The following is a 72089-nucleotide window of genomic DNA, read 5'->3' as shown; positions in this document are numbered from 1 at the left end:
CAGTGCCCCCCTCTTGTCTCACTTGCTCTCTCCATGTTTGGTCAGCAGGTTCAAGATGCCACTGAAACTGGTCTTCTCACCTCCCTCCTTGCCACCTCAGCCAGTAACCTACCAAACATCCCTAAATCCCAGCTTTCTCTCCCTTCCATCTCCACTGATATCCACAGAGGGATCCCCAGAGCCCTTGATCACCCCTGCTCTTTATGCAGGCTGGCATCATCCTCTTTCCGAATATCTCTCCTTACTCCCCGACCAGAGATTTTCAGCAGAACAGTGTGGTCCTGTCTGGACCACTCATTCACTGGAATAATCTACCAATTCAACTCATTTCCAAACCTTCTTCGTTTTCAACCATCCCCTGCTTCCTGAGCTCAGACTTTTATACCCTGAGTGTAGTCGCCGTTCTAAACGACCCACGGAGTTGCTAATGAGGGACTGGCTGCTCTGATCTCTCACTCACAAGTGAATAATTAATGGACCAGTTCCCCCATTAAGCACTCCATTGCCGCATTTCTTGCTTTACATACTCACAAATCTGAGTTGCGCTATTTTAAATCTGCCCCCTTTTGCCACGGCTCTATGCAGGGCCATTTCTGGCATAGTCGGTCTAGGGTACCCTCTACTGGCCAGGATGCATTACTGTAGCCCCATGTAGAGTTTCCTATCCTTATTTTGTCTAGAAAAATGTATCCGGCACGGACCCGAATATAAAGAAAGGTTTATGTTGTGTGCCTCGGCAGAGCCTGCTCTGCCTGCATAGCACAGTCTGTTGCCCAGAAACAGCACTGGGAGACTTGCATACTAGTCTTAACATCTGACAACCTACGCAGTCCAACAATAACACGAACAACCACAACAATGATGATGATGCCAGTAATAACAATACTCAGACTGGAGCATAGAAAAGACAGACCTGGCGAAATAAAATTTAACGATCAAAACGGCAACGGGACTGTAGCTCTCGAGCAAATTGCTAAAAGCTGATTTAACCCAAACTGTGATCGTCTCCCAAATGGATATACATTAAAACGTGTGTTAAAACTTGGCAAATATCGCCCTCCGTTGCTCACCACCATTTGTGAGATTCGCTCTGGGCGCGCTAAAGCAGTTGGGAGTTTTTTTTAGATTGAATTATTTGCATACATGAGCATAAGGGAAATAGGAGTTGTGGGTGAAGATTCCTATTTAAAGATAATCATATTTTTATTGTCACTGAATGTTGTCAAGTTTTCAATTTGTTTTATTACTTTAATTGCTATGTATACATTATGGTAATGTCTTAGTTAAAATATATATATATATATATATATATTATATCAAAATACCTGTGCTTAGCAGCGGAGAAGTAGTGTGTTAAAGGCGGAGTGGTGGCTCTGAGGCTAGGGATCTGCACTGGCAATCGGAAGGTTGGCGGTTCGAATCCCGTAAATGCCAACAGGGACTCTACTCTGTTGGGCCCTTGAGCGAGGCCCTTAACCTGCAATTGCTGAGCGCTTTGAGTAGTGAGAAAAGCGCTATATAAATGCAAAGAATTATTATTATTATTAAAGAAGTTATGAAAAAGAAAAGGAAACATTGGATGTGAGGAATAAATCCAGTCTCCCCTGAGCCAGTTCCAGTGAAGACAGTGGCCTCAATGAGGTTCTTATGCAGAGATTTGATCTGAAGCCTGGTGCCGTTACAAAGTTTTGGTGGTTGTAAGTTTCGTAGTAATATAATTGGTGTGCCGACCTTCAAAAGTAGAGTCTGCGGAGGCCTGCCCGGAGGATTAAGAGTGTGAAGAAACTAAATGAAAAGGCAGGAGTCACCAGCAGGAAGACATGAGGCAAGGCCAACAGTAGTGGTTGAAGTGGTGGAGTAAAGAAGAAGGGAGCAGTGAGTACGACGAACAGCTGAGGAAAGTAAGGAAGCAAGTGAGGAGGCACATGAGCGCAGGATGTTGTTAATGTATGTAGGCAGGGAGCCAACCACGTATAGGTACGCAGACAGCGGCTGTGTAGAAAATGGAAGGGGACCAGGGGTGGCCCTTGTGTATCACTGCCATGAAATAAATTGTCTGTTAACAGAAATAAGGAACAAAACCGCCAAAAGGAGAGGTCGGTTCCAAAAGTTCCTTACAGCATAATGGTGACAACCGCCAAAAAGAAGACATTATTTTCGAAAGTTCATTATAGGGCACAGTGTGAAATGAAACATACTTAACATTTGTAAGCACAGTGTAAAGGATGAGCGTAGGAAATTTGGGCTTCCTACGTGTATTGTAAGTCGCAGAAATAGTGAGGAGGGGTTTCCCCTATCTATACAGTGCATCCAGAAAGTATTCACAGCGCATCACTTTTTCCACATTTTCTTATGTTACAGCCTTATTCCAAAATTGATTAAATTAATTTTTTTCCCTCAGAATTCTACACACAACAAACACCCCATAATGACAACATGAAAAAAGTTTACTTGAGGTTTTTGCAAATTTATTAAAAATAAAAAAACTGAGAAATCACATGTACATAAGTATTCACAGCCTTTGCCATGAAGCTCAAAATTGAGCTCAGGTGCATCCTGTTTCCCCTGATCATCCTTGAGATGTTTCTGCGGCTTCATTGGAGTCCACCTGTGGTAAATTCAGTTGACTGGACATGATTTAGAAAGGCACACACCTGTCTATATAAGGTCCCACAGTTGACAGTTAAGGGAAGGTTACAGAACAATTTCTGCTGCTTTGAAGGTCCCAATGAGCACAGTGGCCTCCATCATCCGTAAGTGGAAGAAGTTCGAAACCACCAGGACTCTTCCTAGAGCTGGCCGGCCATCTAAACTGAGTGATCAGGGGAGAAGGGCTTTAGTCAGGGAGGTGACCAAGAACCGATGGTCACTCTGTCAGAGCTCCAGAGGTCCTCTGTGGAGAGAGGAGAACCTTCCAGAAGGACAACCATCTCTGCAGCAATCCACCAATCAGGCCTGTATGGTAGAGTGGCCAGACGGAAGCCACTCCTTAGTAAAAGGCACATGGCAGTCCGCCTGGGGTTTGCCAAAAGGCACCTGAAGGACTCTCAGACCATGAGAAAGAAAATTCTCTGGTCTGATGAGACAAAGATTGAACTCTTTGGTGTGAATGCCAGGCGTCACGTTTGGAGGAAGCCAGGCATCGCTCATCACCAGGCCAATACCATCCCTACAGTGAAGCATGGTGGTGGCAGCTCAAGTTTAGAGTACAGTGAAATTCTTTCTTGCATGTCTTCTCAGAACAATTGACAATAACGCAATACCACTACAAAACACATACATATAACTAGCATGCAATGCATACAGTATGTACACTATATGGCTAAAAGATGACTGAATTCAAGGGTGTCATCATTAACAGGTCCATAAAGACAAGGACAGAGCCATGCAGTCTCCATTGTTGCATGAAGACGGTTGTTGTCAAGACAGACACCAGGAAGAGGCTGGCTCTCAAAGTGAATGAATACATGAATTAGAGGGCTGCCTGTTCATATGTTATCATTTTACTTGGCCATGTGCCCTCTAGTGGTCACGATATGCTTGTGAATTGGTTACTAAAACACTGGGTTGATGTGTGTGCAGGTTTAATAGATTGTGTGTGTGTGTGTGTGTGTGTGCGTGTGTGTGTGTACTTCAGTGTTAAGATGCTGAATTATAAATAGCAGTTGAGCAGCCAGCAGGGGGCAGCAGCTGACATCAAGCTTCTGGAGGCCATGAAAATGAGCACAGAGTTGAGGTCAGAGTGGCCCTCTCCTCCCAGGGTCTTGGTGTGACTGCCTTCCCCCACCAGCCCAGCTGTTCATGGAACCCCCAAAAATCTCTTACTAGTGTCCAGTATCAGTTCAGTTTAAGCACATTCAGTCATTCTGAGCTTTCATTGATGCACTTTACTTTACTGAAGGGAGATTAGGGAGCTTTTGCCCAAAGTGTTCACTGTGTGCACAAATGCTTGGACAGCAATATGAAATGTCCCCGAATTTAACACTCTAGGAGATCTCCTTCATGAAGGGCAGCCATTGACAGGCAGGGGTGACAGTGTGCAGGGCTCATGCCAGTTCAGACTCCCCAAGATGTAAAACAGGGTTACATTTTAAAAAACAGAATGACATTTAAAAGCCGTACCATTTTCAGAAGCGTTCTTGCATATCCAGGTGTCCGTGTTGTTTGTGTTGTAGCAGTTCAGCCATATGTCTATCACCTCGTCACTGGAGGAAACAAACCACTTCTGCAAAACAAAGAGTCAGGTGTCATGTCAAGTGGTTATAAAACCCACTTAATGTAGACCAGGGTTATGGGGTTAGGGGGACTAGAGCCTGCATAGGGTGGATTGTAAGCCCGGTTTCTTGTCTAACATCAGTACCTGACCTCACAAATGCAGATTTGGCTGAATGGGAACAAATTCCCACAGACACACACTGCAAAATCCTGTGGAGGCTGTAAAAGGGAGCAACTCCATATTAATGTCCAAGGTTTAGGATTTTGGAATGGGATATCCAGCAAGCTCAAGGAAGTTTGATCAGGCCAGGAGACCACAATCTACTGGCCCAGTACTGTACATGAGAAAGGCAGACAAAAAATGAAACCGTTAAAGCAGATTTCAAAGTCTCAATCAGTCAGTCCATCGTTGGATTTTCTGACTGACCACTGCCACCTCCTCTACCGTCTCTTCCTGATTTCTCAGCATTTCCCTCTGATTTTTCTTCTAATTAAGTGCTCTGGCCCTGCATAGGGTGGAAGTCAGGAACAAATCCTGGACAAGGCACCAGGATAATCAGGTGAGGTTTACTTTATATAGTGCCTTTCTACAGTGAACACAAACCTAAGTTCAGTTTCAGGACTGTTTTATAACTGAGCACATGCAGGTCAATACGCTTAAGAAAGCAAGCTGAATTTTATACAGTATAGCGCCTTTCCATAGTCAGCACCGTTCCAAGTTACTTTTTAAGCACATGGTCAGAGCACAGTAGCCAATAGGCGCTATAGACTGTATCACCAGTTTATTAGGTACACCTGTCTAGTAGTGTATTGTGCCTCCTTTTGATTTCAGAACAACATGAATTCAAGATGCTGGATGTCTTGTTCAGGACTGTCACACCATACAGAAGTGACCGAGTCGTGCAGTGACTGCAAATTTAATGGCTGCCCTCACAAAGATGCTCAATAGAGTTGAGATCCAGGGACTGTGCAGGCCGATGAATCGACAGAAACTCCATCCCCTTGCTGATAATAAGTGCATATCGTGCTGGCAGCCTCCGTCTGAGTGTGGGTAAGCTGTAGCCATAAAGGGATTAACTTGAACAATGATGATGGCTCCTCGCCATTCAGATGTTCTTAAGTGGATATCAGGTGCCATCAATGCTGCCATCAGCCAACAGGATGGCTTCATAGACTTGTGTGGCTTGTGACGATTTCTGATCTTTCCATCAGCATGATGCCAGAGAAAGCTGGAGTTTCACATTCTTGCTGGTCGTTAACCATCTGATATGATCTTCAATTCTGGTAGCCCATTTGAGATAAAGTCTGATACATGGGGTGTCGTGAGGTGACATTCTGCACACCACTGATGGATTTGGATGCAATTTGCCTGCTTGCAGTCCCTTTGTCTGATTGTACGATTCTCACCATTCCCTTTTGCCCTCTCTGTTTTTGTTCACAGGTTTGCCCGTGACTGTCAGTTTTTTTGCTTTCGCACCATTCATGATAAACACATAAAATAGCAGCACAGAGTGAAAAGATCCTGATGATCTTATTTGGGATATTCTGGCACTGACACACGTAGTGCCAACGATCATGCCCAGTTCAAGGCCAGTAAGGTGACTCGTTTTTCCTATTCCAGTGCTCACGTGAACATGAAGTAACACTTAAATGTGGGGCTGCCTGATTTATATCACAAACCGCCATCACGTGACGTATGACGTGTTTGTTGTATGACAATGGGGGTGTACCTAATAAACTGGCAACTCTGTGTAGATAGATAGATAGATAGATAGATAGATAGATAGATAGATAGATAGATACTTTATTAATCCTAATGGGAAATTCACATTCTCCAGCAGCAGCATACTGATACAATAAATAATATTAAATTAAAGATTGATAATAATGCAGGTAAAAAACAGACAATAACTTTGTATAATGTTAAATGTTAACGTTTACCCCCCCGGGTGGAACTGAAGAGTCGCATAGTGTGGTGGAGGAACGATCTCCTCAATCTGTCAGTGGAGCAGGACAGTGACAGCAGTCTGTCGCTGAAGCTGCTCTTCTGTCTGGAGATGATACTATTTAGTGGATGCAGTGGATTCTCCATAATTGATAGGAGCCTGCTGAGTGCCCATCGCTCTGCCACAGATGTTAAACTGTCCAGCTCCATGCCAACAATAGAGCCTGCCTTCCTCACCAGTTTGTCCAGGCGTGAGGCGTCCTTCTTCTTAATGCTGCCTCCCCAGCACACCACCGCGTAGAAGAGGGCGCTCGCCACAACTGTCTGATAGAACATCTGCAGCATCTTATTGCAGATGTTGAAGGACACCAGCCTTCTAAGGAAGTATAGTCGGCTCTGTCCTTTCTTGCACAGAGCATCAGTATTGGCAGTCCAGTCTAATTTATCATCCAGCTGCACTCCCAGATATTTATAGGTCTGCACCATCTGCACACAGTCACCTCTGATGATCACGGGGTCCATGAGGGGCCTGGTCCTCCTAAAATCCACCACCAGCTCCTTGGTTTTGCTGGTGTTCAGTTGTAGGTGGTTTGAGTCGCACCATTTAACAAAGTCATTGATTAGGTTCCTATACTCCTCCTCCTGCCCACTCCTGATGCAGCCCACGATAGCAGTGTCATCAGCGAACTTTTGCACGTGGCAGGACTCAGAGTTGTATTGGAAGTCCGATGTATATAGGCTGAACAGGACCGGAGAAAGTACAGTCCCCTGCGGCGCTCCTGTGTTGCTGACCACAATGTCAGACGTGCAGTTCCCAAGACGCACATACTGAGGTCTGTCTTTAAGATAGTCCACGATCCATGCCACTAGGTATGAATCTAATCCCATCTCTGTCAGCTTGTCCCTAAGGAGCAGAGGTTGGATTGTGTTGAAGGCACTAGAGAAGTCTAGAAACATAATTCTTACAGCACCACTGCCTCTGTCTAAGTGGGAGAGGGATCGGTGTAGCATATAGATGATGGCATCCTCCGCTCCCACCTTCTCCTGATATGGAAACTGCAGAGGGTCAAGGGCGTGTTGAACCTGTGGCCTAAGGTGGTGAAGCAGCAGCCTCTCCATGGTCTTCATCACATGTGAAGTCAGAGCAACAGGCCGGAAGTCATTCAGCTCACTAGGACGTGATACCTTTGGGACTGGGGTGATGCAAGATGTGTGTTATTTTTTACAATTGGAGATCAGGCGGATTAACACACAAGTGAACATCTTTTATATAATATATAATATAATATAATATAATATAATATAATATAATATAATATAATATAATATAACACATATCAGCAGGTGGAGTGGCAGCTCTGAGGCTAGGGATCTGCACTGGCAATCTGAAGGTTGCCAGTTCAAATCCTGTAAATGCCAAAAGAGACTCTGCTCTGTTGGGCCCGTGAGCAAGGCCCTTACCTGTACTGGGTATGACGTTTATCTGCGTCCATACCTCTATGTAGGCCCTTCAACCTGCAGGGAAAAACCTGGGGGTTGGTGGCAGAAGTGGCACTCCAGCCACCATAAAAAAACCTCACACTGGTTCAATTCCACCTAAACTGGTGTGATGCTGAGCTGTCACCTGTTGCATGGCTGCACTCGGGTCCTAATCTGGGATTCTGAGGTGGTTTGTCGTGTGGTGGGTGCGGCAATGCACTGTATCAGCGCCTGCTCCTGACCTCTTTCTATATTAGGTGCTTTGTATGTTCAGTCAAGCAACAACTGTTACATATGCTATTTTACAAATGAGAATCTTTATTTTTATATAACACCTTTCTGTAGTAAGCATCATTCAGGTGTTAAGGTACAATAAAATTGCATAACTCACTCCATTACCTCAAGCAGGCTATTATTATCCCGAAAGAAATTTGCATTGACATATAATTAGAGCACAGGGAGGGTTAAGAACCTTTCTTTTGTATAGCGCCTTTCCACACAGAGCTCCATCTCACAGGCACACTCAGAGAATCTCTGCTTATTTTTCCTGCAGGCACGTTTAGGCTCACCCAGTGTAATAGCAGCCCCTGCAATTTGTAGTTGTAATTTAAAGAATGGAATTTCAGACAACAGAGGGTCAAGGAACAAAATGAAATGCCACCAGGGGGCGGTAGAACCTAAGGAGAGTGAAGCCCAGTGACTGCAGGGCATTCGGGGACAGCTGGCAATTTAACAGAAGTCTACAGCATGGGGCTGACTCTTTATAAACAGCAGGGTGTAGGCTACAACATACTGTAGATTATAAACCAACAACTGCAACAATAGCAGCAATGGTGATAATAATAAAAAATAATAATAAAATCATCATCATCAAACTGGTGTGGGATAAGAGACATAGATGCAGAAAAATAATATTAAAGGATGAATGCTGCCACCACCACACTTCACCAAAGGGGTGGCATTAGGCAGGTGAGGAGCAGTGCCTGGACTTCACCAGACATGGTGCTTGCAGCTCTCCCCAGACAGTTCACTTTTTGTCTCATCAGATCAGAGAATCTTTTCCTCGACTCTCAGAGTCCAAGTGAGTTATCATGCGCCTTTAACTCCAGAGTGACTCCCATCTGGCCCCTCTACCATAAACTCCTGATTGATGGAGTGCCGCTGACATGGTCCTCCTACCGACCTGTTTGCCTATTTCAGCAAAGGACTTCTGAAGCTCTGCTATTGCGACCATTGTGTTTTTGGTCACCCCTCTGACCATGGCTCTTCTTGTCCTGTTACTCAGTTTGGCTGAACAGCCAGGAAGAATCTTGACAATTCCAAATATCTTCCATTTTATAATTAACAAGACTGCTGTACTCCTGGGAATACTGAGAGCTTTAGAAATGGATTTATCTCTTTGTGCTGATCTTTGCTTCACCACAATTTGATCATGGAGGTCTATGGAGAGTTTCTTAGACTTCCTGGATTGGTGTTTGTCTTGTCATGTGATATGAATTGTGGGACCTTCTACACGCAGCTAGCTATACATGTGCCTTTCTAAACTGTCCAATCAATTTAATTTGCCACAGGTGAATGCCACTGAAGTTCTAGAAACATCTCAAGGAGAATTACAGCAAATTAGAAGCACCTGAGCACCACTTGGAGTGCCACAGCAAAGGGTCTGAATACTGATTGTGGCATACATGCCACCACGCTTGAAGGACCAGGGGAGGAGGCATATCCAGAGTAGTACCTCTCCCTGAGCGCAAGGTGGCAGCACCCATGGGTTGCAGCAGTGCCTCAGAGTCCCGCAGGGCTCTGTGGGAACTGGAGTTGGATACATCCCTGTTGGGATCTGTGGGCACCATCAGGGGGTGCTGCAGCTACTGCTGAGCCCTGGAGTGCAGCTCTTCAACCACACCCGGAAGTGCTGCTGGAAATGCATTAACAAGCACCTGGAGCACTTCTGGGTCCACTATAAAAGAAGCCGCCTCACTCCGTTTGAGTAGCCAGAGACAGGAGGAGGGAGACGAAGCTTGCCTGGAGGAGTGGAGGAGGAAAAGAGAAAGAAGAATAGTTGTGTTGTGCTGTGCTTTTTGGACTTTGTTGTGTTTATGGGAGATCGGGAAGATGTTTCCCACAAGGAGAAAGAAAAATAAAAAACGTGTGCTTGCACTTGTGCCTCCTGCGTCTGTCTGTGTCGGGTTGTGGCGCCAGTGCCTACCTTGGTGGTCCACATGATGTAATATATGAGAGATTTCATCTTTTGATAAACCTTTCTGAAAACATCGTTATGGATTATTGGGTGTAGATTGATGGGCAAAAATGGCAAATTTATCCATCCACCTTAATCTAGGGATAAGTGTCTGTGTGTCCATCTGGTTGTTATGTTTCTGTCATTCCAACAGATGGCGCATCACAAACATTAGCCCTGCTGTTACGACTCCCATACAAAATGGCATAGAACAGAGACATGTGCATTGCTTGGTGCACTGCAAACATTAATGCCAAGGTCTACGTTGATTATTTAAATTCTCACCCCTTCTTAAACAGATAGCAGAGCGAGTTTAAAACTAAATCTACAACACAATAAAGTGCGAGGGGGTCTGAATACTGTCTGAATTCACTGTATGCTATTTTACAATTGGGGGAGAGGCAGATTAACAAACACATGTTGACATTTTTCATTTTATATAGCCACTTTCCATAGTCAGCGCCAGCCTAAGATGCTTTCCATGTACAGAGTTAAAATAATTCTTAATATTTACTGTACATTTTCCCAGTTGGAGAACACATAGATTAACAAACACATACATCCTTTATATTACAGTATATAGTGCCTTTTCATAGTGAACACTATCCAAGGTGCCTTCTATAAGTGTAGTTAGAACACAATTGCCTACATGCACTATTTTACAATTAGAGGACAGACAGATTAACAAACAGAGCGTTTTTCTTATATAGCGCCTTTCTACACAGGATAAGTGTGGAGCTGCATTGCCATGCACTTACAGTGCATCCGGAAAGTATTCACAGCACATCACTTTTTCCACCTTTTGTTATGTTACAGCCTTATTCCAAAATGGATTCAATTCATTTTTTTCCTCAGAATTCTACACACAACACCCCATAATGACAACGTGAAAAAAGTTTACTTGAGGTTTTTGCAAATTTATTAAAAATAAAAACATTGAGAAAGCACATGTACATAAGTATTCACAGACTTTGCCATGAAGCTCAAAATTGAGCTCAGGTGCATCCTGTTTCCCCTGATCATCCTTGAGATGTTTCTGCAGCTTCATTGGAGTCCACCTGTGGTAAACTCAGTTGACTGGACCCGATTTGGAAAGGCACACACCTGTCTATATAAGGTCCCACAGTTGGCAGTTCATGTCAGAGCACAAACCAAGCATGAAGTCAAAGGAATTGTCTGTAGACCTCCGAGACAGGATTGTCTCGAGGCACAAATCTGGGGAAGGTTACAGAAAAATTTCTGCTGCTTTGAAGGTCCCAATGAGCACAGTGGCCTCCATCATCCGTAAGTGGAAGAAGTTCAAAACCACCAGGACTCTTCCTAGAGCTGGCCGGCCATCTAAATTGAGCGTTCGGGGGAGAAGAGCCTTAGTCAGGGAGGTGACCAAGAACCCGATGGTCACTCTATCAGAGCTCCAGAGGTCCTCTGTGGAGAGAGGAGAACCTTCCAGAAGGACAACCATCTCTGCAGCAATCCACCAATCAGGCCTGTATGGTAGAGTGGCCAGACGGAAGCCACTCCTTAGTAAGGGAGTTTGCCAAAAGGCACCTGAAGGACTCTCAGACCATGAGAAAGATAATTCTCTGGTCTGATGAGACAAAGATTGAACTCTTTGGTGTGAATGCCAGGCGTCACGTATGGAGGAAACCAGGCCAATACCATCCCTACAGTGAAGCATAGTGGTGGCAGCATCATGCTGTGGGGATGTTTTTCAGCGGCAGGGACTGGGAGACTAGTCAGGATAAAGGGAAAGATGACTGCAGCAATATACAGAGACATCCTGGATGAAAACCTGCTCCAGAGTGCTCTTGACCTCAGACTGGGGCGACGGTTCATCTTTCAGCAGGACAACGACCCTAAGCACACAGCCAAGATATCAAAGGAGTGGCTTCAGGACAACTCTGTGAATGTCCTTGAGTGGCCCAGCCAGAGCGCAGACTTGAATCCGATTGAACATCTCTGGAGAGATCTTAAAATGGCTGTGCACCGACGCTTCCCATCCAACCTGATGGAGCTTGAGAGGTGCTGCAAAGAGGAATGGGCCAAACTGGCCAAGGATAGGTGTGCCAAGCTTGTGGCATCATATTCAAAAAGACTTGAGGCTGGAATTGCTGCCAAAGGTGCATCGACAAAGTATTGAGCAAAGGCTGTGAATACTTATGTACATGGGATTTCTCAGTTTTTTTATTTTTAATAAATTTGCAAAAACCTCAAGTAAACTTTTTTCACGTCATTATGGGGTGTTGTGTGTAGAATTCTGAGGAAAAAAATGAATTGAATCCATTTTGGAATAAGACTGTAACATAACAAAATGTGGAAAAAGTGATGCGCTGTGAATACTTTCCGGATGTACTGTATATATTCTGTACAATTGGAAGACTGGCTGCCTTTCCATTTCTGGCCTTCACTTGCCTTGTGTCTGACAGTCGTCTGCTTTAACTTGTGGGCGGATATCAGACTCAGTGACTTGTTCAGCTTTACACAGCAAGTTGCACTCAAGTATTGAACTGGCAGCCATGTGATTTGTGGTCCTGTGCCCTAACCTCAGGCGACTTGCTGTGCTTTATGCAGTTTGGTGGACACAAGTGTTGCCCCAAGAGCCTAGTGGTTTACAGTCCAATGCCTTGGCCACTTGGTGGGGTGCTACATTGAGAACGTGACCGACAGTGGCTCGGTGTCCCATGTTTACTGCTTACCTTGTCCAAAGTGGCAATGAACAGCAGGATGAGGACCAGAAGGTGAAGTGCTGAAACAGCAATCAGGAGCAGTGTCATTGTCGACTGACCAGGTCCCAGCAGCTAGCGTGATGGAGCAATCAGACCTGAAAGAGAAAGATTTGTGATTAAGGGGATACTAAATGCAATCTGGATAATCAGTCACCTATGAGATCAACCTATCACCTTACTGTATATAGTGCCTTTCATCACGATCTGTGCCCTCTTCTTGAAGGCCAACCCTGAAGGGCCTACTGGCATGCTGGTAGTGAAAGGGCTGTGCCTGGCTCCCATCCATTCAGTCCACATTTTTAGACATCCTCAACACTCATTCATTACCTGGGTTGATGTCTTTAACCTTTTCCCAATATTTTAGGAAAGAGCCAGAAAAAAGATTGCAAAGCTTTGGGAATTCAACTTTTAAGAGTTTTAGAACTGATGCTTTACTGTAAGACCGAGATTTATTATTACATTGGGCCCACAATTCAGAGTTGTGAGCCAAGTGGCACCAGTAGGGGACAGTAACACATCTGGCACTCCTCTAGTGCTCATTCGCTTTTTAATTCTTATTTTCCATCCACTTGACCTTCTGGCAGTCGTGCTTACCATATTTCCTTTACCCATACATGAGTCCTCATCTTCTCCTGGTAAATTCCCAGGTCCCAACGGGCAATTTGAGAGGCATAATCTCCCTCAGGGTGTCATGAGTCTCCAAACACTGAACTATAGGATTGGTCCATTGTCTTCTTCTCAAGATACCCAAACAACCTCAACTGGATCCTCTCGGTCTACTTGTTCTCTGAGATCTTCCCAGATTGTCAATACAGCAAATACAGTTACTTGTACCCGTGACCATCTCCTTTCAGTCTTTTCAGTCACAGTGCAAAGCTTCTGTGCAATAAGTTAGGATGAAGGCATGGACTGACCGATATATGCCCTCTCTTGAACAAGACCCCAAGGGTCTTTACACTTCCACATACATTGCAATGAGCAGACCCTCTGACTTCCCACACCTCAGATCTGGAGAGGCCAATTTTTATTTGCCCTGTGCCACCCTCATCCATAAGTGTGTGCTGGTGACCTCATCCACAAATGGCAGAGCTGTAACCATTGTATCCCTCACACCTAAGAGACCTAATGTCCTATCTGGGAGGAGAGGAGATCTACGTGGACTGAAGTCAACATCATAATGTGGACACAACTCTCACTCCATCTAAGGGACCCTTGAATAACGTGTTCTACCACCACCTCCAAGATGGTACCACAAGGTATAACATGCAGAGATCAAGTTGGAGTCCAGAAAACCATATTGTCATTTCTATGTTTGTTTTCTTGTTATTATTGCTTTCTTGATTCCTTCCAATTTCCAAAGACATGCAGGTTAGGTGCATTGGCAATCCTAAATTGTCCCTAGTGTGTGCTTGGTGTGTGTGTGTGTGTGTGTGTGTGTGCGTGGGTGGGTGTGTGCGTGCCCTGCGGTGGGCTGGCACTCTGCCCAGGGTTTGATTTCTGCCTTGTGCCCTGTGTTGGCTGGGATTGGCTCCAGCAGACCCCTGTGACCCTGTGTTATTATTCAGTGGGTTGGATAATGGATGGATGGATAATATAACAATAAGAACCAGGATGCTGAGTCCATGAGGCAGCAATGCTAACCACTATGTCATTGTGTCATTATATTATATTATGTTATCTTATCTATATTATATTATCAGCAGACCCCCCATGACCCTGTAGTTAGGATATAGCGGGTTGGAAAATGGATGGATGATTGATTATTACTTCTTTATTTTTGGTTCTGTTGTTTTATTTAAATATTATTTAGTAATTCTGTATCATGTAATTGTTTCTCCTGATTATACTCCCTGTGTTTTGCAGGTGGATGCCCAAGAGGCGGGGCCGCCATAACATCACTGATGTGGCTCCGCCCTCAGTCTTTATATTCAGGTGGAGGAGAAGGTGCCTCAGAGCACCACTGAGTGTTGTAGTGTGAGGAGCAACGTATGTAAGTACAATTTGTTTTGTCTTTTGTTTCTGATTACCAGATTATAGATTGCAATTCTTAAATTTGGGTTGAATTTTTTTGGCAAATCTTTTTTTGTTTCATTTTTGCCTTGACATTCTGTTGCTTTGTCATTTTTGTTCTTCTTTTGTTTCTTAAATATGTCCTTTGAAGCCAGAGGTTTTCAGTTACCTGGCCCCAGCTTTTGGGTAATGTTTGTGTATTTTTAACTTTAAATGCCTGACACCTGTTTTGGGCTCATGCCGATTTTGAGTCCCGCTATTCAAGTTTGGGAGCAAGCTGACTAGGGTGAGGCCTGTCCCTAAACTAGGCCACTGAAGTCCTGCTCAGATTTTAGTTTATTTTAAGGCCTGTTCACCCATTTTGTGCTGTGAATCACAGCAGTGCCTTTGATGTTTGTGAATGTAGATCATATTTATGAGTATACTTTGGATTTTCTGGTTTCTAATTATTTTTGCTCTGTTCTATTTTGATTTAGATTGTCTTTTTAGGTAAACACTATTTAGTTATTTTAACATTTCTTTTTTCCCCTACATTGACTGTTTATTCTGATTTTTGATTATATAATAAATCCTTGAAATATAAAGGAATTCTGTTTAGTTTGTGTCCTATATACTAGAGGTGTCTGGTTACCTTCTCTTCTGATGGGTGTTTTTGGGTACGTTTGAAAAAAATAATTGGAGTTTAAAAGCCGTAGTTCTCATTTTGAACCTGTGCAGGCCGGAAAGCCATCCTTCTGAGTTTGGGGCTAGGTTCCCATAGGAGTTTGAACCCATGTCCCTCAATGTCTGAGGGATGTTTTGCATGGACAGCCCATTTCAAAACCTCCCACAGCATCTCAATGAAATTCAGATGTGGGCTTTGACCTGGTCATTCCAGAACCTTCCATTTCTTTCTTTTCAGCTAATTTAACTGGATGGATTTCCTGGCATGTTTAGGCTCATTGTCATGTTGCAAGGTCCACTTTCATTTGTGATTGAATCTTCTGACAGTTGGTCTCACATTATCCTTGGGCACCCTCTGGTACATTTAGAAGTCATAGTGGATTCTGTGATGGTGAGCTGCCCAGATCCTGATGCAGAAAAAGTGCCCCAAACCCGATCATGTTCACCACAGTATTTTACAGTTGGTACCAGGTTCTTCTGATCAAATGCTGTCTTTGAGTTTTGCCAAATGTGTCTTCATGGTACATTTGTGCAGCCTCTTTCTAATGGTAGACTCGTGAACTTTCAGCATCTGGTGTTCTGCTCTTAGTCTGAACTTTCTAGGGCGGCCTGGTCTAGTCACACAGACATTTGTTTGAAATCTTCTCCACTTGTAGATGTTCTTCTACACAGTGGGATGGTTGATTTGAAATTGTTTTGAGATCTTTTTAAATCTCCTTCCAGATGCATAGGCATCTCTAAGCTTTCTGAAGGTCTCAAAGAGCTCTTTTGAACTCGACATGGTGATAGCACCCACCTCAACAACAAAGAGCAAACTAAACTACATGTCAGTCAGTCAGTCAGTCAGTCAGTCATCTTCCAGTCCGCTATATCCTAACACAGGGTCACGAGGGTCTGCTGGAGCCAATCCCAGCCAACACAGGGTGCAAGGCAGGAACAAACCCTGGGAAGGGCGCCAGCCCACCACAGGGCACACACACGCGCACACACACACACACACACAAACCAAGCACACACTAGGGATAATTTAGGATCGCCAATGCACCTAACCTGCATGTCTTTGGACTGTGGGAGGAAACTGGAGCACCCGGAGGAAACCCACAGGGAGAACATGCAAACTCCACGCAGGGAGGACCCTGGAAGCAAACCCAGGTCTCTTTACTGCAAGGCAGCAGCACTACCACTGCGCCACTATGCCGCCCCAAACTACACGTGTGAGGCATAAATACTGTAAGCGGTCAGGTTCAGATGAGATCCTCCCGCATGATGTTCTGAACTTTTACATCTCATTCTAATTTGAGGTATTTGAGGAAGCGACACATGGACATGGTGGGCTTACGTTTTCCACTTACAGAATTTATATTACCGAATGTTTATTTAAATTATGCAATGCATTACAACATATAAATGTGGCCTGATGTTTGTTATATTATATCACCTTAATCTAAAGATATTGTTTAAATGAAGATCAAATCTAGATATGTCCACGTATGTTGAAAAAGAAAAAACATTTCATGTACACATGACTGAACGTACCTAAGTACATACACGGACCTACAATCAGGCCCACAATTGTCTACTTAGACCAACACATCAATGCCCACACACTCCTGCACACATATACACTCCAGAAAATAAAGGTGCCATAGTGGTTCTCCATAGGGCAGGGACGTGCAGTCAGGGGAGGCAGGTGAGGCTCCTGAAAAGTAAAAAAAAAACTAATAATGATAACATAAAATAAATGTGTCCACTGGTCTGTGCTATAAATTTGTTTTCTGTATGATTCCAATAATTTTGATCATTTTTACAGTCAAAATCACTGAATTGGCGAATTCTCTGTTCAAATACAGGGGAGAAACGTGAGGTGCAGCAGTGATGAGCCTCACCTCACCTCGGACTGCGCTCTCCCTTACACACGGGGTTGATACTTGCAGTTGGCACCTGCCTGTTGCTGTCTCTCTGTATGTCACCAATATAAGGTTTGCAGACACGTTTATTATACACAGTCTGGCTAATATCTTTAATGAATGTGTGTAACATATTTAGTCTTGCTGATCGGACATAAAACTGCAGTGAAAAGGCACAAGGAGAGTGCGGCAGACAGTACTATGACACCCTGAAGGTGGCGCATGTGAGCCCAACAGGTGCTTGTTGCTGCTGTTCTACAAAAGGTTAAGATTCATTTTTTTTGTTCACCACTCTATACTTTCATTTGTATTGAATGAGTATGAACTGTGGAATTGCAACGGCAAATTTAGAACACATGGAGGGTGAGGAGCAAATATGCTCTCTCTCTGCACTCTCTGTCTCTCTCGCCGCTATAAATTTAGTGTTCTTTCATAGCCCAATATGCACATTACCTGTCTATGTGTGTGTAAAGAATGCTGATGAGATATGAAACATAACCAGTAGTCAATGTGCATGGAGACTGCCAGTTGAATAGTAAATAAGCTGCTCTTTTGGGTTCATATGTTTGTAAATCTGACTCTGAAGGAGTCACCAGCCATGAACCTCACCGCACGTCACTGCCATAGGGTAACCATTTTTGGTTCACAAAAGTACCATCCACATGAAGATTTCAGAAAGCCCCTTTATTTAGATAAATCTCTTAACAGGATTACAAAAATGGCTGTGGAAAGATGATAACAGATTTGTGAAATACCACAGGGTTGCTGATTTTTACAGGACTTTTTGCTGCATACAAATCACACGGGCTCAGTTCAGGTTTTCTTCAGCTGTTAATATCCTGCTAGGTCACCTACTAGACATTAAAGACTTCTGTTTTGTCCACATATTCAGGACCCTTTCAAAGCCCAAAGAATCAACTTCATATGCAAAGCACCCTTCCTAGAATTAAATGTTGCTTTGTCAAGCAATGGCTTGTTGAGGAACTGCACAAACCAGTAAAGTGCTGTTACAGAACCAGTATTTTTAAGAGTGCGCCCACATACCCGTAAGACAAACAGGCATCGCGTAATCTCACACACACGAGATCACCTTCTTCCACAATCACACACACACACACACAGAGATGCCAAATGCTCCCACACACACTCGCTCAGATTCCCGGACACCCGTACATGAGACACATGGCAGAAATGAGAGCAGGAAGGCTGACTAAGACTCGAAAGCAGCACACCCAAATAAGAATAATTGAAAACATATGTGGTCTGAAGAAAGACGACGACATACTGACCAAGAAAGAAAGAAAACGAGAAAGAAAGAGAGAGAAAGAAAGAAAGAAAGAAAAGAAAGGCGCCGACTCTAGAGACACCAAACTCAGCAAGGAGAAGCTGTTATGAGCGACAGAGAGAAGGAGGCTCCGGTGCCAGGAAGGACAGCTGGTGAAGGCTGGCTCCCGGAGCTGTTGTGCCACTTACCGTTGCAGACAGGCGTGCGAACAGGCGTCTGAAACTTGGAGAGCGGATTGCGTGGGCGGTTCAGGGGGCACAAGACGCAAACTTAACACTTGCTCGGTTCAAGGGATGCCAGCCCTTAGGCTGTGAAGTGTTTTGCACCTCTCGATCAAAGGCTCTTTGTCTCTGATTCTGTCACCAGGAGGAGGGAGTGGGGGGGCTTTGTCCAGCTTTTTAAGTGCATCTCATTTTTTTTTTTTCCTCAGAATATTTCTTCCAAGGGGGACGCACATGGGGAACTTTATGCATCGTCTGGAATGTGTTTTAGAGGGCAGAGCTCCAACTCAGCCTCCCATTTCCGCTGTGGAGAATACTTAAGCAGCAGCCTTCCTTGGCCTCATGGGCTCCAAATCTCCAAAATCGACAACTTTTCTATGTGCTTCCATCCATCCATGCAACATGCTTTTTCCACTACTAGTTCATGTGGTGCAGGAGACTCCGTCCATTACATACAGTATGTTAAGCATTGTACCTCAGAGTCTGAATTGACAGATGAAAGGGTGGCAGTTTGGGGATTAACAAGATGGACCTCCACCCAAAAATGAAAGAAAAAAAGAAAAAAACAGGAATTTCCTGTTTGTATTTTATTGATTGGCCTTCTGACCTCCAGTCATCTCCAGAGAAAGGGAGGGCAGAACAAAGATGATGATAGAGTCACAGACAGGGAGGAGAGCTATTAACATCTTAATCAGTGGCTTCTGGGTGGCGATTTGCTCCCCAGGGCCCAAAACAAAACAAGTAGCACTGGAGAGTTCAGGTAGCTCCACAAGTTGAGGTTCAAAGGCAAGGCAAACGGTCTCAGTTGTCTTTTATATTCTGCAACAGGGGTTTAATTTTAGGGGGGGGGGGGGGTCTTTTGATAGTTTTGTTGGTGTTGGGAGAAGGGGGACAAACTCAGCCCTTCTTAGATTGCAGGACTCCACTCCATTGCTGGTGAGTGTGAGGGATCTCTGTGTCACCTCCCAGGTGATGGAATGGCAGGACTATAAGGAGATCTAAACAATGTAGGAAAGAAGCTCATATATTGGTGAAAGTCCACAATAAATAACTTTGACTTTCTCAGTTAGTAGTTCAGATGTGGTGATAGATTATTCTTCAACAAATAGCTCAGCCACACTTGCCACAATAAACCAAATAATACAATTACTAATAACGTAAGGATAACAGAAGATGGGCATATAGATGTGTATATATATATATATATATATTTATATATATATATATATATATATATATATATATATATATATAATATATTTGCAGCTGGAGATCCACGAAGGGAGAAAAAACGAATCACGTATCATAAAATAGTTTTTATTCCTGAGCTTTCAACCCCTATCAGGGGTCTTCATCAGAGGATAATGCTTAGACTTACAAGAATCAAAGGCAATATATAGCAACACATTCAGTTAGGTGGATGGTGACTAAGTCAGTATGATCAAAGGGGGGGGGGGGGGGGTTGTATAGTTTAATTATTGTGTACATGTCCTTCTTAAGTTGGCATATGCTGGATTTATGTCCAAGTGTCTGTTGATGGCGTTTTCATCTGATAGCCAAGACTCGGCCAACTCTCTGGCACTTTTAGTACTGGCCTTAAATTTTACTTTTACGTTGTCCCAGTTGAATGTGTGTCCTGTCGATTTAGTATGTGCATATATCAAAGATAGTACGTCCTTTCTTCTGACGGCGTTGCGATGTTCCTGTATACGTGTTGAGATTCTTTTTGACGTTTGTCCTATGTATACCGCTGAGCAAGAATTGAAAGCTCAGGAATAAAAACTATTTTATGATATGTGATTCGTTTTTTCTCCCTTCGTGGATCTCCAGCTGCAAATATGCAAACCGTATCACAGACCTTCTCTTCCATATATATATATATATATATATTTCAGCTGCTTTTGTGCACTGGAGGGGCAACAATGAGACAACCTCCAAAACAGGAATGAATGGTTTAACAGGTGGAGGCCACTGACATGTTTCCCTCCTCATCTGTTTTTTCACTCGTTTTGCATTTGGCTACGGTCAGTGTCACTACTGGTAGCATGAGGCCATACCTGGACCCTACAGAGGTTGGTTGTACAGGTAGTCCAACTTCTCCAGGACGGCACATCAATATGTGCCATTGCCAGAAGGTTTGCTGCGTCTCCCAGCACAGTCTCAAAGGCATGGCAGAGATTCCAGGAGATGGGCAGTTAACTCTAGGAGAGCCAGACAGGGCCATAGAAGGTCCTTAACCCATCAGCAGGACCAACCAGTATCTGCTCCTTTGGGCAAGGAGGAACAGGATGAGCACTGCCAGAGCCTACAAAATGACCTACAGCAGGCAGGTCACTGGTGTGAATGTCTCTGACCAAACAATCAGAAACAGACTTCATGAGGGTGGCCTGAGTGCCCAACGTCCTGTAGTGGGCCCTGTGTTCACTGCTCACCCGGCACTGTGGAGCTCAATTGGAATTTCCAATAGAATACCAAAATTAGTAGGTCTACCACCGGCGCCCTGTGCTTTTCACAGATGAGAGCAGGTTCACCCTGAGACAGACGTGAAAGGGTCTGGAGAAGCCATGGAGAACGTTATGCTGCCTGTAACATCGTTCAGCATGACCGGTTTGGTGGTGGGTCAGTGATGGTCTGGAGAGGCATATCCATGGAGGGATGCACAGACCTCTATAGGCTAGACAACGGCACCTTGACTGCCATTAAGTAGCGGGATGAAATCCTTGGACCCATTGTCAGACCCTATGCTGGTGCAGTGGGTCCTGGGTTCCTCCTGGTGCACGACAATGCCCGGCTTCATGTGGTGAGATTATGTAGGCAGTTCCTGGAGAATGAAGATATTGATACCATTGACTGGCCCCCACACTCACTCACCTGAACTCAATCCAATAGAACACCTCTGGGTGGGACATTGTTTCGGTCCATCCGACGCCGTCAGGTTGCACCTCAGCCTGTCCAGGAGCTCAGTGATGCCCTGGTCCAGATCTGGGAGGAGATCCCCCAGGACACCATCCATCGTCTGATGTGCAACTTGGCAGATTTTGGAGTCTGTGGAAGTTTGTGTCCATCCATCCAAAAAAAAAGCATTTATGAAGTCAGGTACTGATGCTGGACGAGAAGACCTAGCTTGTAATCTGCATTCCAGTTCACAAAGGTTTTCAGTAGGGTTGAGGTCAGGGCTATGTGCAGGCCACTCGAGTCCCTTCCTGTCTTTATGAACCTGGCTTTGTGTACAGAGGTACAAAAAACGGCCTTCAACAAACTGTTTCCCACAATTGTCTCAAACGTCTTTGTATGATATAGTATTGGCAGGACCCTTCACTCAACCCAAGGGGCTTAGCCCAAACCCTGCCATGATCCCTTGTCCCCCAGACTTTACAGTAGGCACTATGCAGTTCTGAAGGCAGTGCTCTCCTGGCATCCACCAAACCCAGATCCATCCATCATGCTGCCAAACGGTGAAGTGGGATTCATCACTCCACATATCCAGTGCTCCAGAGTCCAATGGCAGCACATCACAGAAAAACAGTCTCAGTACTGTAGTAGCCAGCTGATGGCACAGAGGATGGCCGGGCCTAGATGCCTGATTGACAGCGACCTGTCGCACAGATACATGATGCGTACTGCATTCCAGAAGTTTCCAGAAGGTTTATGCTGCACTGTACAAGCCCAGGAATATTCAAGACTGCAGGCGGAAACGTTTAGATGGTAGCAGCCCCATGCCGAAGATCAGTGTGGGCCTCTAGGTATTCATTACAGGCTATTTAACATGAGAGTGGTTTGAGACATTAGCTGGTAAAATGCACGTGCAAGATGAAGATAGTGAGCAGTAGGTCTCCAGGGACATCTAAAAGTCAACTGGATGGTATTTTGGAGAAATCAGGTGGATAGGATTGGCAAGCTTTATTGGGCTGAACGGCCTGTTCTTGTCTGTTTCAAATCAAAAATTTTAAGGAGGCTTTTGCTACAGTACAAATGTAGAAAAATGTAACTCTTGTTATTCAAATTGCAGACTCGTTAATTTATGACTTTAGGCTTTAATAGCTGCACTTTTTAGGTATGCTCAGCTTCCCTATTTGACTTTAAATATACACATCTCTCTCTATATATATATATATATGTCTGTCTGTCTGTCTGTATGTCTGTCCGCTTTTCACGAGAGAACTACTTAACGGAAATAGATCGGGTTTTTTTTCTAGAATTTGCTTGAACATTCTGGTTTATTTTGCGACTTCTCTTATCACACTAAGAATCATAGTTCGCTTGCGGTACCAATTTATTTGTGCTAATCCAAGAGAGACTCATCGGGCCGAGGGGAGGGGGAGGGGCCCTCCTCACTCAAGCGCCAGCCTTGGGGCGTATCTTATATCCAATTAGCTAGCGAACAAAAGAGCTACTTAATGGATTTAGATTGCGCTAAGTTTCATAGTTCCCTTGCAGGAGCGATGTATTCTTGGTAATCCAAGACAGAGGCCGTGGGCCGATGGGAGGTGAAAGAGTGACGTCAGCAGTAGGGAGCCTCCTCACTGTCCTGTTTCACTACTATGCGTGCAGAGCCGTGGGGGATGGCTACTGTATATATATATATATATATATATATATATATATACCCCTGCCAGGGGTCTTCAACCGCTGATGAAGACCCCTGACAGGGGTTGAAAGCTCAGGAATAAAAACTACTTTATGATACGTGATTCATTTTTCTCCCTTTGTGGATCTCCAGCTGCAAATATGCAAACCGTATCACAGACCTTCTCTTCCATCTATATATATATATATATATATATATATATATATATATATACTGGGTGTCAAAAAAAATGTATACACACTTTGAATGATTATAAATAAAAGGTCTATTAAGATACATCTAAGTTTTATAATTCAAATTAAGGAAGACAAATATAGAACAAGTGTTCAAACTACTGGTTACTCCAATTCAGGCACTGCTGATAACACAAACCAATGGATTTGCAGACCTCACAAATCTTTCCATTTGGTTTTTGGGAGCATTCTCTTTCATTCACTGTTTTCAGTTTATCGATTGTTGCAGTTTGGTGAGATAAACCTTATCTTTGACATGACCCCATTAAATAAAAAGTAAATTGCCATGAGGTCTGGCGAACGTGACGGCTACGTCTTCCCCCAACCCATCGGTTTGGCAGATTTTCCTCAGAGATAGGCCCTCATATCACGATGGTAGTGGTGCTCCGTTTTGCATGAAATAAAACTGGTCTTCATCCCCAAACTCCTCTTGAATGCGTGGCAAGACGTATTCCTGCAGCAAGTTCAAATAAACGGTGCAAATTGCAGTATTGTCTTAATAAACATTGTGTTTATAATCATTCAAAGTGTGTATACAATTTTGGGACACCCTGTAGATATACAAACAAATGACAATTACAAACAACACAAAATGTAGAAATACACCGGATTAACCAATTTTTTTCTCTCCTATACAAAAAGGCACATAACTTAGGAATTCTGATCTTTCGATTCATGTGGCTGTTAGCTGTTTAAAACATTTCTAGCTTCCACACTGTGATGGCAGCATTTCTTCACAGCTAGCACTGGTGTAGTTACCCACACACTCAGCTCCTGTTTATATTTGTGTGTGTGTGAGAAGTTGCCCTGGACTTTCCTACTGGATTTAGGAAAAGAAACTTACAGCTAAAAACTTCTCCTTCGCCCTGGTAATTACTTTCAGTTACAGTGAGATCCAATACCCAGATTACATGATCTGGCTTCATCCTAACTGCTAAGTTACAATGAATAGTTTTTGGAATCAAAGCAGGCAGACTTGTGGTTTGGTTCCTGTCTATAATTTGCTTAAACACTCTGGTTGATTTTACAACTTCTCTCATTGTGCTAAGTATCATAATTTGCTTGTGGTACCAAATTATTTGTGAGAATCCAAGAGACACTCAACGGGCCGAGGGGAGGGGAGCGGGGCCCTCCTCACTCACACGCTAGCTTCGGGGCGTGTACCTTACCTCCATGAAGCTAGCGAATGTGAATTTCCCTTTGGGATTAATAAAGTATCTATCTATCTATCTAACTACTTGACGGATTTACATCGGGTTTTTTCCTATAAAATCCGCTTGATTTTGCGACTTCTCTCATTGCGCTAAGAATCATAGTTCGCTTGCAGGAGTGATTTATACGCGCTAATCCGAAACAGAGGCTGCGGGCCGAGGTGAGGGGGAAGCGTGACGTCAGGAGTGGGGAGTGAGTCTACCTCTGTGTTTTGAAGTGTAACTTTCCTCAGCTTAGCTAGCGATACCTTTTTGTTTATTGATTTTTAAAGCTTGTCCTGTTTCACTACTATGTGGGTGGATCCGTGGGGAATGGCTATTATGTTTATGTTTGTGACTTTGTGCTTTACCGTAGTGTCTTTTGATGGTGAACGGCATCCTAAAACCTTTATGTGCTTATTTCAGGACCATTACTTTCTGCATATTCATTAGTTGCACTGGCAGACTCAGTCACACAGTGAGTCAGCGGTGGGATTTGAATCTGTTAGAGCAGCTGATACAATGGCAAACAATCCTCCTCATGCCCTCAAACAGATGATGCCAAATTTGCATTACTATCACCACCCCATGCCCTTAAAATAAATTTCTAGAAATAATCGCTACATAGAATAAATTAACTTTCCAAAGAAGGCCACAAGTGTCAGAAACAAAGTTTTATTTTGAACTAGTCAAGATGGAGGGAAAAGTCTCTAGAGATTCCCCAAATAACAAAAATAATAAACAAATCAAATCTTAATTTACTCTCACAAAGTAGTAAATAAACAGTCAAAGGAACCCCCACCCATCTCCCTCAAAAAAAAAAGAAATGCTACAAAAGTGAAAGTCTACCCACGGAAATGACGTCATTAGGGACAAATCCATCTGTTCCCACTGAGGCCCGACCAGAACCATCAGACTTGATCTCCGCTGATGTCGCAACCAGAGAAGGAGGAGGAGGAGGGCGGGTAACCTCAGATCACTAAGAAAACGTACCATCCAGCAGCAGGCACTGTACGCTACACCCAGAAAGGGGCACTGGCAGTGTGCAGGGAGTGGAGAAGCCAAGTGAGTGCACTGTAGAGGACTGCCAGAGTACGGCACTGAGTCTCTGCCATTGGCTCTTGAAAGAGCTGGCTATTCTGGGGTGGAGTTCAGCCTCAGTGGGTGCGACGGAGCTGCACAAGGAGGGTTGTCGGTGCTTGGCGAGGGTGGTGTCAGCACCCCCATCTTTTTCAGAGAGGCTTCGTCTGTTACTGACATGGACCGCTTCAGTACTCCAGGCTTGGGGTGGGCACCATCCACTTCTATTGGTTGGAGGAAAAAAAAAAAAAAAAAAGATGAGAGTGGGCAAACAGTCAGGTCAGCATTTACCTCGATAAATGGCTTAAACCAATGAACGTGACGGTTGCCCAAAGATAAAACATTTGTTACGGAAGATGGCAAGTCAGCCTATGCAAAAAAATACCAACCACCTAAACAAGTAAGAGCACATACTCCATATAGTGCCTCATGCAAATCTCCATACTCTCAAGTAGTTTGGCTTTCTAACCTGCTTAATCCAGCTCAAGGTCATGGGGGCTTGCAGCCTACCCAGGAAGCACTGGGCACATTGCAGGAAACAGTCCTAGACGAGCCAGAAGTCCATCACAGGATCTACACACACATTCATACCGGGACAGTCTGGAATTGCCAACCAATTTTTGGAGATATCGGTGGCACAGTAGAGAAGCCAGAAGAAAACCCCCTGCAGACACAGGAAGAACATGCCCACCAGCCTGGACTCGTTTTGGCTAGATGGTGCCACTTTTGTTCATTCTCCTTGGCAGAACTAACCGAGTTCTTTCACGTTAGACAAAAATGCTGGGTTATCTGAAGATGGCAGTCTTCTCTTCAATTCAGAGCAGATCACTCAAGAACATTCACTCTCTTCATGTTCAATTGCTCCATTGTTTTTTTTTATGGCTCTTTCCTCTGGAAGGTTTTCCCTCAACCTTTATAAACCTTCTGTGACTTATAAGTGTTCGCAAAACAGGACACTGCAACAGCTTGGGTAGTCCTACCAGGGCAGCTCATTGACCGCTACACATATTGCTCTGCCTCAGACCCCAAAAAATTCCAGTTTGGTCCTATCAGAAGACACACCTTGTGTCCACTTGGTGGCATATCCCTCCATAATGTCAGGTGTGTGGGCCCAGGCTCTATACCACTCATTCTTGTTCACCAATGTTGGGCCTCACGGTAACAGTTTCATAATACACAAGAACATAAGAAATTTGACAAATGAGAGGAGACCATTTGGCCCATTTGTCACTTGTTTGTTTATCTATGAGCTAAGCTGGCCCAGTAGCTCATTCAGACCCTTCTTAAAGATCCTCAAGGTTTTTGCTTTAACTCCATGTCTCGGTGGTTTGTTTCAGAGTCCCACAACTCTTTGCACACAGAAGTGCTTCCTAGCTTCAGTCCTAAATCCACTTTCCCTTAATTTCCACTGGTGTCCTCAAGTTCTTGATTTATTGCTAAGCTGAAAGAATTCTGCTAGATCTACTTTATCGATGGCTTTGAGGATGTTGAAGACCTGGTTTAGGTCCCCACACAGTCACAGTCGGACACGTCCTTAAGTCCTGGGATGCACTTGGTTGCTCCCCTCTGCATAGCTTCAAGTGCTGCTATATCTGTCTTGGAGCGTGGTAACCAAAACTGCACACAGTACTCCAGATACTCTAGATACACAATACCTCCAAGTTTGGCCACTATGACTCTTTCCAGCTGGTCGAGTGGAAAGCAGCACTGCCGACATATGGATGGACAGAAAGGACACAGACAAAGAGAAGGACTTGGTTACCTGATTTAGACTGTGACTTGACCTTGCTGTTGGTCTTCTGCTGAAGGTCCTTCTCAAACTTGCGGACATCTTCTAGAGACATGTCTGTGGACACAATGGAGGTGGATGAATGAGACATCACAGAGAGAGACAGAGACAGAGAGACTCCCAGACATAGCCAGACACTCACCGAACCACTCGTCAATCCAGGCCACAGCCTGCCGGTGTCCAGTCAGCAGAATGTCCTTGATGTTCTGTGAAAACGTCCCAGAAGGACACAAAGGGACACAGGGTTAGAGACTCCAAATCCGACAGCCATTAATTACTTTAATAGGTTGTGATCAACTCAGAGTCAACAAATAACCTGGCATGCACATTTTTGCGATTGAGGAGTACACCAGAGGTGTGTGGCATAGCGGTTAAGGCTTTAGACCTAAAACTCTGAGGCTGAGGGTTCAAATCCTGCTACCGACACTCTGTGACCAAGCACAAGTCACTTCACCTGCCTGTGCTCTAACTGGAACAAAAAAACAAAAAAAGAATTGTAACTAATTGTATCTCAAATGAATAAAGACGTCAGCCAAACAATAAGGTATAACATGAGGAGAACATGCATACTCCACACAGTTAGCCACGCTAACCGCAGTACCACCAAGGCACGATTTGTAGAAGTTCACTCCTCACCCTGATAAAAGTAATTTTTTTTGCTTTAGAAAGGCCTCAGCCCTCACAACCGCAACGTGGACCTCCATGTTTCCAACCAGAGTGAAAAGCTACGGTCTGCTTTCTCTAAGCTTTCATTCATTATTAGCACTAATGGAAATGTTCTCCCACCATGACACATCCTACAGAAGGATTCACACTTCAGGCCCAGTGCCTCACCGTTAGAGCCTGACTGGTTGATAACAGTGCACTCTCTGTCCCGATTAAATGGACGCCGTTAACTGTACACTGGACGTCCCAGGAAATCCTCACCTTGTGCACAAAGTTTTCTACTCTGCCCTGAAAGCCGTACACTTCAAAAGCTGCCTTGACCCGCTTGTAAGAACACATAATAGGCTCCATGGTCTCCTGCCAATCCTTCTGCAGGGGTCCTCGTCCTGTCTTCACAGAATGGAACGTCCGTAGGTCCTGCAGACAGACAGACAGACACAAACACAGGCTTGGCATCAGACATAGCAGTCCAGCGTTCCTTTCCTTACCGTCCCACTATATTACTGTGCAGTGGTGTCTCTGCATTAAGGGCAGGTGACGCACTGACCCTAACCTCCAGGAGATGGCCATGTTGTGCAACAATTAAATAAGCAGTAAACTCTCAATAACTGAATGCATTATTAAAATTCTGATAGCAAGCTTCAGGCTTCAAGCTTTAAGGGTAAATTTCACACAAACATTAGGACGTTTTTCTTCACACAAAACACAACAGACACTTGGAATAAGAGACCAAGTAGTGTGGTAGACAGTAGGACTTTAGGGACTTTCAAAACTCGACTTGACGTTTTTTTGGAAGAAATAAGTGGATAGGACTGGCGAGCTTTGTTGGACTAAATGGCCTGTTGTCATCTACATTGTTCTAATTTTCACTTACTCATCATAATCACATTTTTCCGATTTTCCATGCTTAATGCATTTTCTTTTCTAGATAAATATCTTTTTGCAGTCTGTGAATTTCTTTTGGGCCTGGTGCTGGTTTTTTGGGTTTCCCTTTGGCGTTACTTCCCTTTGCTCAGGTGAGTGGAGGAGTAGCCTTGACTTTTGAGTTCCGCCAAGCAGCCTGGCGGGTGAGCCCTTTGAAGTGGCCCATTGGTTGATTTCTGCAGTTTGATGCAGTTTAGCTGTTGTGTAAGCCTGAACATCTCACTGTTTTGGAGTAACCATCATCGTTATCCCGAATCTCAGTAAGTTACTGTACATACAATACAATTTAGGACTTTGCTCATTGAGCAAAAACTGGAAATTCATGAATAGTCATTTGCACTTCTGCTTTCTGCATTGAGCATTTGATGTTGATCTGTAGCGGTGCTTGAAAGTTCAACTCCTAGCAGTCCCTGCAGAGGCTCTGATTGGTCATCTGCTGAGGGTGTCCTGTGGGGGTGTTTTGGGAATATGGGGTACCGGGCCTGCTGTTACAGGCTATTCACTCACCATTGGAATGACAGTGTGGTTTGCATTACAAGCAGTTAAGTCCCACTTTCTTTATCCCTGATCCTGTTCACACTGTTAATGGACAGAACTTCTAGGTGTGGCCAAGGAGCGAAGGAGGTCCAGTTCAGGGACCTCAGGATCGCACCTCGGCCTTTTGCAGATGATGTAGTCCTCTTGGCTTGATTGGGTGTCCCAACAGCAGTGTGGACCACCATGCATCCAATCACAGAGAAAATCCACGGCCCATTTTCTTTATACTTTACGTGTAGGTGCACACTGGGCAGTTGGTGGCAGAGCCTGAAGTGGTCATGATGAGGATCAGCACCTCCAAGTCCAAGGTCATGGTATTTGGCCAGAAATGTTCTCACTAGATAGGGCAGAAGGTGCTGCCTCATGTGGAGGAGTTTAAGTATCTTGGGGTCCTGTACATACGTGAGGGAAGAAGGGAATGAGAAATCAACAGGCAGATCAGAGTAGTGTCTGTAGGTATTAAGGATGTTGTACCCATCAGTTGTGGTAATAAGAGAGCTGATCTGAAAGGCCAAGCTCTCGATTTACTAGTCAGTCTTCGTTCCAGCCCTCACCTATGGCCACAAGCTTTGGGTGGTGACTGAAAGAATTAGATTGTGGATATTAGTGACAGAAGTGAGCTTCCGTCCTCGTCTGGGCTCAGCCTTAGGGATAGGAGCTGGTTGAGGTGGTTCAGGCATCTAAATTGGGATGCCACCTGGGGTGGTGTTTCAGGAATGTCCAACCAGGTGGAGACCTCAAAGGAGATCCAGGACATGCTGGAGAGATGATATCCCTCAGCTGGTCTGGGAATGTCTCGGGATCTCCCAGAGGAGTTGGAGGAGGTGACGGGGAAAAGGGACGTCTGGGCATCATTGCTTAGACTGCTGGCCCCAACAAGCTGAACCCGGATAAGCAGCAGAAAATGGAGGGGCTGAGATATTGTGAAACACATTAAAATACAAGTAACTAGTCATGTATTGTCATGTATGGTTTACAGCTCTTCACTTGCCATGGTCACTTTTATAACCTTGTCCTGTAACATCTCCTCACCCACCTTTTAAAAGAAAAACTTGATTTAAAAAATTGATGGATGGGTGACATGAGTATGTAGGTGTGTGTGTGTGTGTGTGTGAGACAGCTCTCCGCTACACAGAATTGGGTCCTGCCGTGTGCCTGGTGGTGAACCTGGAATGGGGCAGATGAGGGATTATTAAGTACACTGGCATCCTGTCCAGGGTTGGCTTATGTCTTGCACCCTAAAATGGCAAGATAGATGCCAGCACCCTGGAACCACAGAATTTCAGAATTTGGACAGAAGGCTAAGGGTGGCTGTGTGCATAACTCAGTACAGCAAGTCACTGGCAGCCCCTCCAGAATAAATACCAGGATGAAGTTTAGAAAATGGATGCATGAGGGTGCTGGTGTCCCCTTATTTACATGTACCTTACCTCAGACGGTGTTATTTATAGCACCAGCTCTCGTCCTATCCATTGTTGGGACATGCCATGTGCTTTATGATTCTGTGTCATTAGGCACAGTGTCAGAAAATGTCAGGAATGCATGTGGGTGGGTGTGTGTGAGTCTGCACTGGCACTCCATACAGGGCTCATCTCTGCCTTGTGTCTGTTGTTACTGGCGTAGGCTCAAGGTCTCCACAGCTCGAAGCCCATAAGACGGGATGGGGGGGGGGGGGGGGGGAACAAAATTATGATATTGATTTAAAAGGCTTCATTTTTCCATGAGTTTTGAGTCAAAAGTGCTTACAGGGAAAGTCTGAGTTGTATGAAGTCTGAGTTTTGCTTTGTAAAGGTGCTATATAAAATAAAGTCTGAGTTAATGACCTGTCCTCTTTGTGAATCTGTGCACATCTTTGGACATGCTGTCAGCTGACAGAATACAGGGTAGGCAATATCTAGATGCTGGCAACGTCACTGACTATGTCCAGGAAAAAATAAAATTAAAGATGTATTGGTATCAAAGTGCCCTTCACAGGGTCTCCAAAATCCAATCCATGTGCATCACATTGTATCAGCGAACCGTTTAAAAGGCTTATGGGTGGATAACCAGCAATTTAGACCCCCCCCCCCCACACACACACACACCAAGGTAAAAGCTGACGGCTAATCAGGTTGGCACACAACAATTATCTCTCAGTAAAGGACTCTTAATACAATTCAAAGCTCGCTAGGCAATTTTGTCTGAGCCTATAATAAAAACTAGAAAGCGGGACAAAAGTTCAAATGTTGGTGACGTCTTTCCAAAATAGCTCCACTTGTAATAAAGAGGTTTAAAAAAAAAAAAATAATAATAATAAGAATGAATGGCAGTACTGTGAAAAAAGATGGGATAAAAAGAATAAAAAGGATATTTAAAGAAGCTCATTGTTAAACAAATGAGAGCACAGATATCCCCCACACAAAAGAGCTAACCTAAAAAACAAGATAGAGGAACACTTCCCCCCCCACCCCCCAAAGCACATCATCACCATCTGTCATGGACTGGGCATTAGTGTGAGGGCGGCAGTGCCTGACATAGGCCACACCCCCAGAGTTAGAGACTAGTCAGAGGCGGGGCCTCATGTTCAAATGGGCTGTTATAAGCCACGCCCCTCCTGCAGAAGCCAAAGAGGTGCAGCCATGTTTTTTATTTTCTGCTTTCTCAGTATATTGCATTTCTTTGTATTTTATTATATTCTCTTGTGCTTTGCTGAACACCTTGCAATGATACGCTAAACGGCAAAAGATTAGTGGACTCCTACATGAGCTTGTTGGACATCCCGTTCCAGAACCATGGTCATAAATATGGAGTTGGCCACCCCTTTGTGCCCATAAGAGCCTCCAGTCTTCTTGATTTTGGAGTGTGTCTGTGGGAATTTGTGTCCATTCATCCATTTGTCAGATCAGGTGCTGAAGGACGGGACGAAAAGACCAGGCTCACACTTGGGGTTCTAATTCTTCCCAAACGTGTTTGACAGGACTGAGGTCAGGGCTCTGTGCAAGTCACTAGCATTCCTCGACGTCATTAAGGACCTGACTTTGTGCACAGGGGCACAGCAAAGGTCCTTCAACAAACTGAAGCAAAATGTTTTTGTATTCTCTAGCATTGACAGGACTCTTCACAGGAACCAAGGGGCCGAGCCCCGACCCTGTCATTATCTCTCCTCTACCACTCTTTACACTTTGAAGTCTTGAAGATTGGCAGTCTGATGGACCAATCTGAGCTGAGAAGAGTGCAGATAGTGAAGCAGGATTCATCACTCCAGAGAACACACGTCCACTGCTCCAGAGTTTACACCACAGGTGACGCTTGGCATTGTGTGTACAGATCTTATGCTTACCCATGGAAACCCACTTCATGAAGCTCCCGACAAACAGCTCCTGTGCTGATGTTGCTTCCAGAGTCGGTTTGTAACTCTGTAGTGTGTGGTGCCACTGAGGATGGGCCATTTTGACACACCACACACTGTAGCACTCAGCAGACCAACTCCGTGACTTTACATGGCTGATCTGTTGATGCTCCTCAATGCTTCCACTTCACAATAACAGCAATTACAGGTGACCAGGAAGATCTAGCAGAGCAGAAATTTCACATACTGACTTGGGGCAAATGTGGCATCCTATGACACTGAGCTCTACAGTGCCACCCATTCTACTGCTAATGGAGTTGGCATGGCAGTGTGCTGATTTGATGTACCTGTTAAATAATGAAACATCTGAACATCTCAGTCGTTTGGATGGCCATGTAGTGTATCTGCTATGCAAGGTGCTGCAAAAAAAAAGAAAGACTGATTTGCTGATTGCTAATTTTATAACATGGCAACCCTGAATTTGAAGAACTCATCTTGGCCCCTGCTGTGTATATTCAGTTATTTATACCTGTAAGGTCCTCCTGATCTTTAACAGTGGGGCTTTTCCTCCATCCATTTTGTGTGTTTGTTCCTAATATTGTGATGTTCGATTATTACATTTAATAAAGCACTGTAATATCGTGCCTCGTGATGGTAAAGGCTGTCAAGGGAGCTACACTGAGAGTGGTGGAGTGTTGATTAGGACATGCAAGTAAGAATTTCACCATACTGTGACAACCAGGACCATAGCTCTCTATCATAATAAAAAAAATCCTGGGATGAGACGTGACTTTCTCAGAGAGACACTTTCACGTCATGCGAGACGAGACATTGTGCCAAGAGATTTCACCACGCCTGGGGCCAGAAATAAAAGACAAAGAGTAGATGACAAAGTAGAACGTTGTAAAGAATTCAAAAACGTTGTTGCGATACACATGTAGAGCAGGTTAGCGATAATGAAAGTACTAAAATTCAAAAGTCTCAAAAAAATGAGAGTAAATATCACATTAGCACAAACAAATGGAAATCATTACTCGGTGAAATAACAGAACAGCAAAAACTGAGATCGAATATATTGTTCGGATTTAAACTTTACATTGGAGACTTGTAGATCATCTAATTCGTGTTGCCATCTGGGAAAAGTAGTGTTTCTGCCTAATGAAGAGGCATATCCACGAGAATTAAAAGATTTGTTGTTTGGTGAAAGTGAAATCCACATACGGTGTCACGCTTGGGTCACCGAGTTGTAGAGATACACAGGGGATTTCAGAGACAGAAACGTTATTCAGACACATCAAACAAACACAAGTCTCTGTCAGGAGTGAACTGAGCTCCGTGTGTAGTCGGGCGCGCCTCGGGAGCGGGATCCCCAATAGGAGCAGAGGATGCCTGGGGGAGAAGAGGGATAAGGCAGTGAGACCAAAGGACAGCTGCTGTACAGGCTTTTAAACGTTCGAAGTGCCACACAAGATGCAGATCACACGGCACAGCAACAGCAGCAAGCCAGCAGCTGATTGAGCAAAGAGGAGATTAAAAAAAAAAAAACTATTTATTTCCCATTGTATCACCGTTTAAGAGGGGGTTTCGGAGGAGCGACTGCATCTCCCTCTTCACAACGCGAGCGGCAGAGACGTGAAGTGGATGGCACATAGTGCAGGCGGGGGGGGGGGGGTTTGCGGTTTGGGGGGTTGGTGAGCGAAGCTCCCTAATGAACCTGTAAAATAAAGAATAAATTCATTGACTGATTGCCCAGTAATGGAGTGGCATCCTGTATGGTCCCTGCAATCTGGATAGTTCATGGCCTGATTGAATTAGTTTTAAAGCTTTTGACCTGAAGGTACCTGCAGTGTGCACACACATACACACACAAACACACACACACACACAGGCTGTCATCCCACCTCACACTCTTTGTACTGCCGTTCTGGAACGTCATCAAAGGCGATGTCGAGATTGACCACGTCACTGGATGGAGTGGGTTTATCCTGGAAAACCTGTGGGCGAAAAATTTAAAAAATAAATAAATAAATGAATGGTAGAGTGGGATAGGAAAAGAAATGGCTGAAAGACTTGCACTGGAGATTAAAACGAGAAAAGGAAACTCTGATGACATGGGGCAAAGGGACAAGATCAAGTACTGAACTTTTTTTTTTTTTTTTTTTAATGCTAACACTGGTGGTACTTACATTGGCATGGTCTCCACGGTCACTTTCAAATTTGGTCTCAATTTGGATGTGAAACTTCGGCAAGAAAGAGCACTGAAAACAAGGAACAGAATTATTAAATAAATCATAGAAAGAAAGAAAAAGAAAAAGAAAGAAAGAAAGATTTTTTTTCTTTCTTTCTTTCTATCTAAATAACATTTGATTTTATTCTCATAAACAAAGCAAGACACTTACTGTGTATTCTGTCATCCAGTTTTTCATATCCAAGGCAGGTTTTGTTGAAAAATACCACAAGGAAGAAAAAAATAAGATTATTTAAAACCTTTGATGAGCAGTCAGTCTTTACAGTAGGCACCATGTCATAGCACTTTGTAAAGCAGCATTGTAGTAGATTAGGGTCTCAAATTCGGATCATTAGAGCCACTTAAAGGCATACTCCAGACAAAAATGAGATTTTTTTATATATACTGTATATAGTGGAACCTCTGGTCACGAACGTCTCTGAATACGTACAAATTAGGTTACGACCAAAAAGTTTGCCAAACTTTTGCATCTGTTCACAACCACACACTCAGGTGACGAAGAAGCCAGTTGCCCTTCTGGTTCGTACGCGCCGGTGATTTCCGCACGTGTTCAGTCTCTCCCTGTGCATTCGCTGTGAACTCTTTGTGCCCTATTTCGTTTCCCTTCCGGTTCGTACGCGCCGGTGATTTACACACGTGTTCAGACTCTCCCTGTACAGTACATTGTTCTCGGTCAGATGTGCATCGCGCACATGGACTTTACCTCAAAACTGTAATCTCTTCTCCACCCAGTTCCTGCTCACTTCCTTCATGCCAGAACTCGACTCATGCAAGGTTAGTCTTCTTGGTTGTTTATGGTTAGTTTTTGTATAAATTTTGGATTTTTCAAATGTTCATTTTTTTCCCTGTGCTTAAAACACATTAAAAAGAAGTGTTTACAGAGATCGGTTCGTAAGGCTGTAGCGTGAACTCTTGCAATGTTAGTTTTCTCTGTTCAAGGTTTTCTCAGTGTAATTCAATGTTTTTACATTTAGTTTACTATTACACTGTGCATTCTATGGTATAATTAACTATTTTTGTGCTTAAAAATCTTTAAAAAAATATATATTTACATTCAGCTTGTACGGTCCGGAACGGATTAATTGTATTTACATACAAACCTATGGGGGGAAATTGCTTCGGGTCACGACCAAATCGGGTTGCGACCAGAGTTTTGGAACGAATTACGGTTGTGACCCGAGGTTCCACTATATATATATATATATATATATATATATATATATATATATATATATAATATATACACGTTACTTACTCCATGTTATTGTAGTGATGGCCAAGAAAAAATTTTAATCTCCTGTTTTCATGCAGAAAGGAAAGAAAAACCTTTATGACACAATAGAAGCCAATAGTGACCAATGCTGTTAATGTGAAAAATGTCCATGGAAGAAAGAAAAATAAATCTTTCGTATTTGTGTCACTTATCCTGTCATATGCACAAAACACATTCAACATTTCCTTCTGGAAAATCACAGCACATCCTAAACAAAAAACTAAAGCCTGATGGGGTTGACTTTTTGACTGCCCATCATCCATTGGTCAAGAGTCCTGTCTTCAAGTCAAAAAGTGACTCCCATCAGTTGATTTAGTTTCCTGTTTAGGTTGTGCATGAATTATTCCAGAAGTAGAAGTTTAACAATATTTTAGCATAACGCATTTGTGTTCTACACATTTTGTGCACACGACTGCATAACTAACAAGTGAATTATGCGACATGAATAACACAAGTTTTTTTTTCTTCTTTTTTCTTTATTCCGTATTTTTCATATTGTTTCCTGTTGTACAGCACTGGCCACTATTGGCTCATACTGTGATAATTTTTTTTCTCTCGTTCTGCATGGAAATTACATTTTTTTTGGCCATTACAATATATACTGTATATATCATTATATCATTATCATTGTAATATATCATTACAATATATATGTGGTAAGTAACATATAAAAATATTGGGGGTGTTCTCTGCTCGTCATTCTTGTATACTGAGATAGAGTCATCAGAAGAAGAAAAGTCATCTGAGAAGGTCATCAGAACCACTTCTAGACTTTCTCACATTTCATATCTCTGTTTCTCATCATAAGTAATTGATAATATCGATACATAATCGTTTATCTCTATTTATAATCAAACTTTATACTAAAATTATATTTTCGCACTTGGGGAAGTCAAACGGTGGTGGTTTTTTCACAATTACATATGCATTACCTTAATTACGTGCAAAGTAAGAAAGTTACAGTCACCTGAAAACATAGAAACAGTGTTAGTATTATATAATATTTGTTGCAATAAACTTCTATAGGTAAAACTGAATTTAGCTACATTTAATTTTGATAATGATGGTGGAAATAAAAAAAATATCATAAAATTAAATGTATTACCAGGAACACGATGAGGACACAGCAGCTTATTGTTCCCATTACATCTTTATGTTTACGTGGCATGTTCAATGTTTACACATTACTGTTAAACTGTTGATGTATAAATTAAAATTAAATTAATAACAGTTATTGAAAGAATATGCGTTATATTGAATACAGTTTTTAATATCATGTACACATTTATATTTCCATGATATAAAGAACCATCCAAATTTTTTGTATGAAATACTACTTCCAGTTGAGTAATTTTCCTCAGATTTCATATCTGTTTGCTTTTTATCATTATATCTATACAAAATGTGAATCACCTATCTGTAATTAACACCATAGTTTACTTGAATATTTACAGAAGTACTCAGTTAAAGTATCACTTGAGGTTGCCGGACGTGGCCCAAAAGTCGATAGGATTTCTTATTTTTGGTATAAAGCAGGTGTACAAAATCTCATTGAGCAGGTCGAAGCGTTTTTGAGTTATCGTCTTTACACACAGACAGACATAATTTCAAAAATGGTATTTTCAGACTCAGGAAGGTCTACATTATTGAGAGTCATCAAAATCTCGATTTTTTTTCACAATTCCAATACTTTCTCTGTAAGAGAAAGTAAAAAATATCACTTTTGTGTGGAGTATTCTTTTAATCAATGAAAATTTGCGTTCCCCCTAGAATCTGAGTTTGACACCTGTGTAAGTAGACAAATTAAACAAAGACAAGAACTGCTGAAGCCCCCAGAGGCAGACAGATACAGACGGGCATGCAAGCGGCAAGGTGGTCAGACAGCCTAAGCAGAGACATGGCAGGGTTTGGCCATCAAGTATTCAAATTGTAAAAGGAGCAAATTGGCTAAAGGCATAAATCAAGAGGAGGACACTGAGGGGTGAGGCTGGGACAGACAGAAAGAGAAGGGCATTAGACACACAGGCAGAAAGACAGCCCAGAGTGACAACAGACAGGTGGGCCGCACCGGTGACAGTGAAGGGGTAGTAGTTCCAGGCTTTCTCCGTGATGTAGAATATCTTCGGGACAAAACTACGGACCCAGGCAGGCAGTTTGCTGTGAACCAGAGAGAGCAGAGTGAGAGGGCGAGTGAGAGGGGGCAGCGCATTGGCACCACAACACTAGCCAAGGCTCACTAGGGCGCTCTTTACGGGAGGTCTTTAACTGGGAAGGAGTCTCTAAGGCTAATGTTAGTTCCCCCCACCTCCCCAGATGTCAAGTTCCTCGGTCACCTGCTGATGTAAATTCTCTTCTCGGTGTACTGCCCGGTGCCGTGTACAGGGTCTTGGTGTGGCTCGTTGTGGATCACCTCGATGCCTTCTCCGCCTGAGCTCTCCTCCAGGCTGTGTTTGCTGATCATGTACAGCTGGCCAATTCTGTACTAGAAGGAGAGAGAAAGAGAGATGAGAGATGGGGAGAGAAGACAAAGGACACCAGCACTAAAGCTGGCACACAGACCTCCACAGCTGGCATGACCTCAGGACACAAGTATCTGATATAGCACTCCAGCCGACTCATTTACATTTACATTTATTTGCTTAGCTGACACTTTTATCCAAAGCGACTCACAAAATAGGTCAACATAACTGGTTTGGGGGACTGTTTGGGAACAAGTGTGACAGGACAAGGTGACAAAATTGACCATCATAAATAAGAGAAGAGACCAAGACATAATGCAACTTCAGTTAGACAGAAGTTCATCCAACTAAAGAGTCTTCAGATGCTTAAGGGGATCAGAATTTAGAACAGAGGTGGGCAGCCTGTTCCACCAGGCAAGGGATCTACATGAAGAAATCCAGATGTACTGTACAGTATATTTGGTGCCACATAGAGGTGGCATCACCAGACACCATTCATCAGCAGACCTGAGTGGGTGAGAAGGAGCACAGTGTTACAGAACACAGCTCCTTACTTACAAGGAATAACCAAAGCCATTTGAATATACACACGTAAACACCTTCACTGAAGTCTGAGCGGCCATAGTAGGAGTTTGGCCACATGCACAGAGTACAGGGAAATCCTTACTGCCATGTCCAAGCAACATGCAACCAGTCACCACTCTCCCGTGCCATAAGAAACAAGACAGCATTAAAAGACATGACTTCAGGGTAATTTGCTAATGTAGTGAGAAGTCAAGTAAAATGACCCCTTTGATTGGATAACTAGAAAGCTTACAATACTAGCCAACCCGCGGCGTAGCATACGCAGCATAATTATGTACTGATGGGTGAACACTTCCTAAAAGACACAGTTGTCCAAATGGGGTGGGTTTGAGGATACGACTGTAGGTGAATGAAAAGATGGAACTCTGGAGAGGGCAGCATACAATTGTCCGTGACTCACAACTGGAGGACCGCCGTCGCGCCTCCACCTCCCAGAGCGAGGGACGGGGCTGGATGGCACTCAGGCGCGGAGGGCAGAACGGGGGGAGAGGGGAAGGATGCCCATTCCGCCCCCTCTGCCCTGGCATTCTAGTCTGCAGATTTCTTAGTCATCGTTCAGTACGCACTGCCTGCTCATGTGCCCGTCCCCAACTCCTCACCTGAGTCGCTTTCGTCTGTGTACAGTCCACATGCACCTGTGAGTCACGTTGACTGTTCATTTTCCAAACACCGCCTCAGTCGCTTTAGTCTCTGCTACATTCCGCATGCACCTCTGACCCATGTTGAATTTTTATTGTTCTTTGCGGTTCCGGCTGCTTTTCTATATATAATCCACCAAGTCACCCAACCATGGTAGTAGCGACGAGGGTTGTGTACAAAGGGCAGGGACTTAACCAGTGCGAGCGTATGACCCGCACTTACTGGGAATTCGTTGTTCGTGGGGAACAATTACAAGCCCCGGTCTCCATCACGAATGGGGTTCAACGGCTTAGCCACGCTTCTCGGCAACGGTTACACACATGTTGATCCATTCAGTGTAGCGCGCGTGCAGCACCGGACATCCAACGGCATCACAGACCTGTTATTGCTCAATCTCACGTGGCTGAAAGTCACTTGTCCCTCTAAGAAGTTGGACGCCGACCGCTCTTTTGTTGCGTAACTAATTAGCAGGAGGGAGTCTTGTTCATTATCGGAATTAACCAGACAAATCGCTCCACCAAATAATGAGATTGGCCATGCACCACCAAGACTTTGGTTACCCGGTTGGCTGCCCGGCGGGTCATGGGAATAATGCCGGCGGATCGCCAGTCAGCATCGTTTATGGTCGGAACTACGACGGTATGTGATTGTCTTCGAACCTCCGACTTTCGTTTTTGATTAATGAAAACATTCTTGCCAAATGCTTTCGCTCTCGCTCGAATTGTTGGTGGTTGGGGCTCTGTGAGTTGGCGGGTGTGGCTCTGTCGTGCGTGTGCCATGGTCGGCTGCTTAGTGAATTGTTGGTGGGCGGGGCTCTGTCTTGCTTGCCATGGACTTAGTGAATTCTTAGAGTTGGTGGGCGTGGCTCTGTGTTGTCGTCGTATCTGGTGACTGTTTAATAACGGGGCAGATGAAGGACGTGTAATAAACCTGCATCAGTACAGCAGCGGACAGTAGATGTAGACGTACCTTCCTTGATGCATTTATGTTAATGTTCTGGTAATTAGGAGTTTCTGGTACACATAATAACATTTTTGATTGTTAAGAGTGCTAGGGTGTCGTATCGTGTTAACCATTATGGATGTAATAAGAAGTCAAGCAAAATGACCCCTTTTATTGGCTAATTAAAAAGATTACAATATACAGGCCAGATAAAGCAAGATAAGAAAAGCTTGCGTATTGTAATTTTTTTAGTTGGCCAATTAAAGGGGTCATTTTGCTTGACTTCTCACTGCTTGTTAAGAAAAATTCAACACTTTTGGCTCGATTTTTCCAGGGGTAAACATTATGCAAAGGAGGCCACTAGTGGACACCTGGTGCCACTGGGGGGTCCCCGCACGAGCAGGACCTGGATGGTGGGTGGTCACTGCTGGGTAATCCAGAAGCACTTGTGATGGATCTCTTAGAAGCCTCAGTGGGACCAGAGATCAAAGTGGCCTCGTCTAGCCTTTAAGCTGAACTTATAAATAGCTTAAAGTAGCAGATGGGACTCAAGAGGCTGGAAAGAGGAAGGAAGGAAAGAAAGTTGAAAAGGAGAATGGATTTTTTGCAAGGTGAGCAGAGTAAGGATGCACTGCAGTAGGCAGATGGACCAGTCAGCCCCACCGGGGTATTTAGGGACCCTTTTGTATAGCTTAGCTGTTTGGTGCATTTCCTTTGCATGGATTGTGCTGTTTGTCCTGCTGTTGGTTCAAAGTTCTGTTCCTTAACCTCAGGGCCTCGATTAAATAACATGAAGCTCACTCGTGTTCATCATGGCGAGGTGTTGTATGGACATGCAAGTAAGAAGTTCAGTGGACACTGTACAGTTTTTTGTTTTTGTTGCTGAGAGATCTTAATGCATGCAGCGTGTATCAAATTATTTTATATTAGCTGTGTAAGCCCGTGCCGTGAAAAGCCTGGGCTCCTAGAAACCATGGATTCTGGGCACTTCAATCAATCGTATCGGTTGGGCATTAGAGGCTAAGTGAGGTAATCTTTTCTTGGCAGTTTCGTTTTTTCAAGGTGCTCGTCTTCATTGTCTATCAGCGGCTAAGTGAGTTTCTATCTCCTCAGACGTTTCATTTTATCGATGTGCTCGCCACCATTGTCTATCAGCGGCTAAGTTAGTTTCTATCTCCTCAGACATTTCATTTTATCGATGTGCTCGCCGCCATTGTCTATCAGCGGCTAAGTTAGTTTCTATCTCCTCAGACGTTTCATTTTATCGATGTGCTCGCCACCATTGTCTATCAGCGGCTAAGTTAGTTTCTATCTCCTCAGACGTTTCGTTTTGTCTATCAGCGGCTAAGTGAGTTTCTATCTCCTCAGACGTTTGATTTTATCGATGTGCTCGCCGCCATTGTCTATCAGCGGCTAAGTGAGTTTCTATCTCCTCAGACGTTTCGTTTTGTCTATCAGCAGCTAAGTGAGTTTCTATCTCCTCAGACGTTTCGTTTAACTGATGTGCTCACCGCCATTGTCTATCAGTGGCTAAGTGAGTTTCTATCTTTTTTTGGTGGTTTCACTTTGGTGACAGAGTTGCTTTCTTTGAGCTTCGTGCTGTACCCTTGCACTTCTGGGCTGGACAGACAAACACACACACTTCCATGCATAGACGTTTATATATAAGATTGTACTTCAGGGTTCTTTATCATAACAATTTTACTTTTTCTTGCTGAAAGTCTAATGCTCAAAAAAAAGAATGGTGATCTACGGCGCCAGACAATCCGTTCTGATGGCTTCCTGGATATCTGACCCACAGTGGGCACTTTACAAAAGGGAAAAAACAAAACTTTGCTGTGCTCTGGTATGCAGTGCAGTAAAGTCTTGTGGTTAAGGACAACTTGGTATTTCACGTCACTACATGACGATTCTTTTATTTGCTCTTTTGTCTCGTCAAATGTAAGTCCAGTAACGCTGGTGAAGTGTCCTTTTCTGATAATTATGGACAAATATGTGCTGCGCCTGAGAATGAAAACAGCAAACTACGCACACTGCTAGGGCTTGAAAAAGGGGACCAGGAGATAAGAGGACGAGAACATGTTATTCAAAAGTCGAAACCATAATTAAAAATGAAACTCTAAATCTAAAACAGAACAGAAAATGGTCGGAAAACTTTTAGGGCACGCAGACATACTCGCAAATGCATTTAATATCTTTTGTAGGAAATATCCGTAAACTCGGACAATCCAGAAGTCTCAACCTGCCACCCTTTATGCCTTTGATCCCAAAATGTCACCCAATGGGTGACCCCAAGGGTCACCCATAGCAGCTGTCACTGCTAACCTGCAAAACGTGACATCCCAGGAAGATGCAAAATACTAATTTAGAACTCCAAAATAGCTCAAACCCATAAAGCTAACAGCAGATGTTAACTTCAGCAACACAAATTGTTATGATTTGCGGTCCTTACTAATTTTTAGTAGTTTCTCCATGCTATTTTCATGCTATGTGGGGGTTTGAGACCACTAATCCAACAATTTATTTTGCTGAAGTTAACATCCAAAAGTCCAGTGAAATTAAAAGCACAGAAATTAAAGTGGGCACTGATTTATGTCCAGGATTAAAATCTTGTCCTGTAATGTGCCCCTTCTGAGCTCCAGCCCACTTAAAGGTCTGTGCACATCATAGATAGATAGATAGATAGATAGATAGATAGATAGATAGATAGATAGATAGATAGATAGATAGATAGATAGATAGATAGATAGATAGATAGATAACTATTAATCCCAAGGGGAAATTCACAAATTCACAGTGCTGTGCCTCCATGCATAGGTGACACCAGGGGGCCATGCTGTGGGTTCAGAAAGCTGGCATGTGGAAGAAAAACTGGACAAACGACCCAGAAGACCAGAGGGGTACATGCAAACTCAACACAGACAGCAATCCGCCCACAGTGCCTTCAAGCCCACTGACCTGTAGCTGGAGCTGGGGGTGGGGGGGCAGCACTGATCAAAGCACCACCAGCACGAGCCTCTTATGAAAATATGAAAGCTGTATGCTGTGAATTATCACACCTTTGTGATTTACAAGTCACAAACGTCATCTGCATAATTAAGAGGGAGCAGAGAGGAGAGGAGGGCCTCTTCCATCCTAAGGGGTGCCAACGCGTGGGGAATTTGTGCTGGCGATTCTCATAATCCGTAGCTCTTAATGGATGCCATGATTAAGCAGAGTGGCGTTTCTCAACCTTTATGGCGTCATGACCCAGATTTTCCTCTCCAAGTGTGTTTGTGATGCAGGGAAGGGGGAGGCGAGGGAGGGGGAATCCCCCTTTGATGAATCAAGCGTGACCATCAGAGCGAGGGCTGACTCGCCTCACAGCAATGGCAACTCACAACCCACCAGGTCTACTCTGCTGTAGAGCCCTTCCGGCATTTCTGCTGACAGGTCTGAATCTGTCATGAAGATGACGGGACGCTGACTGCTGTGTTTGATGTTGCTGTGTGAGGAGGCCACCGTCATTTACACCAACATCACAGACTGTTTACTTTTCAAAGAGAAATACAAGCGTAATGCACCATAAACTGAGCAGGTGGGACACCAGAAACTTGTAATAAGCACATAGACAGCACGCCACCGACTACCCCAGCCTTTCCCATCTTTGGGATTTGGGTAAGAAAAGAAAAGAAAAAAACACAACATTGGTCAGCACCAGAATGTGAGCTAAGGTGCTAACCGCTGTGCCACCATGCCACCCCAGTTTGCACCGTGTTGGGCACTGGGCTGGAACCAACTCTGCATGACAAGGACCACTCGCACAAGGGCAATGTGGTTTCCCCAGTTAACCCCACATTCACAAGTTTGGGGATGCGGGAAGTAAATCCACGCTGGGGCAGGGAGAAGATGCAAAATCTGCACATGCAATGTAAGGGCTGGGGGTTTGAACCCACAGTGCTGGACACTTGAGGCCGTAACACTAACCAACGTGCCCCCCATGAAATGGGCACGCGTCTCACAGTGACCTCACCTTTCACATCAGTCATTAAATGTAAGTTAAAGATCTTTAGGGTCATTTATATGAAGCGGATTCAGTAGGTATTGAGACCTCTTCACCTTCTGCACATTCTACTGTGTTGTCCATCAGGCTACATGGTAACGTGTTTTCAAAAAGCTTTGCAGATTCATTAAAAAATCAAAACCTGAATTCTCTCCTTCCTAGAAGTATTCAGACCCTTTGCTGTGGCTCTCCTGTTTGCTCTAATTCTCCTCGAGATGTTTCTAGAACTTGATTGGAGTCGGACCTGTGGCAGAGTCAATGGAGTGGACAGTTGAGAAAGCCCCACGGGTCTATGATTCACACAGCACGTCCGGACAAAAATCGAGCCATAAAGTTTAAGGAACTCTCTGCAGACCTCCATGATCAAATTGGGGTGAGGCACAGATCAGGACAAGAGGATACAACTGTTTGTAAACCGCTGAGCGTTCCCAGGAGCATAGCGGCCTCAAGAATTGTGTAGTGCAAGAAGTTTGGAACCACCAGGACTCTTCCTGGGTAACTTGGGTTTGTGGGGGTGACTAAGAACTCAATGGTCACTCTAACAGAGCTTCAGAAGTCCTCTGCTGAGATGGAAGAACCTGTTAGAAAGACGACTACCCCAGCAGCACTCCATCAATTAGGCATTTATCGCAGAGCGGCTAGACGGAGGCCACTCCTGTGTAAAATGCAAATGGCAGCCCAACTGGACTCTGAGAGCATGAGGGAAAAATTCTGTGGTCTGATGAGGCAGAAATTAAGCTCTTTGGGCAAAACACCAGGCGCAATGTCAGTCAAGGAGAAGGCACTGCCTAATACCATCGCCAAGATGCAGCATGGTGGTGGCGGCGGCATCACTTTATGGGGATGCAGGGACAGCGAGACTAGTTGGAATTGAGGGAACGATGAATGGAGCGAAAGTAAGAAAGGTCCTTGAAGGACAACCTGCTCCGGAGTGCACACCGCCTCAGACTGGGGTGACGGTTCACCATTCATCACGACAATGACCCGAAGCATACAGCCATGACAATGCAGGAGTGGCTTTGGGACAAGTCTCGGATTGTCCTTGAGTGGCCCAGCCAAAGTCCAGACTTGAGCCCCTTAGACCATCTGTGAGGAGACCTGAAGGTGGAGGTTTACAGACACTTCCAATCCGCTCTAACAGAGCTTGAGGGGATCTGTCAGGAAAAGACTCCAGGGGTGCAGAGCTTATAGAGTTTTACCTGCAAAGACTTGAAACCAGAATGGCTGGCAAAGGGGCTTCTAGGAAGTGTTGAATTAAGGGTGTGAATACTTACAGGGATGGGAGATTCCAGTTTTTGATTTTTAGTAATTCTGAAACCTTTCTGAAAACATGTTCTTGCTTTGTCATTATGGGTTATTGAGTGTAGACTGATGGGCAAAAAGGGCAAATTGATCCATGTCAAATTAAATGTACAACACAACAAAGTGGGCAGAAAGTCAAGGGGTCTGAATACTTTGTGAATGGGGCCTCTTAATACTAATAAACTAATTGTCTACGGAGAACAAGTAGGTAAACGCTTACATCGTCTGTTCTCTTAAACCCAATAAGCATTGTCCCTTTTCCTATTGTATCGTGAGTACAGCAAGGACCAACCCTAGAAGACGTGCCCATCCACTACAGGGTGTGCTTACCCACAACTGAGCTGGCTTAGAGCTGCAAAGCAGCCTAACATGGGCATTCTTCAGATACGGTGGGGGAGTCCACACACGGAGACAAAGTGCACTCGTCAAACACAAGGACAAGGCGTTTCACTGAAACTGGGAGGCAGCTGATGTTTTGATGCAAAACAACGTTGCCATTGTTTTCACATCTCTACATCAGGAGCAGCAGCAGCAGGTGAAAGGAGTCCATTGGGGTCATACAGAAAGTCGATCAATCAGCTGTTTTGTCATTTTAGATTGCACATTTTACAGGAGATAAGATCATAAAGCATGCTAGAGGCCCAGTACAACTGTCAGCTCTCTTCAGTCACACAGTGAAATCCATGAACACTTTCATTTTAAACTGTGTAGGACCTTCCATGGTGAGTAACATCACAAGGAGCTTCACAGGTACAGACCATTACTTCAACATGGGGCAGGATAAATAACTTAATAGGGTTATAAAGAATGTCAATGAAGGTGGGCTGAACCAGAAACATACATTACACACCACAACACACCACCAAGTAACACTCTCAAAGCCCCACAAATGAGTTCAGGGTCATGGAGGGGACTGAAGCCAACACGGGCAGCAAATGCACCAGGTGGGAACAGTCAATCCGTGGTGCACACACACACTTTTAACAACATGGTGGAATCAACAATCATCCAAACCTGCGCTAATTTGGGAAATGGAGGGGAAAAAATAGAATTCTTAGAGGAAAAAAAAACAAGAAAGAAAACCCTCATCGATATGAGGAAAACACACAAACTCCACAAAGACGATGAGATTTAAAACTATGGCACCGTAGTGACTGTGAGATCTTATTGAAACTGATATAATATAACTAGGGGGGCAAGCCCCCCTGGCGCCTTTGGCACCCAACCCCCTGTTGCAACATAACTCGACCTTCAGCTCACTAAATCACCTAAATACAAACACTGGTGTTATCAAATGATCTTTTTTTTTTTTTTTTTTTAATAGTTTGTTCCTGTGAAAGAAAGTTTACTCGATCAAAAATAAAAACCACGACTTTCTTGATATTTTAGTGTATAATTTAAAAACACAATAAGAATCTGAAAATCTAACAACATCTCATTAAAGTTCAATAAATAATGAAAAGAATGATACCAAACATATATATGTAGGTTTTAAAATAAGCCGATTTAAAGCATGACAAAAAACGTCACATAAAATCGTTGCACTTTTAGGCTTAGGATTTTATATAGAGAGAGTAGATGTAATATGATATGATATAATATAATATAATCTTAATACATAATTCGCCTGCCTCCTCCCTCACTCACTCACGTCCGTCCGAAGCCGAATGCGCAGTCGCCTTCTGCGCAGCTGCCTGAAAAACCTTACGAGACCGACATCCAACCCCAACATCGCGGCAGGCGGCGAATTTACGGCCGCAAAAATTCAAAGAGAAAGGCGACTTCGATTAAAGCTCTAGAGGCCTGAAAGGCGATTTCGACTGCAGCTCGAGGCCTAATTACACATTCTGATTCAATTACGCATTCATTCAATACACCTATATCAGGTTTGTGGTGCTAATACTTATTACTATTCCATATTGTACTGGAACATTCATCATTCACTATTATACAATAGGCCTGGAAAATTCATCAACTAACAGTACAAGCCTGTACAGTAATGAGTAAAGCGGACTACAATCATTACAAAATAACTTCTTCGTTACTTATCATTTGTTCTTCTTACACTGCTGACACAAACTCGTGCCCGTTTCATCTTACGTTGTTGAAACGGGCTCTTTGTCTAATATAATATAATATGGGCAGCACAGTGGCGCAGTTGTAGTGCTGCTGCCTCACAGTAAGGAGACCCGGGTTCGCTTCCCGGGCCCTCCCTGCATGGAGTTTGCATGTTCTCCCCGTGTCTGCATGGGTTTCCTCCCACAGTCCAAAGACATGCAGGTTAGGTGCATTGGCGATCCTAAATTGTCCTTGGTGTGTGTGTGTGGGTGGGTGTGTGTGTGTGTGCCCTGCAGTGGGCTGGTGCCCTGCCCGGGGTTTGTTTCCTGCCTTGCTCCCTGTGTTGGCTGGGATTGGCTCCAGCAGACCCCCATGACCCTGTGTTATTATTCAGTGGGTTGGATAATGGATGGATGGATAGCTGTGGAAGCCTGTGCTGTCAAAAGCCCGGAGTCCTAGAAACAATTGAAATCGTCAAAAAAAAAAAAAAACAATGTAGAGACGTCAGGTAATTGAAAGGAACTACTCCGTCTCTGGGCGTCTCTCTCCTAGGAGGATTTGTGTTGTCGACGAGCTCACGTCACTTGTGTATTAGCGGCTAAGCGACTGTCTTTCTTTGGAGGTTTCCCTTTACCGATGTGCTGGCTTCGCTTGTGTATCCTCGGAGGTGAAGCCAATACCCCGACTCCAGCTCTGACTTCCAGGCCGGACAGACACACACACTTCCACATGTAGACGTTTAAATATAATATAATATAATATAATATAATATAATATAATATAATATAATATAATATAATATAATATAATATAATATAATATAGGTGGCATGGTGGCACAGTGGTAGCGCTGCTGCCTCGTAGTTAGGAGACCCGGGTTCGCTTCCCGGGTCCTCCCTGCGTGGAGTTTGCATGTTCTCCCCATGTCTGCGTGGGTTTCCTCCGGGCGCTCCGGTTTCCTCCCACAGTCCAAAGACATGCAGGTTAGGTGGATTGGTGATTCTAAATAAAAAGTGGGCACTTATGCTAAGGTTTTAAGAAGTGTTTTTTGAATGTTGATTGATGAAAAGCATCCACCTTTTATTTTACGAGTGATGTATGAGAGACTTATTTTTTACTTTTTAGTACACTTTTTAACTTAATATAAGCATGGTTTTTAAAAAAGTATTTCTTTATATATATATTATTTTCAACTGTTTAGTCTTGGGTTTGTTTTAGTTTAATTTTGTAATCAATATTTGAACACTTCCTTTAATATTTCTATCTGTTACTAGCGCCATCTATTGGTGAAGTCTTGAACTATTCTTCAGATGAAAATTTCATTTCTTAATTAACATGGATTAATTGATCAATTAGTGAAACTGATTATTGATTCATGTATTTTCATCAGAAGTGATTAAGTGTGCAAAATTTTAAGTCATGTGGACAATAGGAAGTGGGTTAAATATTGATTACAAGATTTGTACCAGACAACAAACAGGTGAAGTTAATATAAGTGTGGTAATAATAAAAAAAGAAAGAATTAAGGAGTCCGAGTCTTAAATAGCAAGCCAATGAAATGAAGGGAAGATATTTTTTAGAGCAGCAAAAACTGGGCACTAATTAAGAAAACGGTTAGAATAAAAACCTGCAGCCATTGTGGACCCTCAGGATCGAAGCTGAACACCTATGAAATATTATTATATTATATTACTATTTTCTAAGCCCACCTATTCCTCAGCAGGGTCATGAGGGGGCTGGAGCCAATCCCAACACGTATACAGTGCAAGGCAGAAAGTACCCTGGACAAGGCGCCAGACCATTATAGGGTGAACGCACTCAGAGACACAAGCGTACACCACACATCCACTGGGGATGATTTAACGTCACCAGTCCACCTAACCTGCATGTCTTTGGACTGTGGGAGGAAACCCCCAAAGATACAGGGATGTACTTGAAACCTGCGGCACCGTGCTGCCTTACATTATGTTACAGTATATCATATTATAAGACATGTTTAACCCACATCAGGGTGACAGGAGACCGCAGACTATCTCAGCCCCACTGCATGCAATGCTGGAAATGATGGCGGACAGGCCAGTAGTCCGTTGCAGCAAAGGTGTTATATTCCATTATTATATTTTCACTAGGGGGCTCATTTTGCTTGCCAACCCCCCTGCCTGCTCTACGCTCCAGCAACTTCGCGTCTATGCCACTTGTACACAACAAAACTTTTAATTCTCCCAGATACGCCTCTTCATTGGGAAGAAACACTACTTTTCCCTGATTACAACACAAATTAGACGATCTACAAATCTCCGACTTAAACTTTAATAAGCCAAACAATATCTACATACCAATGTCCATATATTTGATCTCTTTTCGCTTTTACCTTTTCATCAATATCACACTGAATTTTGATTCTGTGTTTGGAGTTACATCGTGATAACGCAACATATAACTGTCCATGAGTGAATATCGTTTCTTTCTCTCTACATGAACTGTGTCTGACAATAGCATTCACACAAATGAGAAACGACTGAGCCGTGTGCGTGGTTGTGAATGTTTTAGACGTAGGCAGGACTTTTCCAAATCTCTTTGCATAAAGTCTTGTCTCGCGGGGCTTGAAATTTTCACTTTCACCAAACAACAAATCTTTTAATTCTCACAGATACGCCTCTTCATTGGGAAGAAACACTACTTTTCCCTGATAGCAACACAAATTAGATGATCTACACGTCTCCGACTTAAAGTTTAAATCCGAACAATATATTCGCATCTCTTTTCGCTGTTCCGTTATTTCACTGAGTAATAATTTCTGTTTGTTTGTGCTAATGTGATCTTTACCATCCTTTTTTTGAGACTTTCGAATTTTAGTACTTCCGTTATCTCGAACTTGCTCTGCATGTGTATCGCGCCATGTTTTTGAATTCTTTACGACGTTCCACTTTGTCATCTACTCTTTGTCTTTTATTTCCAGCCCCGGGTGTGGTGAAATCTCTTGGCACAAACTCTTGTCTCGCGGGACATGAAAGTGTCTCTCTTTAAAAGATCACGTCTCGTTCTACGATAAAAAGTCTCGTCTCCCAAGATTATTTTTATTATAATAGAGAGACATATACTGTATATGTATGTACAGAGCTTACTTGTGCTACCTTGATTGTCCTTCATTGTCAGAGTATGACCTAATGATCTAACATTACGTTCTTAAACCCATTTAATCCAATTCGGGCTTGTTGGGGGTGCCCTGAGTCTATCCTGGCAGTATGGTCTGTGAGGCAGGAATCATCGCTGGGTGGGCGGTCAGTCTTCTGTATGACAAATGATCTCTATTTCTCTTAATGTAATTAGCGTTACTCTGTTTGTGTATTTCCTTTAGTTTATAGTGAACAATATCCCAGAAGTTAAAGATCCAGACCTAGAAATGTTTTTATACTTGACATGCAGTTTAGATTCATGCAGTCCTATTGAGTGATTTAGTAAACAGATCAGCTTGTATGCGACTTTATTTAGTTTACATATAGTTTATATAGTGTTTGTGATTTATGTTAATATCTAAGAAGTATACACAGTTAAAGCTCAATATCTGGAAATGTCCTTTCTGTTAGACCTACTATAAATATATACTACCAGTAATGGCGCACTGCATGGTAACGTGCCGTGAATCCACTTAATAATAATAATAATAATACATTTTATTTATATAGCGCCTTTCCCATGCTCAAGGCACTTACAGAATATAATAAAGAACGGCAGAATATACAGTATATAGCATTGTACAAACCAGATAAATAAATAAAGAAGATTAAGACAGTAAATTCTGAAAAAAAAAACGGACAACATAATCGATGGTCTCGCGCACACATACAGGTTACATTGGCATCTTGACAGAGAAGTAAACTGAGAGAAAGGTAATAAAGTCAAATAGAGCTAAAAGCCTTCCTGAACAGATGAGTTTTGAGTTGTTTATTAAAAGAATTCATGGAGTCAGCTGACCTGATTAATTTTGGTAGGTCATTCCAGAGTCTGGGCGCTATACAGCTGAAGGCCCTGCTGTCACCCATTGAGTGTAGATTAGTGAGGGGCACAACAAGATTACCAGAATCAGAGGACCTTAGTGGGCGGGCAGGCACATAGTGATGGAGAAGGTCACTGATGTAGTTTGGTGCAAGGTTATTTAAAGCTTTGTAGGTTATTAGTAGGATTTTATATTCGATTCTGTAGGACACGGGGAGCCAGTGAAGACGGAGCAGGATGGGTGTGATGTGCTCGCTGCTGCTGGTTCGAGTAAGGACTCTTGCAGCTGAGTTTTGAATAAGCTGGAGCTGTGATATATAAGATTAGAAGGGGCACCTGCCAGTAGGGAATTACAATAATCGATGCGGGATGTGATAAAAGCATGGACAAGTTTCTCAGCATTAGAGAAGGAGAGGAAGGAGCGAACACGGGATATGTTACAGAGGTGAAAGTAAGAAAGTTTCTTAATGTGATTTATGTGAGCGGAATAAGTGAGGGAGGAATCAAAAATGACACCAAGATTTTTTACAGTAGAGGCAGGTCTGATGAGATCACCGCCAAGATAGACTGGGAAGGAGCTCATTTTATTAAGTTGCATTTTAGTCCCAATTTGCAGGAGTTCAGTTTTATTGCAATTTAATTTTAAAGAGTTCTGCTCCATCCAGGTTTTAATTTCACTTGACATGATCATTCCTAGTTTTCCATCCTCTTTCTCTGTACGTTTACCATTTGTTTGCTCAGAGGTTGATGCGCTTGCTTCTTTCTGAGCAGCTTTTCCTTTCTTCACCCTAGCGCCCCGCTTCTTCTCTTTATTCATCAGCATCTTTTCGTGTTAAAACTGATCAAGTCCATGTTTGTGTTGCAATTACTTAGTATGTTTTTCTTAATTTTTCACTTAAGCAGGCACTTAATTCTTCAATCTGCCTCAAGAATGATTTAAGATATGAAGAGGTAGAGGAAGTGACGGCGAAGGTGGTAGGGAATGAGAATGGCGCCCGTACGCATGTGCCGCACGGCCGCCCTGCTGGCCGCTGCCGAGAGTTGATTCTGTAATAAAATAAAATAAAAATAAAAAGAGGCATAACCCTGAAGGGGGCGGCACGGTGGCACAGTGGCTAGCGCTGCTGCCTCACAGTTAGGGGACCTGGGTTCGCTTCCTGGGTCCTCCCTGCATGGAGTTTGCATGTTCTCCCCGTGTCTGCGTGGGTTTCCTCCCACAGTCCAAAGACATGCTGGTTAGGTGCATTGGCGATCCTAAATTGGTCTTAGTGTGTGCTGGGTGTGTGGGTGTGTTTGTGTGTGTCCTGCGGTGGGTTGGCACCCTGCCCGGAACTGGTTCCTGCCTTGTGCCCTGTGTTGGCTGGGATTGGCTCCAGCAGACCCCAGTGACCCTGTGTTTGGATTCAGCGGGTTGGAAAATGGATGGATGGATGAAGAGAATTCAAAAGTTTGGACACTGATCTCAGCCTACCCCGATATACCACTCTAGAGAGGTGAGCAGACGGAGACACGAATCAGGGTGAATAAAAATCAGGGAACCAGTTCTAGTTTGTGTCCAAGTCAAACTGCTTAAAACAAAGTTAAAGTCAGAAAATGATGTTCATTTCTGCTCTGTACTTGTAATATGGCCTCGCAGTTAGGAGACCTGGGGGTTTGCTTCCCGGGTCCTCCCTGTGTGGAGTTTGCATGTTCTCCCCGTGTCTGCGTGGGTTTCCTCCCACAGTCCAAAGACATGCAGGTTAGGTGGATTGGTGATCCTAAATTGGTCCTGATGTGTGTGCTTGGTGTGTGGGTGTGTTTGTGTGTGTCCTGCGGTGGGTTGGCACCCTGCCCGGGATTGGTTCCTGCCTTGTGCCCTGTGTTGGCTGGGATTGGCTCCAGCAGACCCCCGTGACCCTGTGTTCGGATTCAGTGGGTTGGAAAATGGATGGATGGATGGATGGATAACCCTGGAGGTCAATCATCACCCCAAAAGCGGATAGTAGACGTCCCGTAGTATTTGTGTACCAAATTTCAGGTCAATAGTTAAAACGGTTTGCGAGCTAAAGGTGATTTAAAATCCTGAACAGCCACGGTAGTGCATTATATATAAAGGTACTGTATGTTATAACTTGTATATCGAGCAACGTATATAGAATATGTTAATGAAGTATAGCTAATAATTTAATGTATTTTACACATACAATTTAAGTGCTTCTAAAAAAATAATCCAAAGGTTAATGCTATGCAGAAAAAAACAAAGTGAAGGTTACAAAAACAGAGTGTGTGTTGTTGAGCGCATTGTAACCTTCTTTTTAGCGTGCACATGACCGTCACTTGTGATCTCCTTTTGTAGATGAAGTCAGGCCTGCGCCGCTCACATGCTGGAGGAGCCGCACGTCGAGTGTATGGCGATTGATCTACATGGCACTACATGCTCAGACCTCCACGGCTGTCAAAAAACAGAGCCCATTGAAGCACTCCTTAAGCAATTCTGAGCTATTTAAGAAATAATTAATTAGTTAAGGGGGCTCCCCAGCAGTACTGGGTGCAAATTAAAAATGCCGGCCTAGTAGTACGTTAATATGTTTAGCTTTTGATGAGGCTTATAGTTGACACTGGACTGCACTACACTACTCTACACGCCTGTGTCTGGATACTAAATTTACATTCATGCAGGAGTCGGATTTGTACACCATGTTAAACCAACAGCATGACACACACACTTGCCCAATACAACAAGTCTTCTTTCTGTTCCTATACTAGTGCATGTGAAAGTTAGACAATTTCCCCAGCTCATATCTAAAGCTGAAGCTCTGCTATCTAAACATGATGAAACATCCCCAGACCACACTGCTTTAGATCAAAGGGGACGCCCAGAGATGATTCAAGGCCATGTTTCAAGAGAGGCGAGACCTCCTAATCAGAATTTTCAGATAATGAATGACAATCAGCCACAACAAGATGCTCTCTCCATTACCTTGTTTAAAACATGGAGTAATTCATGCGTCTGATTAGTCCTGAACTGTGAAGAATGGCATCAGCCAGAGTATACGTAATCAGATCAAACTGTGAAACCCCCTGGCATATTTGTCAGATGGTTTGCACTCACCGTTACCCCAAATCCTCTAATAACGTTCTTTGGAGTTATACAGTATGGGGACATTGTGGTGAAGAGGCCATTGTGACATTGCAGGTAGGACCGAAGGCAGGAAGCACTTTACTCGAAAGGTTGTGGGAATCGTGGAGTTGAAGCAGAAACCTTTGACAACCTTTAAGAAGGACCTGGATGAGCTATTGGGACAGCGCATCTATTAGCTGAACAAACGAGCCTAACTGACTGAATAGTCTTGTCCAGTTTCTTATGTTCTGATTTCCAACATTAATCCAGTAAATAGTATAATAAATATTTCATAATGCCCATTAAAGTGAATTCACTGGTGGAAGTATGGACGGATGAAGATGCTAATTGATTCACTGTGACACTTCTTGCTGTCCCCAAATGGACTGTGCAGCTTTACTTGGCTTTCCTCATCCTGATTGGGCCCAGGCTCTGCCCATGGCTCCACCCTTCTGTTTATTTGTGCCATACACTCCGCCTACTCTTTGCCCCAAGTCCACCCTAACAAATGGACTGTGCAGCTCTACTTGGCTATCCTCATCCTGATTGGCCCGTGGCTCCGCCCAGCTGTTCATTTTTGGCATACACTCCACCTACTCTTTGCCCAAAGCCCACCAATACAAATGGACTGTGCAGCTTTATGAGGCTATCCTCTTCCTGATTGGGCCCGTGGCTCCGCCCCTTGTTCATTTTTGGCATATGCTCCACCTACTCTTTGCCCAAAGTCCACCATAATGGCTTACGTTCTGAAAGTGAGCAGGTTTCTGTCATTTTATTGAATCACTATTCAAAAGCACAGAAGGTGGGTTTAGAATATAAAAAACACAATCAAATGCCCGAGCACATTTGCCATGCGGCCCACAATTTCATTCCAATCCTCTGTGTCTTTGCCATTCGAGAGCAGCACGAGTCCTGTGGCCGGCCAAGTCCTCCTTCTCAGGGAAGTGCCTCACAATTTCAGTCTGGTTGCGAGTTTCATTTATACGTTAGGAATTTGTTCTTTTGTTCTCTTTCCTATTGTTAGGATCGCGTTTTTTTTTTTTTTCAGCCCATTTCATTACTAAATTAATTTTTTTCTTTTCAGTTTTCCCGCTCTTTCAGAATTTCTTAATTATTTTTTTTATTTGGATCCTGACTCTATTAGTTTGGTGTTGCATTTTTCAGAATTCCTTACAGCTTTAGTTAATCTGCTCACTTTTATTCTGGAATCATGCTCATTTAATTTCTTTACATGTTAAACAGAATTCATTTAATCAAATTACAGATTTTTTTCCAGTTTAATCCCAGACTCCTCCGTGCTCTCAGTCGATCTGATTGGGACATTCCAAGACTCCGGATTAGGACGGCTCTTACACTGGGATCTCCAATTGAGACAGTCGTGTGCCCACACAGCTGTCCAAACTGACATGATGGAATAAACATAAACATATTAGCATTCAAAAATTTGAATTCTGAAATCTATAAAGCAAAACCTCGGGGAACAAATCCTCCTGTATGAGAACACAAGAAATCCGACACACGAGAGGAGACCATTCAGTCCAGTGCAGTGTCAGCCATTTGTTTAGCTAACAGCTAAGCTGTCCCAACATCTCATCCAGATATCCTTCTTGAAGGTTCTCAAAGGTTCGGCTTCAACTCCATGTCTCGGTAGCTTGTTCCAGGTTATCATAAAGCTGGCATAAAACGTGCCATGTCAAGTGCCAGTCTGGTGTGCCCTGCAGTGTCCTTACATAGAATACTCTCTGTATCTCACAGATCAACATCTCCGCTGTGGAAAGCAAACTTATTATACACGAGTGCTTCACACCTAATGTAGCTATTTTAATATGTTTACAAAGTAATAATTATAATTTGGCCAGAATGTCATGAAAATATAAAGCAGTACCTTTAGAAACTAAAATGCAGATTATAAAGGGTGGAAGTGGGCAAAAAGGAAATGGCGCATAGCTGAATCACTGGGGTCATGAAAGGAGCTGTGCAGAGTGTGGACGAGATGAAGAGCACGGAGCTGGTGGCCCTTCAGGGTCACTTCGACTCTGCTGAAGTCCACTAGTCTGGGTGCCTGGCCTTATGGATTCTGACTTGGATCAGCTCACGGAGTTGGGGGGGGGGGGGGGGGGGGGGGGGGGGCGCCAGGCAGATGCCGTTACCTCTGAGCCCAAGCAAGATGCGAGGCGGCATGAAGGTCTAGTCAGTCAACGTGAGAGGCAGACGAGAGTGTGGTGGAGCTGCTGGTGGCCAGGTGTGGGGCGGCCAAGTAAGGAGTTGGCAGACGACATGAGCCACAAGACTACCAGTCAGGCCCACTGGCATACATGAAGTGTGCCAGTTCTCGAGTCCTAAACTCGTTAGCTAATTCCAAAGAGTTACCTGGGGTGTGTGAAGAGGACCTGAAATAGCAGAGGTGTTATTTTGGAAAATCTATTGCTTCTTCCAGAATGTATTGTTGTGGTGGGCTCACTGCTGTAGGCTGTTCACATTGGCGGCAGCAGCCCAGTGCTGATGTTCACTTTAATGCACTTGCGTGTATAATTTGCTCATACAGAGCTCATTCTACATAAATACTTCCATCTTTCATCCTGCCTCAGTGTAACGTGATAAATAAAACACACCAAGCAGGAGAAGGCCAGCACGTAGAACATACATAGTATCTGACAGATACGGAGTTACCGGACACACATACTTACCAGCCAACCAGACTCTCCTGTAAAGGGATCAGTCATCTTTATATTTATTTTTACCTCATAGGCAATATTTGAGTTTGGCTCAGTAGCTCCCCCTAAAGACCACAATGGACATATGTGGTGCCAGACATAACATACGTAACTACCCAATAAAACTGTAACGTAAAAGAATATTCCTCCCATGCAAAATATGCCCCAGATAATGAAAACCAAAAGGGCAGAACACTTGGCCTTCATTAACTGAGGGATCAGTGTACCGCTTCACAGTGAGCCCACTACTGTTATAGCGCCTTCAGCATACAAGCTTCAAAATACATCAATGAGGCAAAGCTTAAAAACAGCAGCCTCGCCAACTCTGGACAGGATGCCAGCATATCACAGGGCACAGCTGCCAAATCACAGTCACCCAGCGCACACCCCCAAATAAAAGAACAGAATGGCTGCTCATTTTCCAATATATCAATCAAAAGCTCAGATTTGACGTTTTCTCAAATCTAGAAGACGCCACAAAAACATAAATGCTGCACACTTAGACAAGCAGAGCAGTCCACGGGTTATAAAGGTGCTTACGTTCACCCTGAAAAATGGCCTACTCAGAAAGCATCCAGCCTCTGTCATGTCTCTTCTTCTTTGTACTCCTTGGGGATTGGGGACATCTAGTGGCCAGCTTAATTGGGGGGGGGGGGGGGGGGGGGTGTTCTAGTGGCCAGCTTAGGTGCAAATAGCAAGGAGGGCCCTCTAGTGGCCATCGTACACGTAGCAATGGGGACTTCATCTGGCCAGCCTGTAAACGGCAAGGTGGAGGCTCTAGTGGGCAGCTTAAGTGTAAGTAGCAAAAGGGCCCCCCTGGTGGCCATCTTAAGGACAAGCAGCAAGGGGACCCCTCTGGTGGTCATTTTAAGTAGAAGTACTGGTGGTGGCAGGGGGCTTCTGGTGGCCATGTTAAGTAGAAGTAGCAATGGAGACTTCTTCTGGCTAACTTAGGTGCAAGTAGCTCCCCCTCTAGTGGTTACCTTAGGTAAAAGTGGGGAGTAAGGTGAGGTGGGGTGCTCCAATGGTGTTCTTAACTGGAAGTAGCAAGGGGACCTTCTAGTGGCCATCTTTAGTGGAAGAAGCAGGGGGTCCATTTAGTGGCCAGCTTTAATTCAAGTGGGGGGGGGGGGGGGTGGGGGGGGTGGTGAGGTGCTCTAATGACCAATTTAAGTGCAAGTGGCAGCCCTCGGTGGGCAGCTTAAGTGCATGAAGCAGGTGAGGGGCACTTCTGTCCGCTTTAAGAGCAAGTAGTGGGGTGGGGGCCTCTGGTGGCCATTTTAAGTTCCAGTAGTGGGGGGGGGGCTCTGGTGGTCATTTTAAGTTCCAGTAGTGGGGGGGCCCTCTGGTGGTCATTTTAAGTTCACCTAGCAGGGGGCCCTCTGGTGGCCATTTTAGGTACATGTAGCAGGGGGGACTTCTTCTGGACAACTTAGGTGCAAGTAGCGGGGTGGGGGCCTCTGGTGGCCATTTTAAGTTCCAGTAGTGGGGGTGGGGGGGTGAGGTGGGGTGCTCCAATGGTGATCTTATTAGCAACATGCAGCCATTCTAGTGGCCATCTTAAGTGGAAGAAGCAGGGGGTCCATGTAGTGGCCAGTTTAAGTGCAAGTAGAGGGTGGGGTGAGGTGCTCTAATGACCTCCTATTTAATTGCAAGTGAGGGGGGGAACCCTCTAGTGACCAGGCATTGTGGGCTCACTGCGTGGTCCTGAGCAGGCAACTTCACCTGCCAGTGTTGTCCAGAAAGACAATTGAATCTAACAGGTGAGTGGCTGTGAATTACAACGTCATATAAATAAGTAAATGAAAACATAAGAAACCACAATGGATTTGAAATTCCTGGTCCATGTTTTTCTTCTCTAATGGTGTGATCTACTGCACGCCCCCCTCCACCCCCCATTTAGGAGATGGTATGTAAAACTGTAACTTTATTACTTTCGAAGTACAATGCATAGGCACCTTCCTGTCACACACCAACCAAACTCGCTCATCCACAGGAAACCGGTTCTCAGTCCAAACCGACGCAATTAGAGCAAATCAGTTGAAGCCCTAAGCAGTGTAGTAAATTCCACATAAAACCAAACACATCAGGCTTATTTTTCACAAAACTGCTAATGCTGGGAATCTGAGCAGGAGTGGCTGCCTTCCAGTGAAAATCTCAGAGCGTGATGGCTGCAGGCCATCCATCGCAGAGCTGCATTCATCAGCCCATAAACCTGCGATGCTCCATGTGTCTCCGAGCATCTGTCTGGAGCGAAAAAGCCTGCAAGCAACTCTCAGCCGACAAGCTCAGGCAAGAAAAGCCCGAAGACCACAGCTGATGGGTGCAGGTCGTGCCTGGGTGGGGCTGACATCATGGACTAGAATAGAATCTAATTGCCTAATTTTTCCTAAGGGAACTTCAAGTTTCCTTTCCAGTGTGGTAAGAGCCACCCACCAAGATACACAAAGCCTCAAACTCATCCATGCTAACTAACTCCAGGCTGTGTTTTTGAAACGGTGTCACACCTGAAAAACAAATGTGCAACTGGGCTGACTAAACTTGACGCTGCCTTAAAAAAAAGAAACATTTATCCCATTTTAATTACAACCACACCCTCGGTGCTCACTAAACACTCCAACGGAAAGCTGCGCGGGGCCGGATCGGGATCTCCCATCTTTTAAAAGGTCGGCAAAACCACACAGATCCTCCCAAACCACATGATGAGGTAAGTGGACCGGCAGCGTACCCACAAGGTCCCAGTTTCAGATTCTACCCCCGGTTGGGCTCTGGTGGTCTCGAGCCAGCCTAATAAGCTGCCTGCGCTCTTCTCACTGTAAACACCGGCATCTCCTCAACTTGTTTGGCATTTCTATATATAGAATGGAGGTTTGCACGCTTCCATGGACTAACATGGTCAACCTGTAAAGCTATCACCCTGGCAACCCCCCGAATTGATCGAGCCCTGAGATAAGGACATCATCGGGACTGGAGCTCGGCGGGTCGCCGACTGAGACACAAACAACACAACTTCGCCTTCTGTCCAGCTGTGCGGGGCATCAGGGAGGGTGCAGGCTAGCGAGCAGACAGCAGGTCAGGCGTCAGGAGACACAAACGTGAGCCCTTGGCAAGATGTCAGTGTGTGTGCCGGGCTGCTGCCTATTTAACAGGGTCAAAGTCCAGGAGTAAATCAGCGTGTGGAGCACGAGCAGGGGGGAAACAGAAAGCGCTGTGGTGCCGGAGGTGTTCCGCCTGACCCCAGCAGACAGCAGATGTCAGCATCGAAGGGAGAGAAGACTTGAGGAAGACAATCTGGACGGCGATCGGGGGGGTGGGGGGTGCGCGTTATTCGGGTGTGAGTGCACGTGCAGATGGGCGAAAGCCTGGCATTGCGCTGCATCCCTGGCTGGCAGGCAGACGGAGTAGGAGGAGGAGAAGTTAAAGAAGGACGGACATACAGACAGACAGACAGGGTCGGCTATCGGACGCTTACCTCGTCCACGGTGAGCGGCATGCATATTCGGTACTCCTTGAGCAGCATAGCTTGTCGCTCGGTAGGGCGCCGCTTCTTCTTTCGCTCGCTCGCTCGCTCGCTCTCGTTGCCTTTCTGCTTAAAAGTTTCCGTGTATAGCAGCAGCAGTGCTGTGGGTTTCGCTATCTAACCAGAGCTGACATTTTGCCAGTCCCTCTTTTACTTCCACACACACCACTCACTCTCTCTCTCTCTCTCTCTCTCTCTCTCTCTCTCTCTCTCTCTTCGTGTGTGTGTGTGTCTTTCACACAATCATCGCGCCATTAGCTCTGCCGTTTGCTAGCTGCTAAACCCACTCGCTTGCCTCTCCGTTTCTGCGCCTATCCGTACCGATCCTTGTCTTTCTGCTTTGAAATTCCTCCACTTCCTCAACACCTTTGTTGGGACACGCCCACTGACCCAGGCCCCGCCCATATCCACCTACGACCACACCTTCTCCTCGCCGCGCGGTCTGCTGTTAACCCGTCGAGTGCTCTCGACTCACAGGCGGCATTTGTTTTCGGACTAGAACGCCTTCGGTTGGGTGCGTTTTGAAAGGACTTGTGCGATGGTGACAGTCAATTAATTCTTGGGAACAAATAATTAGCTTCATATGGAGCAAGAAGGCGCAGCGCAGGTGAACTGCCTCGGAAGCGATGGACAGCCTGGCAGCTCCCAGTTGGTTCCTACGACACTCTTAAATAAAATGGCACTTTATGTCTGGTTCGTTGTTGAACCACTGCTTGACAAAGACCCATTTCATTTTGGGATGTGTGAGTTGCATATGAAATTAGCCCTCTAGTCTTTGAAAAGATTCCAAATATGCAGGCTAACATGCGGGACGCTGAGAGGTCAAGAAGACCTGAACTTAACCTGTGGCATTGTGTGCAGCGAGTCCTTGAAAATCAGCAAGCCAGTGGTATTTCACAAATCTGCTATCATCTGTTCATGGCTGTTTATGGAGCCTGTTGCAGATCTAAATAAATAAAGGGTCTTTCTAGAACCTTCATATGGATGGCTCTTTCAGAAACCAAAAATGGTTCCCCTATTTCAGGGGTGTATCTTGGGTGTGATGGTATCAGCAGTGCTTGGCGTGGAACCAAATTAATGACAGTACTCTGTTTATGGCAATACACTAGCGTTCAATCAAAGAGCTGGGGTACCAGTGAAAATTTAACTGCAGTGGGTATCAGGGTCTTAGACCCCTTTGCTGGTGTTTTGTTCTGCTTTGTGTTGCGGTTTAAATTTTTCATAACTCCTTAGCCAAGCGTCCAGCAGGTGTATTTAGATAAAGGCTGTGGTTTTGACTTCACCAACTTACATAAGATGTTGTGAAAAATGTGGGCTGGGACGGGGGTTTGTCAATCTTCATGGGGGGGGGCTCTTTAAAACCTTACGGTTTCAAGTTCACTGACATATATGTATAAAAATACATACAAAACGGACAAAAAGATCAGGGGCTTGGCACCATATATTAGTAACTTTGGGAGTTAAGCCTCTGAAGACCCCCTGTTGCCTACACCACCGCTCTAAGGTATTGCTCTGAAGAATCTCTTTGACGCCTTTATTTTTAAGAGTGTAAGCAGCAAGAGCCCTTCTAAAGTCATGAGCCCCCTGGCCAATTCTATTACCATCTGTTCACGGCTATTTACAGTACGTGTTAAGATCTAAATGCACTACACGTTTAAATGTTTGTCGACAACCTGATCGTCACACCTACAGTGGATTCAGAAGATACTGAGTCCCCTTCACTCTCTACACACTTTAACAATGTTGTAAATTTAGATTTAAATGGATGAATCTGGCGGCACGGTGGCGCAGCAGCCTCGCAGTAAGGAGACCGGGGTTCGCTTCCCGGGTCTTCCCTGCGTGGAGTTTGCGTGTTCTCCCCGTGTCTGCGTGGGTTTCCTCCCACAGTCCAAAGACATGCAGGTTAGGTGCGTTGGTGATCCTACATTGTCCCTGGTGTGGGCTGGCACCCTGCCCGGGGTTTGTTCCTGCCTTGCGCCCTGTGTTGGCTGGGATTGGCTCCAGCAGACCTCCATGACCCTGTGTTAGAGTATAGCGGGTTGGATAATGACTGACTGATGACTGGATGAATCTGCCAGTTTTACACATCAACCTGCACTCAGTCACCCATAATAACAAAGTGAAAGCATGTGTTCAGAAAGGCCTGCAAATTTATTGAAAATCGAAACCCGAAATCCCTCATTTTTATTTAAGCATTCAGACCTTTAATTCAAGATGAGTCTAAGTGCAGCCCACAATAGGTGTGACGTACATCATGTAACGCTCACAACATCAGTCGCAAAAGTTACCCATAGTGTAACTGGGCATTCGATGGGCGTTTTATGAGTGACCATGAGGGCATTACGTGATGTTGGTGTGTTAGTTGTGAATTTCCCATTGGGATTAATAAAGTATCTATCTATCTATCTATCTATCTATCTATCTATCTATCTATCTATCTATCTATCTATCTATCTATCTATCTATCTATCTATCTATCTATCTATCTATCTATCTATCTATTATATAGTGCCTTTCATATCTATCTATCTATCTATCTATCTATCTATCTATCTATCTATCTATCTATCTATCTATCTATCTATCTATCTATCTATCTATCTATCTATCTATCTATCTATCTATCTATCTATCTAGCTGACTGACCTCATAGATAGGTATTGAAGCTGTAATTACACTCTTTTGCTTAATTCAGTACTTTCTAGAAACCCCTTTGGCAGCAGCTGCAGCTTTGAGTCTTCTTGGGTAAGACTCTACATGCTTTGCACACCTGGATTTGAGCTTTTTATTTATTTATTTATTTAAATCGAAACAGATATCTCTCATTCCTACAAGTATTCACATCCTTAATTCAGTACTTTCTACAAGCCTCCTTTGGTAGCAATTCCATCTCCAAGTCTTCTCAGGTAAAACTCTGTAAGCCGGCCACACATGTGGAGTCTTTTCCTGGCAGATCCTCTCAAACCCTGTTAGTCTGTAAACTGCCATCTTCAGGTCTCTCCACACGAGTTCTCTGGGGTTTAAGTCTGGGCCACTCAAGGACACCCAGAGACTCGTCCCAAAGCCACCCCAGCATTGTCCTGGCTATTTGCTTCGGGTTATTGTCGTGATGATAGGTGAACCTTCGTCCCAGGCTGGGGTTGGTGTGCCCTCGGAGACAGGTTTTGTTTAAGGACCTCCCTGTATTTGCCTTCACTTATCCTTTCCTCAATTCTGTCCAGTCTCTCTGTCACTGAGAAGCAACCGCCACCATGCTTCATCGTAGGGATGGTATTAGGCAGGTGATGAGCAGTGCCAGGTCTTCATCAGACACCGTGCTTGAAGTTCTGCCCAAAGCGTTCAATTCTTTGTCTCATCAAACCAGTGAATGTTCCTTCTCCTGCTCTCAGTGTCCTTTAAACTGTCATATGCATTTCACTCAAGGGGGCTTCCGTCTAGCCAGTCTGCCATAAACACCTGACTGATGGATTGCTGCTGAGGTTGGCGTCCTTCTGACAGCTTCTCCTATTTCAGCTGAGGACTTCTGAAGCTCTGCCAGAGTCGCCATTGGGTTGTTGGTCACCTAGAAAGGCCTGGATATTAATATGGAGTCCCACCCCCCTCCCACTCACTTTATCTTTAACAGCCTCCACTTTCCTTTCCACAAGATTTTGCAGAGTGTATAATAAAATGTTCTTTCTGGAATCTTCTGGTGGATGGTTCTTTTGGGAGCCTATAATGTCATCACTGGAAATGAAGGGGAAGTGCATTTAAAAGTGAAGCCACGAAGCCCTTCTTTACACAAAGAGTTGTGGGACCCTGAAACAAACTAGCGAGACTTGGAGCTGACGCAGAAACCTTGAGAACCTTTAAGAAGACTCTGGGTGAGATGTTGGGACAACTTAGCTACTAGCTAAACAAATGGGCTTGATGGACTGAATGGTCTCCTCTCGTTTGTCAGACTCCTTGTGCTCTTGTCGCTCTCCGTCGCCTTTATTTCTAAGAGAGTAGAGTCGCCAATCAAACTGATATTGGAGGTCATAAATAGACGCTAACGTATTTACACAGCGGGCGCACCAAAACCAGTCAAACCGGGGAGAGAGGCAGCAACGTTTTACTGGTTACACCATCCCATTTAATAAACTTTTACAAGTTGACATTGCTCACCCACATTTTTATCCTCCCACATGTTCAATATTCAATATTTTAGGAGTGAGAACCTGATCCCGGCAGCATTAGGCTGGGACATTTGACAGGACACAAGAACTCAAGGCAGTCAGTTTGCAGTCCTCATTTGACCTAGTATATAAGTTTTGGGGAACCAGAGACAAAAATAAAGAAAAGGTTATTGTTGTGATTGGGCAAGGCCTTCCAAGAGAAGACTAGGTAGCAGGCCAGAATCCTAATCGGGATAGCCCAGCAGAGGCCCACCTGAATGCAGCCACAGCTCAATACTCTCTGCTAGCTATGCCAACAGGCCCTAAACAGGGAGGACCAGAAAATAATAGAAATGTTCCTGCAAACTTATGAGAGCCCCACCTGGAGGGGAGGTGACCATAAACCTCTGGGGCAAACAAGTAATCTTTAGAAATGAAAGATTTATTTTCAAAAACATATCCATTACAAAGAAAAAAATTCCAAGAGCAAAAAAAGAGGCACAAGGAGATGCCCTTAAAGGTAATCCAGGGTAACAAAGTCCCGGTACATTCATCAAAAGTCAAAATCCTTAAGAGAAGCCAAAAAAAAAAGGTCAGATAGGAAGAAAATCTGCAGAATAACACTAAACATAAAGAGCATACAATATACAGTGAGGACTGGGGGCAGACCCTCAAAAGTGACAGACAGGTGGTCCTGCCTCTTGGCAAACCACCTACAAAGCACAAGTGACATGGCAGAGCATATCCTCAAATATCTCGCTATATATAAGATCCAACGTCTGTCTGTCTGTCTGTCCGCCTTTCACGAGAGAACTACTTCACGGATTTAGATCGGGCTTTTTTCTAGAATTTTCTTGAACATTCCGGTTGATTTTGAGACTTCTCTCATCATGCTAAGTATCATAGTTCACTTGCAGGACCGATTATATTCGCGCTAATCTGAGACTGAGGTTGCGGGCCGAGGGTAGGGGAAAGCGTGACGTCAGGAGTGTGGAGCCGGGCGGGACCCTCCTCGCTGTCCTGTTTCACTTCTACACAGGTTGATCCGCGGGGGGTGGCTAGTAGAAACTAAATGATAAAACTGACAAACAAAATGTCCACTTCATTTGGGCTACTTTGGGCTAGTTTGATTTTTTTTGGCATATACGTACACCTTGATGCTGCGCTCACAAACTTTTGCACCTGACTGTACATAGCTATACACATAATCAACATATAAAACAAAATAAATATAACTGATAATATTTAAAAGACAAAACATAAAGAGGAAAAAAAAAACAATTGAAACATATGCCAGGGAAGGACCCCTGGCGGAAACATAATAGTTATGAGGTCTGGATATCGATAGCAGCTTTCTGACCTCAGTGCTGGTACCAAAACAGTTCAGAAGCAAACAAGCTTTAACTCCAAAGCCCCCCATCTTACTCCAGCCTCCCTGGTGCTCCAAGCCATAGTGCAGCTCTACACACGGCTTCCCTCTTCAAGCCATAAAGAGCCATATCGTGTCAGATAAAGTAATAAGTGGGGGTCCCCTATAAACTCCCAATTATGTTGAATAAATTTATTAATAAACATGAGGATTATAGCAATATGATAAATGTATACAGTCATATGAAAAATTTTGGGAACCCCTCTTAATTCTTTGGATTTTTGTTTCTCATTGGCTGAGCTTTCAAAGTAGCAACTTCCTTTTAATATCTGACATGCCTTATGGAAACAGTAGGATTTCAGCAGTGACATTAAGTGTATTGGGTTAACAGAAAATATGCAATATGCATCATGACAAAATTAGACAGGTGCATAAATGTGGGCACCCAACAGAGATATGATATCAATACTTAGCTGAGCCTCCTTTTGTCCTCTAGACGCTGTACTCCTATAGCCTTTGATGAGTGTCTGATTCTGGATGGAGGTATTTCTGACTATTCTTCATACAAAATCTCTCCAGTTCAGTTCAATTTGATGGACAGCCTGCTTCAAATCATCCCATAGATTTTGGATGATATTCAAGTCAGGAGACTGTGACGGCCATTCCAGAACATTGTACTTCTCCCTCTGCATGAATGCCTTTGTAGATTTCAAACTGTGTTTTGGGTCATTGTCCATCTATCCATTATCCAACCCGCTATACCCTAACTACAGGGTCACAGGGGTCTGCTGGAACCAAACCCAGCCAACACAGGGCGCAAGGCAGGAAACAAACCCCGGGCAGGGTGCCAGCCCACCACAGTTGGGTCATTGTCTTGTTTGGAATATCCAACCCCTGCGTAACTTCAACTTTGTGACTGATGCTTGAACATCATCCTGAAGAGTTTGTTGATATTGGGTTGAATTCATCTGACCCTCGACTTTAAGAAGGGCCCCAGTCCCTGAACTAGCCACACAGCCCCACAGCATGATGGAACCTCCACCAAATTTGACAGTAGGTAGCAGGTGTTTTTCTTGGAATGCGGTGTTCTTCCGCCATGCAAAGCGCTTTTTGTTCTGACCAAATAACTCAATTTTTGTCGCATCAGTCCAAAGCACTTTGTTCCAAAATGAATCTGGCTTGTCTAAATGAGCATTGGCATACAACAAGCGACTCTGTTTGTGGTGTGAGTGCAGAAAGGGCTTCTTTCTCATCACCCTGCCATACAGATGTTCTTTGTGCAAATTGTGCTGAATTGTAGAACGATGCACAGATACACCATCTGCAGCCAGATGTTCTTGCAGGTCTTTGGAGGTGATCTGTGGGTTGTCTGTAACCATTCTCACAATCCTGTTCATATGCCGCTCCTGGATTTTTCTTGGCCTGCCAGACCTGCTGGTTTAACAGCAACTGTGCCTGTGGCCTTCCATTTCCTGATTCCATTCCTTACAGTTGAAACTGACAGTTTAAACCTCTGAGATGGCTTTTTGTAGCCTTCCCCTAAACCAGGAGACTCAACCATCTTTGTTTTCAGATCTTTTGAGAGCTGCTTTGAGGATACCATGCTGTCACTCGTCACAGGAGAGTCAAAGGGAAGGAAGCACAACTTGTAATTGACCACCTTAAATACCTTTATATCTCATGATGGACACACCTGTCTATGAAGTTCAAGGCTTAACGAGCTCATCCAACCAATTTGGTGTTGCCAGTAATCAGCATTGAGTAGTGACAGGCATTCAAATCAGCACAATGACAAGGGGACCCACATTTTTGCACAGCCAGTTTTTCACATTTGATTTAATTTCATACAACTAAATACTGCGTCACTAAAAATCTTTGTTTGGAAAACACCGCAGTACTCCGATGTTCCTAAGAAATGAAAGACAGACCACTGTTATCTTTATTGTTGAAAGGAGAGTCAATTATTATGCAGGCTGAGAGGGGGTCCCAAACTTTGTCATATGACTGTATATTGATATATGCCACACAATGCAGAGAGACAAACACGTAACATCGAGAGGCCGGCTATTCAGAGTTCTGATTTATCTTGGCACATATAAACAATTTCATGATACCAGGGGTCTGATGTCCGATGTTGTGTGGAGTTGCTGCTGTTGCTGCTTTGGGATCAAGTGGACGGTTGTTCTGGAGTGGACTCTTTGTCTTTGAGATGTGGTCCTTTGTTTGTGATGTTCTGAGATTTATTTTGATTGAGTCGTCTGCAACTTCACAGGGAATGTGTTCCTCCCTCTGGCACAAGAGATTAGATGCTGAAGTTGCCTTCTTCAAGCAATGGTTGCTTCTCTGTCTTCTCAGAATTGCAGAGTGGACCTCGGCTTTCAAGTCCCCAAAGAGAGAACGGCTCGTCAGCTTTGAGACTTCAGAGAGGGGGGTCCTCAGCTTTCAAAGAGAGCACAGAGATTTTTAAAGGAAGGTGTGACCTCGGGTGAGTGGATCAAAGTCACCTCCAGTTACAGAACTCGGGGCCTTCTCATCGGCGCGTCATTCTTGTCTTTCAAGGTTGCCACTCTTTGAGGCTGGGTGTCCTGCTGGTAACTCTACTTCCAAAAACTTCCAAAAATGCCCACTAGGGTGAATTTACCATCAAAGCCTGGCCAGTAATAAGGGTAAACACATGACCTTTATAAAATAAAATAAAATATTTATCCTTCCAAAAATGTTCTGCAGAAAAGCCAGTTCCATGGAGCACAAAAGGAAAAGGAAATTGCCTGAAAGGGCAAAGATAAACAAAGGCAAATGCATCCAAATCGCAAATCCAAAGGATAGTCGAAATACAGAGCTCAAGAAAATCACAATAAAGACAGAAATCACAAGAATAACTCACCAACTCCCAAGCACAATCGAATTAACCACCAGGAACTGTGGCTTGCTCCTCCCATCACAGGGCTGAAGGCTGTCCGTCACAGTGATGAGCAGGTGGCCCCGCCTCTTGGGGAACCACCCATAAAACACAGGGCACATAACAAAGACATAAAGCATAAAGTATAATGCTAATCATAAACAAACACGATAGTAACATATACAGATAAATCAAAAACGTACAATAAAGAAGGTGAACCCCAGCCGGGGAGGAACAGCTACTGGGTCTGGGATGGATCATCTTATCAGACAAGGTGCACATTATGAGGTGTTAGCATGAGCTGCAGTCCGTGTACCCCTTAAATCTGTAAAACCTTGTATATCAGTGCACTCGAAAGCTCCCTTTGACACCCCCAGGCAAGGCAAGCTAGAACTGGCCCTGCCATCAGTGCCCCTCCGACACTGTCCAGTGTTACCCCACAGGCCAATTTAGAATCCCCCATTAACAGAATGTGCGCGTCTTTTAAATGTGAGACGGACGTCTACACACACAAAGTGAAAACACATAAACTTCACGCTGACAGTAACCCTGACCTGGGAACTGAACTTTGGAGCTGCGAGGTTAAAATGTTGTGTTTGAAATAAAAATCACAAGGAATTCAGAAGAAAGAGCCATTATGACAACCGTGCAGGCGCTAATAGATTGGTCTGGTCTGCTAGTAATAAATCTGACACGGGAGATTTAGTGGTCTCGACTGTCAACAGCCACAGTAAGAACATTTGATTTACTTCTAATAGGTTGTTTTCCTCGAATAAAAATTATTATTACTAGGGAGTTCCAAAGAAAGTAAGTTCCAAAACACTTCCAAAAATGTCCATGTAGAGGGGGATTTCCTGTCAAACCCCTGGCTAAACGTGAGGGCACAGGCAGGATCTTTATGAAATAAAGAGTTCATTCTCACAAAATGCTCCGCTATACCGTGAAGTTCCAAAGAGCACAAAATGCATAAAGGAGCTGCCAGAAAAGGCAATCCAAGAATCATCGAGGTGAGGAGGTCAAAAAATCCGGAAAATCACAGCAAAAAAAAAAAAAAAACAAAACAAAAGGAGACTCACCGAAACTCCACAGCACATCTAGAATGAACCGCCAGGACCCTCTCTGGATTTATAGGGCAGTCTGTGGTGGTGATGGGCAGGTGACCACCCACCAAACACAAGGCACATAACAAAGGCAGCGTATACACGAAGAAACCAAACGACACCCCAGACTCATAAATATTTATAAGGAATTTCAGACCTGTAGCATCATTAAAACAAAAGAATCAAACGGACAGAAAACAAAGATGTGATCCCCAGACAGTGGAACCCTGGCTGAAATATAACAGTAATTCAATTTTTATTATGGCATAGACATGCGTGACCATAAAGTGGAATAGGTGGTCCGAATTGGAGGGGTGAATTGCTAGGCTGATGGATTGAAAGAGTTACATTAAAAACAGAGCGGTGCAGCAGTTAGCAGGGCAGCCTTCTGGTTAGCAGTCCTGTATGGTGGTCTGCGTGACCTCTTGCATGTTCTCCCCGTGTCTGCCTCGGTTTTACTCCCACACCCTCAGAGACGTGCAGGTACGATTCCTTTTGTGTTTCTGAATCGGGGAAGACTTTAGTCAACAACAGAGTGGCGCAGTGGTTAGCCCAGCAGCCCTATGGTTATCGACGTGCTTGGCTCCACTTCAGCGCCCCCTAGTGGTTGGTGTGAAGTTTGCATGCTCTTCCCATGTCCGCCTTGGTTTTCCTTCCACAATATCCAAAGCTGTACGTTTTGTCGT

General features: G+C 44.1%; 2 protein-coding genes across 2 annotated transcripts in view; both read right to left on the bottom strand.

Annotated features, from left to right (window-relative positions):
* Positions 1 to 19146, bottom strand: part of LOC114667170 (epithelial membrane protein 3-like) — a 24102-nt gene extending 4956 nt beyond the window's left edge. The window contains exons 1-3 of the mRNA XM_028822361.2: positions 18655 to 19146; positions 12572 to 12696; positions 4123 to 4225 (exon numbers count right to left, since the gene is read on the bottom strand). Coding sequence (XP_028678194.1) covers positions 4123 to 4225; positions 12572 to 12649 — 181 coding nt within the window. The 5' untranslated portion in view covers positions 12650 to 12696; positions 18655 to 19146. The remainder of the gene's footprint in view (positions 1 to 4122; positions 4226 to 12571; positions 12697 to 18654) is intronic.
* Positions 19147 to 25357: 6211 nt separating this feature from the next.
* Positions 25358 to 62259, bottom strand: pitpnc1b (phosphatidylinositol transfer protein cytoplasmic 1b). Its single transcript, XM_028822360.2, has 10 exons — positions 61852 to 62259; positions 38877 to 39025; positions 38612 to 38700; positions 35422 to 35429; positions 35209 to 35280; positions 34924 to 35016; positions 28495 to 28650; positions 27710 to 27773; positions 27541 to 27624; positions 25358 to 26002 (listed from the first exon to the last, which is right to left on the bottom strand). The coding sequence occupies exons 1-10, from the start codon at positions 61897 to 61899 to the stop codon at positions 25833 to 25835; spliced, it is 933 nt and encodes a 310-aa protein (XP_028678193.1). The 5' UTR covers positions 61900 to 62259; the 3' UTR covers positions 25358 to 25832.
* Between the last annotated feature and the right edge of the window lie 9830 nt (positions 62260 to 72089).

This window comes from Erpetoichthys calabaricus, chromosome 16, assembly GCF_900747795.2.
Source record: "Erpetoichthys calabaricus chromosome 16, fErpCal1.3, whole genome shotgun sequence".
Classification (NCBI taxonomy): Eukaryota; Metazoa; Chordata; class Cladistia; order Polypteriformes; family Polypteridae; genus Erpetoichthys; species Erpetoichthys calabaricus.
Note: the sequence above shows the minus strand (reverse complement) of the source record. Positions and strands in the feature narration are given on the sequence as shown.

Excerpts from the sequence above, each read along its gene's own strand:
- pitpnc1b (XM_028822360.2), bottom strand. The coding sequence starts at position 61,899 with ATGCTGCTCAAGGAGTACCGAATATGCATGCCGCTCACCGTGGACGAG. Across the intron at positions 35,017-35,208 it reads ACCGTGGAGACCATGCCAAT|GTTTTCCAGGATAAACCCAC; the intron begins GTAAGTACCACC and ends TTTCGCCCACAG. Across the intron at positions 26,003-27,540 it reads CAAGTCACAGTCTAAATCAG|AAGTGGATGGTGCCCACCCC; the intron begins GTAACCAAGTCC and ends TCCAACCAATAG.